At 33.5% G+C, this 72,089-nt stretch overlaps 5 protein-coding genes across 5 annotated transcripts in view; 1 reads left to right on the forward strand and 4 right to left on the reverse strand.

Moving 5' to 3' along the window:
* Positions 1-2,527, reverse strand: part of LOC112701649 (3-ketoacyl-CoA synthase 2-like) — a 3,001-nt gene extending 474 nt beyond the window's left edge. The window contains exons 1-2 of the mRNA XM_029288181.1: positions 1,949-2,527; positions 1-297 (exon numbers count right to left, since the gene is read on the reverse strand). The exon at positions 1-297 is cut by the window's left edge and continues 474 nt beyond it. Coding sequence (XP_029144014.1) covers positions 1-297; positions 1,949-2,527 — 876 coding nt within the window. The remainder of the gene's footprint in view (positions 298-1,948) is intronic.
* An 8,700-nt stretch (positions 2,528-11,227) lies between these two features.
* On the forward strand, positions 11,228-28,363 carry LOC112704147 (alcohol-forming fatty acyl-CoA reductase). The gene is made up of 10 exons (XM_025755678.2): positions 11,228-11,306; positions 11,417-11,520; positions 23,075-23,277; positions 23,394-23,494; positions 24,271-24,484; positions 25,689-25,850; positions 25,994-26,075; positions 26,187-26,457; positions 27,120-27,243; positions 28,210-28,363. Exons 1-10 carry the CDS (start codon positions 11,228-11,230, stop codon positions 28,361-28,363), a joined length of 1,494 nt encoding a protein of 497 aa, XP_025611463.1.
* A 6,051-nt stretch (positions 28,364-34,414) lies between these two features.
* Positions 34,415-39,323, reverse strand: LOC140174417 (large ribosomal subunit protein bL9c-like). The gene is made up of 4 exons (XM_072198870.1): positions 39,263-39,323; positions 34,881-34,973; positions 34,724-34,772; positions 34,415-34,535 (listed from the first exon to the last, which is right to left on the reverse strand). The coding sequence occupies exons 1-4, from the start codon at positions 39,321-39,323 to the stop codon at positions 34,415-34,417; spliced, it is 324 nt and encodes a 107-aa protein (XP_072054971.1).
* Positions 39,324-47,298: 7,975 nt separating this feature from the next.
* On the reverse strand, positions 47,299-47,736 carry LOC140174418 (uncharacterized). The gene has a single exon (XM_072198871.1). The coding sequence runs from the start codon at positions 47,734-47,736 to the stop codon at positions 47,299-47,301; it is 438 nt and encodes a 145-aa protein (XP_072054972.1).
* A 22,633-nt stretch (positions 47,737-70,369) lies between these two features.
* Positions 70,370-72,089, reverse strand: part of LOC112704148 (3-ketoacyl-CoA synthase 2-like) — a 2,904-nt gene continuing 1,184 nt past the window's right edge. The window contains exon 2 of the mRNA XM_025755679.2: positions 70,370-71,175. Within this exon, the coding sequence (XP_025611464.1) occupies positions 70,405-71,175 (771 nt within the window). The 3' untranslated portion in view covers positions 70,370-70,404. The remainder of the gene's footprint in view (positions 71,176-72,089) is intronic.

Here is a 72,089-nt window from a genome sequence, read left to right on the forward strand (position 1 = left end):
TTCTCCAGCAGAACTCATAATGTCCTTAGAAAGCGCGACACCAGTATCACCATTGTCGTCCTCTTTTTGAAGGATGCTGTTGTAGCAATTATCTTGAGAACCTTTGTGGGTGCGAACAATGTGTTTGAGATAATATTTGGAACGAAGAGAATCGGAAATGCGATTAGAGAGTAAAATTGCTGCACCTCCCACGCGAAAGAGGCAATTAGAAACAAGCATGGAACGGTTGTTTCCAAAGTACGAGCCACTGTTAATATTTTCCGTGCTGATCACTAAGGCATAAGAGTTAGGATGTACCTGCCATCTCAAAATCAAAATCAAGATCAATTAATTAACGACTCAAAAAGAATAAGAAGAGGGAGTGTTCATGTTCGCACCATTTCTATTTTCAATAATTCATGCTTCCTTTAGCATTGTCATTATGAGTAACAATTTTGGGAAGTTCTATATTTGAGGAGACTATGGAGCTACATGTGGTGTTCTAAATTTAGAACATTTATGTTTTGGAAAAGTATAGGTAGCCAATGAAAATACTAAACAATGTGAATAATAGATATATTGGATGTTCATTTTATTAAGTATACGAATAATTATTTTAATATTAAGATTTAGTGTGTAATTTAAAAGTGTAATATATTTTTATTTAATTGGTAGTTGTTTATGTTGTTCAAAATGATTATTATTTACCTAACACTCCCCGCATGCATTTATTAGTCAAAAGAAAAAGTTGATATTATGTGTATGTGTCTGAATATTTGTTGGTTGATTCAAGTCATAATAATAACACAAAATAAATATTTATTATCAATGTAATAAGTTTTATTACCTTCGATGTTTAAGTAAAATATTTTTTAATAAATTAAAATATTTTATGCCGAAAGATATTTTAATCAAATAAATTAAAGAATAATTTATTTTAATTTTGCAGGAAAATATATATTATAAATAGAAAAAAGAATATTGTCGTTTAAACATCTTACATGAAAGATCCGAATATTATTTTCTCTAGTTACAATGTATATATCTTAATATGAGCACTTATTAATGAGATATATAAAACTAAATATAAAGCATTCATATTTAATCGAAATTAATATAAATCTAGCTAGCCAAAGAGTCTAAATTAAATAAAATATTAAAATTTGACAAAGGAAATACAAAATTTATCAGTAAATTATTTATATATGGTAAGTTTGCTTTTGTTCTAAATGGTTATGTTTAATTTTAATTGTTCCTATTGTTTTAAATTTTTTTCATTTTGTTTTTGGAATTTGATGTTATTAACAAAGAAGCTAATGTGGCGAATGGCGATACACGTCAGATGATATAAATGTCTCGGGACTAAGAGAATTTTAAATATAAAAAATATAGATAGACAATAAATTAAAATACTAATAAATAATATAAATAATGAATATATTAGATGTTCAATTTACTAGGTATGCGGATAGTTATCCTAAATTCTTAATATTAAGATTTAGATGGGTAATTTAGGGTGTAGTGTGTTTTTATTTTATTGGTCCAATTTTAATACCTATTAATTATATTATTCACAAAAGTCATTGTTTACCTAACAAAGTCCTTTTAAATATCTTGCAAAATTAAATATGTCATATGATATGATGACATGTTAACCTATTATACATCACAAGTTAGAATTTTCATTAACAGAGTCAAAATTTAAAGACAAAACTGAAATATATTTAAAATGTAATGAACAATTAAAAAAAATAAATTTAAAATTGAACGTAAATATTTTTCACAAAAAATAATTGTTATCCTTAATTATTTTTATTTGTTTAATAAATCCGTTTGATGTTTGTGACTATATATATATATATATATATATATTCAAATTAGAATTAAGCAATATATATTATGCTATACTTTTAACTATATTATGTACTATTTAATTATCTTTAGTATTTAAATTTTTGGATTCAAATACCTGCAATAGTTGTCTGGCAAGATCAACGGAAATAAGTCCAGCACTGCAACCCATGCCACTAAGATTATAGGTCAAGACATTGTGGCTAAGCTTGTAATGGTTGACAATCATTGAACTGAGAGAGGGTATGCTATTGAACAAAGAACAATTCGTCACAATGATTCCAATTTCCTCTTTCTTCACTTTTGTTTTCAACAAAAGTTCATCAATGGCGCCAATCACCACGGATTCTGTCTCATTCCTTGCCTCAGCCAAGCATGTGTTTGATGGGGTTTTCATGATACATTCCGGCAGGTAGGTCTTTTCACCAATTCCAGATCTCTCTAGAATCTTCCGTGTGAAATCTAAGCTCTCATCTCGATATTTTCCTGTACTCTTCGTTAACTTCAAGAAACTCTCCTTAGTGCACATGCATGCAGGATTATGAGGTTTGTAGCATGCAAAATCCACAAGATAAACGTGTTTCTTTCTTGTGGGTTTCATTAGGTAACAATAAAGTGTGGCTAATATTGATGCTATCAAGCCACACCTTATTAAAACCATAATAATCTCATCATGAGCCAAGAAGTTTTGAATCATAATGACGAGGAAATTATTACAAAAATAAGACATAGTAGCGAGAGCTAATAATAATGTTAAAAGAGGCACAAGAAAGAAAATATGTATGTGGCAACACACATTATATCGCTATTTATACAGACAGACTTAAGACTTTAATTTCTACAGTTGATTAATTGGTGTATTTTATTAGCAAGAAGTCCAGTTGTTAAACGCATTACTTTTACATCTTCCCTTTCATAAACCCTAACCGTTATATTATTGCCTCCGCCTCTGTTACAAGTTTCACTTCTTTTAAAAATAAAGTCTCTAAAAAATTTATAAACGTAAAACACCTCTCACTCTATAAATTAGCTTTTAGGATTAAGTTAAACATAATCAATCTTAATTTTGACATGTATTAACATTTTTATGAATTAAAAGTTTAGAATTCGATTATTACTATCTCAATAATAATAATAATAATAATAATAATAATAATAATAATAATAATAATTAGCATAAGATAAATAGAAAAGAAAAAAAAAGGTCCAATATAAAATTCATATAAATTCAAAAATTTTTTTTGCATAAAGACCAAGAGTATATTAATGATTATTTAACCAGTCATATGTTTTTCCTATCAATTTAAACTTTAAAAAAATAAAATCTTTAAACCTTTTCAATCTAGGAGTGGCAATAGCACTACAAGGGACATGACTGAGCAGTGGCCGTTTTTTTGGAGAATTGTAGCGGTTTCTAACCGCCTCAAAATAGTATACCAACAATTTTATAAATGTTGCAGTTTAAGACGCAGGCATTTGATTTTGTGGAGGTTTCTAAGAACCGTGGTATAACTATCACTAATTAGAGTGGTTGATTTTGCAGAACAATTTATAACCGCTGTTATTTTAGTAAGTAAATTTAAAAAATAATTTACAATAGTTACACAACTGCTATGAATATCTTCATTTTTTTAAAAAATTATGATGGTTCAAAACATCGCAATTTCATACACGAACAAAAAAAAAGGCTAATTAATTATAATGGTTATGCCATTTTGTTATTATAATTTATTTTTTTTATATCATATTTATTAAATTTGAGATATTAATATAAAAAATACTAAATAAATTTTATTAAGCTCGTACATCATTCCAAAAAAATATTAAACTCGTCGATCATGATTATTATAACCACTCTGAATTCATTAAACAACAAAACAATGCTCGACTCCCTTCCTAAATAAAAATGAAAACCAATAATGCTTGCCAATTGATTGGTAATGACTACTAATGCCAATAATATCGCACATACTTTTCAATTCATTCTGGTAGGTCCTCATGCACCATTACTGCATTCATTGGATCTAGTATAAAGAAGATAAACATAATAATCAATAACTTAAAGTCTAATTACAATGGTTGAGTACAAAATGAACCCATTTGAGGTCATAGTAATATTAACGTATAAACTAACAATAAAATAATCTTGCAATTGAGGTATTAATCACTTGACAAATCAATAAATAAGCTCTTTCTTGATACACAAACATCATATCCATTAGCTCCAAACTAGCACACTGCATTGAAAAGTGCCTCATCTTATTCAATGAGAAGATACATCGCATAATACACAAAGAGAGCTTAACGCAAAGCACAAATTAATAACCACTACAACAATATAGACTATTTTTTAGGATTATTATGTGTCAAAAAAAATTAAAATTCGTCAAAAAAACAAATTTTGACACTATTTTAACTGTGAAAATATGTTAATAAAAGTTTTGTCAAAAATAGTATTTTTGACGTATAAGTAATTGTAAAAAAAGTTTAAATCTTATTTTGATAAATATTGACCGTCAAAAATAATTTGTTAGAAAAATTTGAGAATATATTTTTTGTGATACTTATTAATCGTCAAAAATACTATTTATTTTGACATTTATTGACCATAAAAAATTCTCAACAAAAATTTTTAACAAAGAATGAAATGAGATCTTGAAACTGAAGAATAAACTGAGATTTTGAAGATGAAGAATGAGTAATATGATCCTAAATTGAGAGTAGTGTGATGTCAAAATTGACAGAGCTCAATGAAGAAAAAGAATAATGGAGTAAGTTGAAAATAAATAAGTGTCAAAATTGAGGAGTAACTTTCTACAATCAAATTATTCATAAAAAAAAAACATAAAAAATTTGACATTTGTGATATTTATAAAAAATATATATTAATTTTTACACTTAACTATGGCCGTTAAAAAAATCATGTTAAAATAGCTCTCTTTTCTTGTAGTAAACACAAGAATAAGATCGCCATTACGACAGATCTTGATCTAACTCCTATCTTCTATTTTATGTTATCCTTTTTCTCATCTTAATGACTCTTCTTTATTAAATAATAATATTAACTCAAATTGTTATGAGAGCATAGGACTAATGCTAGAAGTTAAGCCATGTAAGAAGAGATGGACGCATGTCACCTTTAAAAGAAAAAAATAAACAAATAAATAATAATAGGATAAGAAGGATAAAGATAGAACAAAAAAATTATCTGATGATGTGTCTTAAGCAACATTTTGCAATTGGCATGAATTCTTGGACATGAAAAAAGGTCTCAAAAAAAGTTTTCATTTAGCTATTCAACTCTAATTGCATTTATCTGTAAATAATAATAAGTAGTATTGATAAGCAAGACCATTGTATAATTATCTTAAAATTCATTCACGAAGTCACAGTCCAACAATAGAAACGACATCATATCAAGTCAGTAACTTAAAACATATTCAGGGGAGAGCTAATAATAAAGAAAGGCGTTAGAGTTGAAAATGTGGAACTTATTGATATAATCAAATTTCAAATTTTTCATCTGAAACTCTTCAGGCAATGAAAGAGATGGAATTTAAAATTTTCAGAGGCTTGAACTCATAAACGAACCGTTTTTTATTACTTGAATATCCTAAGTCCAGTTAAAAATAAGCAGTGCCCTGAATATACTCATTGATTTAAGTCCAACTTTTGCTTTTCAATCTAGAACAAATCAAATAATATAATTGGTACTTAAACAAACTCCCAAAAAATTTAATAGAAGGAATCAACCAAAAGAGTACAAGAGAAATACATAAGATTATTCTACAACTAATCATAATTGCTAGTCCGAAATTTAGTACAGAAAATAGAAAATGCTCAAAAATTGACTCACATTCTAGCTTATTAATACATTTTCTGCAAGTTAAACTTACATAGCTATTTGAAGAAGCAAGATAAACAACTCTTTGTAAAGAAACACATGCTTAATGATTTCCTGCCATAAAGTATAGATATTTTTGAGAAAAATAAGAAGTATACAAAATAAAAATTCTAAAATAAAGTGAATTGATAATACTGGACATTGGACAACCATCATTGTAAAGATTAAAATGCAAATTAGAAGACATACCTTTACAGATTCATATATATCTTCAAACAACAAGCTAAGATCGCACTAATCCGGTTTTGATATCTTTCAATACAATATTTATTAGGTTTCGAGAACCTTAGCTAATCTGTTTATTTTTATTTTTTTTCTTATCTGTATATTTGTTATTTTTAATATATATTAATGTATATTTTTATTGTGGCTGAAATATGTATGCGTTTGGTTTTGTTGATTTAATTTTTGAATTGATTTTTATATTTGTTAGTTTTGAAATATTTATTGTTGCATATTTTTTTATGTTGTCTGTTTCTATTGATTTAATCTTTTATTGATCTGCTTATGTTGCATATTTTTTACTGATGATTTGCTTAACTTCATTTAAGTTTTTACTGATTTGCATATTTGTTGTTGTTTGGAATTGGTTTTTTAATATTGGTAACATTATTATCGGGTAGGGCGGGATGGGGTCAAGTAGAGCACCAAAACTTACCTCTATTCATTTCATTGTCATTTTCAATTCATCCAATATTGTTGGGTCATTCACCTATAAATGTTCATATTTTTTGACATAATGAAAGTGCATTAAGTTTTACATCTTTTAAAGATAAAATTTTTAAAAAAATTATAAACGTAAGACACACTCACTTTATCAACTAACTTTTGAAATTGAGTTATAGATCCATGTAATCTCAATTCTACTAACTTCCATCTTTTCCAAAATTATTATAAAAAAATGTTCACATTAAAAAATAATAAAGAAATCTTAGTAATGCTTATTAGTCAATTAACATGCTTTTCATTATTTTTTATATTAATTAACTATCTTTTTTAACGTTCAATAACTTATTAATTAATAAGTTATAAATATTCGACCATTAATCACTACAAGAAGAAAGGCATATGGTCACGTTTTTTTGTCACGCTTTAGTATCAATGGCCACGCTTTTAAAAATATCTCATACGGCCATGGTTTAAAAGCGTTGCCGTATCTCCCACATACGACCACATTTTTAAGCGTGGCAATTTATAAAAAGCGTAGCAAAAAAAGCATGGCGATAGGTCACCACAAGCGTGACGATAGAACAACCACCACGCTTACAGACGTGACCCTTTCAAAAGCGTGGTGGTAACTCAAAAAACTCTCGCCACGCTTTTTTCAGTTTTTTGCCACGCTTTAAAAGCGTGGCAATAGAACTGTTTTTTTGTAGTGTATTTATTAAAAAAATATTAATAGAAATCATAATCATAAAAAATGTTATTGCGATTAATAAAAGTTATTTGTTTTAATTTATAGATATTCAGTAAAATATTTAAATGATTGTTTTAAGAAAAAATATAGAGAAACAACTTTTTTACAAGCCAACTCTATTATAATTTAAATTTTATAAATAAATAAAAATTTAAAAATTAAAATTCAAAATTCGAAAAAGATTTTATCTACATTTATCTTAATCACTTGTATCGTACATTTATCTAATCCCTTTCCATTTACTTGAAAACAGTCAAATCTCTCCCTCCACAAACTTGCTATCTACAAGCAATTTTTGGTGACGTTGCCCACCGACCACTGCCACATCTTTTGTTGCACTGTGCGGCCTCCATCCGTGTGTCCCGCCACCGTCCTTCTTCGTTGGATGTAGCCACCTCCACCGCCGCCGTGAGATCATAATCCCAACGCATCTGCACTGCCAAACACCATCGCAACCTCCATCCGTCGTGCCAGATATTACAGAATCTGCACCCCACGAATCTCCATTCGTCGCGATGCAGCCACCGCCAGACCCTATTCACGACGTGCGATCAACTACTCCGATCCATGGCGACTCCTCCACTCGCGATGCGCGGTCTCCGTTGCTTCCTCCTCGCAACGCGCCACTGCGAGTCCCCTACCGTCCACGCAATACCATCCAAGACGTCATCGCCGGCCACCTTGCGACTCTTCTCCTCCTCCTATTTGGTTTTGAATGATTCTTTTTATTAGTTTTGGATGATTCTTTTTCCTATGTTTTGTATGTTTTTTTCTTAGGATTTGGATTATTCTTTATCTTATGTTTTGGTAATTTTTTTTGGAGTTTCAATTTTTTTTAGAAAGAGGAATTAGGGTTTGCGTAATAAATGGTAAAAGGTGAATTAGAGTAAGAAGAGGTATTTTTAAAAATAAAATTTAAACTAATTAATGACAATTAATTAATATAGAGTGTAGTTAAAAAATGCTTGTTGGCTTGTTGTTGGCTAGACTCTTGTTGGTTAGGGATGGCAACGAGGCGGGTAGGAATGAATTTTTGCTCTACCCGACCCTGCCCTATAATAACTCGCATAGAATCCGCTCCACTCCTACCTACGGGTAGTAAAAAGTTGAACCTTAATCCATCTCCGCGGGTACTCTACCGCCCTTATAATTATTAAAATCTAATAAATAAAACTAAATTTCAAAATTTATATAACCATCATCACATAGATAACATAAATTAAAATAAAATTTTAAATATAATACAATATTATTAATCAGTTTACTAATTATTTTACATCTATTACACATATTATATATTAAAATTATATATATTTTATATATATTGGGATAGATAAAAACGGATATTATCTAAACCCGCCCTCACCCCGTCCAAGTACCCGCTCCGATGCGGCGGAATAATTATCCGTCCCGAATGGATATGGCCAGAGTGGATACCTTTAATAGGAAAGAGGATGCACCCGACAAGAAGAAGAATGGCAAAATCAATGGACGTTTTACTTTATTGTCTTATTTAATGCAGCAATAAGTGTAGATCTATATGATGTTCATATATATATATGTTACAGTAGCACCATAACTATCTATAAATACCTGCTATAAAGTATGAAGACGAAGATAAGAATACACATCATAAAGAAAACAAGGGAAGTAGTCGGCAAGAGAAAGTGAAGTGCTATTCTGAAAGATAGCGGTGACAGTTCGCTATTTGTTAAGGAAAAAAGAGAAGTTAATTAAAGACGAACTCAGGTTATATACTCTATTTATTACTGTTATGTTATATTCTTATTATTATTCAACAACATGAAGCTACTTCATAATATTTATTTATTATTGAGTTTTTATTGTTTCTTTCTGCTTCTCCATTTTGTATAGTTTTTTATTGGATATTATTATTATTATTATTATTATTATTATTATTATTATTATATAGTAATTTCCTATGAATTTTATAGTTGCCAATGCTTGTGATAATTTCTAAAGGGACCAATTTTGAGAATAATAAATAAACTATATATAGCACTTAAAAAATAAATGAAATAATGTACATTAATGACTGAAAATCTTATACTCTGAAGTATGATTCATGGATATTATATAAGTCAAACAAGACCGCTGCAATGATTGAACTCATGGACAAACTATACATGACATTACAATTACCATTGCAAGGATGAAGCCCTTATGTTGCGTTCTGTGCGCCATGATGACAAAAACAAACGGACTTAACCTTGATTAATTAAAAAAGATAAAGTTAAAAAGAAACAGTATTAATTGGCTTGAATTTGGTCCTTTAGAAATTGGCATCTATTGCAATACTTACTGAGCCTTCATATAATTTTTCATTGCAACTATTGCAGTTTGTTTATTGTACACTCTACTACTTTTTTTTCTATGCTCTAGTATTTTAATAGTTATATTTCAACTATGGTTAATTGAAATTGCTTATTTTAATACTTACTCTAAATATATATTTTTCTTTTTAGGTATATTAAAAGATTGATTTATCATGACTTTGGTTATTATGGCATTGTTTTTCTTTAAGAATTATTTAAATTGCTTATTTTCCGCTCAACATTTAAATTCTCATGATTCATGTGTGTTTTTGTATATTTCAGATTAAGTGAAGTAATACTTCGACAATTGTGACTAGTCTCACTCTCATAATTATGTTATGTGCAAGCGATTTGTGATAACATTCATATATTGTGCGCTATTATTGGGTGTACTTGTATGGACCAATATTAATTATTAAGTGTAGTTGTACCTTCATGAGTAAATACCATGAGCCTTATTTTCATTAGGTGTTACGTTATTAAATATCAGGAATGTTTGGTAACAAAAATATTTTAATCAAAATTAACTAAAATTTATTTTATTTATTATTTATTAATTATTATAATAATTAATAAATATTAAATAAGATAAATTTTTATATTTTTAGCATTACCGATTAAATATATTAAAAAGTGACGTTAGAAAGTTTTCTAAATATTTTATTGATAAAATAAAAAAGTGTTAGTATATATTTTATAATTATTCATATATTTTTTATTTATTATGTTAAATTTTGGGGGTAAATAGTTTTATATGGTATTAGAATTTCTGGTTAAAAAAAAGTTTAGAATTTGATTTTTATTATAAAAATTTACAACATAAAAAAATAAAAAAAATTATATGCAAAATTGTGCAAAAAGACTTGTTAAGTATATGACAATTCTAGAACAAAACTCAAGAATAATGCACCAAACACCATATTATTTCTATTAAGGAAGGTGTATTTATCTTAGAGAAATGAGACTTGTATAAACTCCTCAGCACGGGGAAAAGTTTTCTTAAAACACCTTTTAATTATTGAAAACATAGCTAGATATATATCAGATTTTACTTTAAACAAATTTTTTATTGAAATCAATTCTAACCGATATAAGTTTCGCTGCATTAAATTTTTTGTTTTCTACATTACTGTAAGAAACTAAAAGTTAATTTTGATGATGAGATATTATTTTTAACTTTTTTCAAAATAAAACCAAAGTTTTTTTTAAATTTATTTAGAAAATTTAGAAAGAATAAATATAAAGTGCAAACAAAATTTTTCACTCAAAAAACAAAAAAAGAAAATTAAGCAAACAAGAGAAACCACACGTACCTACCTTTTGTTCGGAATCAATTTTATAAAATTAAAAAGAGTAATATATATATATATATATATATATATATATATATCCCTTGAAATTATTAAAAAGTAAAAATATTTTTAAAACATTTTGAAGATTTTAAGAAAAAAAAATCTAACATATTTTATCCTATTAAAAACGAATTTGAATCTTTTAAATTTTGAATTTTCATTTTAGAGGATAAAGTGCGATCTTTTATTTTTGAATGATTTTTCTCTTATATTTTCTTTTGATCCTACCTATGAAATAAATGGTGAGAAATTATATTTTATCTTCTCAAATGAAATTCAAAATTTAGAGGATCTAAATCCATTAAAAACTATCAAATGGACCAAAAAAACAGCAAATACACAGTTCGATAATTTGAAACATAATCTTTATATTTGTTTTGTATAGCAGATGGAGTTGGGAAGCATAATCGAGTTCCTTGAGGGCAAAACCATCTTTGTCACCGGCGCCACTGGCTTCCTTGCAAAAAGTGTTTTCTATCTCTTAAAACCCTTCTTAATTATTTTTGGCATCATTATATGAAGTTGAAAGTATATAGTACTTACGATGATGGTATTTGCTTCTATGGTTAATTTTCAGTTTTCGTAGAGAAGATATTGAGGGTTCAACCAAATGTAAAGAAACTTTATCTTCTTGTGAGAGCTGAGGATATAGAATCTGCCACTCAGCGCATGCACGACGAGGTATATATATATATATATATATATATATATATATATATATATATATATATATATATATCCCTTTCTCCATATCTATTATATTTATTCCAGTTGTTTATACAAGAAAAAAATTGCTGAATTTTTACCTTGATTCCTGTTAATTATTTATAAGATATATTACTATATTGTTAGAATAATAGGACAAGTAGATCTTATGCAAAAAAGTTATAGTTCTCTAAAAAAATAATTAAATAAAATTTTGAGAAAATTTTATTACGTCGTTAAAAGTCTCTAATTAATAACAAAAATATTTAGAAAATTACAATGCTGAATTTATAAGCTTTCAAGTGAATGGGAAGAAAATCTAAAGGAGTTAATTGTAAATTAATAAAGAAAATAAAATAAGTTTATATTATATATGAAATAAATTTCAACTTTCAAAACTTAAATTTAAGAAAAAAAATTAAATTAAAATAACCCCAATGACTTCATCAATTTCTGCTCTATTTCAAATACTAATAATGAGTAAAAAATGATAAAATTTAATTTTATTGTACTATTTTTAAAAATATATTTGCCATATAAAGAGTTGTTGTTATGTTAATGATAATTATTCTTCCAAAATGAAATAAATTTTCTGTAGTTTTTTTACTTATTAATAAAAAAATTATATATTCTCCTTAACAAATAAATTTCAGATTTCTTCAATAATATGCGCACTTAGTTCCATTTTCAAGACATGTTAAGGAGATTAATAGTTAAATTAGTTCTTGAAAGATGAGATATTTTTTACATTTATTTATAAAAGATTTTATCAATTAAATTGGTCCTTTAAAAATTACTAATTAATCATATATATTCTTTAATTACTTGATTAATAATTTTTGTCAACAATTGATGATGTGAAATGTTAATTGATATCATATATGACACATAATATATCCAATTTGACGCTAACCAAATATATTTTGAAAATCTATCAATTTAGTTACTAGATCATATTGGAAATGAGGTTATGTAATTAAGAAAAAATTTAAATTAATAGATTTTCATAAACATATTTGGTCAATATTCAATTAGATATATCAAGTATCGTGTATGTTATTAATTAACGTTTCACAATATCATTCATTGACGGAAATTATTAATGAAGTGACTAAAAAGACAAATATGATTAATTTTTAATCTTTGATGGACCACTACAAGAAAAGAGCTAAGTACCATCGGAATTTCCGTCACAAAAACGAATAAATTCCGACAGTAATTTGCATTGGTATTTATCCGATGGAATAAACCTCGTTGGTAACATTTACCGGCAAAAATTTTCTGACGATAACATTGGGGATTTATCCGATGGAATAAACCTCGTTAGTAAGAAAACAGAATCTGTTGAACATTACCGTAAAAAATTTTCTGACGATAACATTGGGGATATATCATACGTCTATGTGCCATCTTATCGTCGGATTAATCTGATAGTAATGCCAACGAAAATTTTTTAACTTTTTTTAAAAATTAACCGTCGGAATATTCTAACAGTAGTCTTTTTTATTTTTTTATTAATCTTTTTTCGTCCATCTATAATGTACCCTACTAATTAATAATTGAAACAGTTCTTTAAACCTGATGTGAAATATCAAACATATAAATTAAAAATACAGAATGATGGTAATTAAAATATCTAAAATAATGCTAATTATATTATATTATATTTTTATCAAACATCATCTTCTTCCTCTGGTTTACCATCCTTCTCTTTCGAGGTAGTTTCCTAATCATCGAACTCGTCTTCCCCTTCTTCGTCGCCATTGATCCCGTCTTCAAGTGGTAGTACATCGTCATCTATTCTAACGTTAATGATGTTATCATCCATAACATCCAACCTAAGGGTGATCAGCTCACTGGTATCAACCACCATTTTTGAAAGAGTTAGGTCATCAATCTGGTAAGGTTCCTGACCCTCTGTCCTATCATCAGACTTGAAACAGTCTCTTGGTTTAGTTTTAACCACAACCACCCAACTAGACTTGCATGAACCCGGATAAGACAAATAGTATAATTATGGTGTATTTTGAAGTAGAATAAAAAGATCATAGTGCGTAAACTTTCTGGTTACATTAACTTTAGCGATATCATAGTCCTTGTCATTTTGTGTTCCTTATTGTGAACTTGGATCATACCATTCACATTTAAACACACACACCTTATACGTAGTGCGACAGAAATACTCTAATTCAATTATGTTGTGCAACATACCAAACCAATTAGAATGCCCACTGCCTGAATCCCCACGAATCCAAACTCCAATGTTATCTTTTTTCTTTACAATTGACCACTGTAAAGAATGGAATTGATACCCATTTACCTTGTATATCGGGTAGCTAGTTTTTTTTTATTCATTAGGTCCCAACTAATTGCAACTAATTTCGAATCTGTTGTGTTAGTTAGATGTATGCTAACATATTCCCTGAACTAACGTGAAAAGTTGTTCAATGAGGTATCAGGATTTACCTCTTGGAATAACTTATATGATAGAATAGGATAAAAAAGTTTTGATTAGTTTAAGAAGTTAGTATCGTACTGATTGCAATATTTACGAAGACTTAAAAAACTCACATGATATAAGGTGAAAAGGTCACAATTAAGCAACACGTGAAAATGTGCGGCATCAATTTTCTTTTGCTCTAACTAGTAGTCACTGCCCACAATTATTGCAGCTCCTTTCGAAGAAAAAATTGGGTATGTTGTTCCATTTGACAAAAATTCTTCCCTCTCATCATTCTTTGCAATCCTTGTTCTACATGACTCAACATGAGACTTGATGGTAATCAGTGGCTAAGATAAGGGAGGGTTGAATCTTAGCCCCTTTTCGCTGAATATTAATTTCTGACTTTTAAAGGAACTTTAGGAGATATTTCTGCTTTTTGTCTCGTGTTGAGTTGAGAGGCACTTTTGTTTTGTCTCGTGCCGAGTTGAGAGATATTTTTGTTTTTGTCTCCTGATAAACAGAAATAGAGAAAGGAGTATGGAAGAAGAATTAACACCAGATATATCCTGGTTCAGCCACAACAATGATGGAATTTTACTATGTTGTCACAACATTACAAACACCAATTTCTCCCTAGAAACTATCCATTCCTATCTGGGACAAATCCAGATTCTACACCCAATCTGAATTTGACTAGGACTCAAAACCTAGCTTTCAACCACAAAATGCTAACCCAACTTGTAAGGGAATCTCCACAGGATCATGAAACACAACATACAGATATACAAAGAAAACTCTAAGACATTTATGGCTTTTTCTCTAATATTGATCACTACCTTTTTTCTCTCACTAGTTTTTTCTTACAAACTTCACTATGTTTGCCTTTTACTATGAGACCTAGACGAACAATACTAAGAAAAAAAAAACAAAATGAACATCTTTGAAGGAGAAGAACTCAAGAAGCTCGGGTAGCTATGAGAACTCTGTGCTTTACACTTTCTCTCATTGATCTCAACCTTTGGCCGTTCACCCTTAATATAGAAGGGGAAGCTTCCAAGGTTGAAACCGGTTCAACCAAGCAACTTCTTCTTCAACCAAAAACAGCTTCGCTTCGGACAAAGAGAAGAGAGAGGAAAAACCAAAAACCAATACGCATGTACCTCTCTCAACCATTTTCATCAAGCTCCTTCAATCTGAACTCTTGATCTTGTCTTTGGCTCCATGAAAGGATTCGGACCTTTGATGATATTCTGACCCAAGACAGCTCCTTGCTTTCCATTTTTGCTTCTTCCTACGTGTAACTCGGCGGCTACGTTCTTTCTTTGATGAACAAAAATGGAAGTGAACTTTTGCAACTGAGATCTTCCTCTCTGACAGAGGCGGATCCTTTCTTTTCTTAGTATGGAAGATCTTAAAGCTCTTCTTCAAATCTTGACTTCAATGGCAAAAATCTTGCCATGCCTTATTTCAGATCTGTCTTATGAGATGAACTTCACTATCCTTTCTTCATCCTAGCCTTTTCTTTCATTAGGCTTCTGATGACTTCCTCTGGTAACTTCTATCTTCTTCTTCCTCTGATGGATGTGACCGAAAGACAAGAGAGAGGAGAGAGAAGATACAAAGCTTTCAATGCCAAATTAAACTCAATTTAATTTTGAGTTTCAGTTACCTATGCATGCAATTAACCAAATTGGATTTTGAATTCCAATCACAAATGTAGTAGGTAATCGAACCAACCCTTGATCCATTCCTTTCTTCTAATTCGGATATAGGCTTTGTTGGATCAAGAGGAGAATAGTCTTGGACTGTGCACATGTTTCTTAGCCCAACATGTTCACTATCCCTTTAAAAATTCAGCCACTTAAAATGAAATAATTTTGCATAAAGGCTGAATACATTTTAACCACAGTGGGCTTGATTCAATTTGGCCCAACAAGGAATCTGCACACTAACAAACTTATTAAACAAACAATTGAAAATAATTTAAACACTTAATAATTTCCTAATTAATATTTTAATAATGTTTAATCATCATTTTAATTAGATATAAGTTTTTCAAACTCAACAAGGCTGAAAATAGAATAAGCAAAATACATATGTTTCCTTAGCTAGGAATGCTTCACAGATGCTGCTCTCAATCCGAACTTTGTTCTTCACGGTGCACTTGAGTGAACCAATTAACCTCTCAAATGGGCACATCTAACAAAATTAGACTGGTCCACATAGTATTGATTTATATGGTAGGTAGATTGCTAAGTGTTCCATAATGTCAAAAAAGAATAGAGGAAAAATCCTCTCTAGCTTATAAAGTATGATGGAAATATTCTTGTCCTTGACTGTGAGATCATTAATGCTAAATTTCATAGTACATAACTCCCTAAAGAATTCACTTATTTCTGTGACGGATTTCCAGATGTTGGTTGGAAGTTATCTAAACACGACAGGAAGCAAAGACTCTATGAAGATGTGACAATCATGATTCTTCAACCCAACAAACCTACCTTGTGACATGTTTCCGCATTTGCTTAAATTAGAGGCGTAACCATCAGGAAATCACAGTTCTCTAATCCACTTACAAATATTTTGTCTCTGGTCTTTCGATAGAGCGAACATCACCTTTGGTTTAGTCCACCGCCCGTTCTCAAGTCTCTTTAAGTTCAGATCTGGCCACCTACAAATGTCCACTAAGTCTAACCTAGCATTATCATTATCCTTTGTTTGCTGATCGTCTATTACTATATGCATGATATTATCAAACACGTTTTTTCAATGTGCATCACATCAAGACAATGTCAAACTAAGTTATTTTTCTAATAAGGCAACTCCCAAAATATACTCTGTATAGTCAAATTATGCTCCCTACCGTATCTCAAATGTCTCAAACCTGTCACGTTATCGACGATCTTGGGATTCTATTAACACGATGCCAAACTTGTCTACCACCCAATCTCACGGGTGCCTCTTCTTGTTCAGTTTTATTCTTTTTGAATGAGTCCTTGTTGCACCGAAAAGAATGATCCATGCCAAGGAATCTTTGAGGGCAATCAAACTACGAATTTTTACCTTCATTCGGCAACCAAAATGCCTTTGTATCCTCCATACAAATGGGACATGTCATTCTGCTCTGAGTGGACCAACCTGACAACATCCCTTATGCATACAATCATTTCAATCTAGGGAATAAAGGCAAGTACATCCGTTTCATTGGAATTCTCCTTAATCGGAGTTTACCAATTTGTTATCTCTCAACTTAGAACCTCGGTGATCATCAAAATTTGCATTCAGTTAGATCTGCATCCCTCTTGTAATACAGCATACAACCATTCAAACCACAATCAATTTTTAATTGAATTTAGACCAATTTTAAAATTAGCTTCTTTACTTCGTAGTGGTTTTGGAGGATGCCAGTGGACCCGACAGGTACCAGTTCATTACAAAGGGTGGCCCACTTATCAAAAGACTCTTGGGTATGATTTGACTCCAACTTAATACTCATCATTCTAACACATGCAGGCAACTCCGATCCGAATGAATGCACCCCTCGGACAAAGGTTTCGCAACAGATTCTAACAGATGATAAAATCTCTTTGTCTCTGGGTTAGGCTCTTGTTCAGTCTCTTCCAATTCCATAACACCTGTTCCATCAAACACCATATCGTTGTATCTCTCTTAGTTACCCTCCAAATTCATTTCTTTCATGTTTAGTTTTCTCACTACCCAAATCCTCGTTGATTGACAATCGAACCTATTCAAATTAGAGGCAGACCGATTAATTTCCTGCTCGTCCACTTCTCTGTGTTCTCTCCATATCCAATACCCATTCTTAAACCTGTTACGATAGAGGTGAAGTGTTATATCTACAAGTCCTAACTACTTAGTTAGTTGACACTTTTGATACAGACGCCTAGATACCCCTTCAGACCTAAACGATTCAATGCTAAAGACATGTGCAACAAACACGTCAACCACTCAAAGAATTTAGGTTTTAAACCCCCCATCCACAGTTATTCCTATCATACATTTATAGATGATGACTTGGAATCATATTAAAATACACACCCTAGAATTCAACGAACAACACAAATTATTAATTTTTTTAGAAAATTTGGCAGAGTATACTCTATAATTAGAATCTCCCGCCAAATACAATTATTATTTTTTGACAAACATTACATGTTTTAAAGAATTTAAATGATAATTTGGCAGAATGTTTCCTTAATTTAGAGACATTCGTCAAATAAATATAATAGTTTCATAGAGAAAATAGCTGCAGACATAAATTATAACATACACGCATTCAATAAAATATCAAATCCTAAATGTTCTAGTGTGCAACCCCTTATAACTCCACAATTTTCAAGCAAACAAAGGTTTCGAGAAGGCACCACTACGAGACTTTCTTCCAATTCTGTCCTTAAACTCTATCCTAAGAAAAGTAAGTCCAACATAAAATTTAAATAATTCATTATATTCAGAGATAGAAAACTAACCTGAAATATTACTACACAAATAACAAAAGAAGCAAACTCCAATTTATTTAAGAGAAAATAGCACCGTCCTAATAAAAAGGACAACATGTTAAATTCACAAGTTGAAACTAATTCAAAATCAATTTGAAATAATAAGTATAGCTCATTATTCTAATTAATTAAAACCTAGTTCTAATTTCACCAAACTAACAACAAGCATCACAAAAATAAGCGACATAAATTTAATGCAATTGAAAGAAAGTCATTCACTAAACTCAACTAAAATCTTCCAACAACTCAAGCACTCTTAATCTCACCTTACTTAACCTACTCTAACATTATTTAATTTTTACATCTATTAAATTAACACAACAAATCCTAATTACACACTTCATTAAACAAATTTAACCACTGATTTAACCTAAACTCTAACAAAATGCTAAAGTCACAAATTAATAAACCTTACCAATAATAAATCTAATGATAATGGCTGTAGGGTCTTTTTAACATGGTAGTGACAGAGGGGTAGTGACGGCAACGAGAATAGCAAGGCAGAGGATGCGCGGGATAGCAAGAGCAGCAGAATCAATGATGATGTGCAGCAACAGCTACAGTGGGCACTCTAGGCAGCAGAGGTGACGATGACGAGCTCTCGGTGGTGGCGACAGTGACGATCTGACGACAAGGGAGAGATAACACAAGGAGAGAGAGAGAGAGATAGAGAGAGAGAGAGAGAGTTCAGACAAGTAAGGAGAATGGGTTCCGCATGTGAATTTTAAAGCAATTTTACTGTTAGATACTGTAAATCACCAAAACGACGCGTTTCATTAAATCGTTATACCGGCAGAATATACCGATGAAAAATCCAACGATAATATAGGCTCCGTTGAGTTATATTCTCGTACCAATAATTACCGTCGACTTTAGTGACAAAAAATCTCTTCCGATGGTAATCTTTTATGGCAACGAATTTATCCTCCTTTTCGTCAGAAAATTTGACGGTAAATTCGCCGGTATAGGTTGATGCTAAATCCGACGGTACTCAACCTTTTTTTTTATTATGGAATAATTTAATTGAAAAAATCTTTCAAAAACAAATTTAAAAAATATCTTATCTTTCAGGAAATAATTTGAATATCAAACTCATATTGTGAAAATATTTATAATAAGAAACATTAAATTACACATTTGTAGAGACGTTTATTGGCACAAAGTTATTATTGACTTTTCAAGTTTATTAGTTACAAAAGTTAGAGAGCCATCAAGAACCATTCATTGTCAATGACCATTTGCTTATGAGTTCTAACAATGATATAAACCATTTGATCTAAACTATTTTAAATGTGCTACTCTATTATGCCATGAATCCAAATAATGAACATATAAAAAAAATTCAAATCGTTACTAATACTAAGTTTGAGCATACTTTTAGTATAATATTATTTTTCTATGAATACGTCATTTTTAAGTAAAATTATTTTATTATATTCTTTTATAATTTTAAATCATTTTTACGTAAGAGATTTGAAGGTATCAGTACTTAGGTGTCAATACTTAGATGTATATTGAGAAGAGAGTCAAGAGTTGTTCAGTTTAAAAAGTGTATAAGAGAAAGAAAAAAGTTGAGAAAAACTGCATTGAGAATAATAGAATGGTGTGAAGTGAAAAACATAATTACAATACAATGATAAGAGTCCGCTACTTATAGATAAACCCTAATTACCATATAGAACTATAAGAAGCTCTAATTGACTCGTAACTAACTGAATAGAACAGAGAAGTTTCTAGTTAATTAAACAGATTAGAGAAACTTCTAGAGTAACTCCTAGCGCCTGAACTCACGAAACCGGAGCCTAGCGCTGCCCGACCCACCAAAATTGGCATATATATATATATATATATATATATATATATATATATATATATATATTATCATCTCTAGTTTTCTTTGCTTTTATTTTCTTTGAAACTTGTTACTTCCCCTGGTGATTCTGATGTTGCTGCTACTGCTTCTTTAATACTCAATTTGCTTTTAAAATTTCGAAATGACTCAAATAGAATAGCTTTTGTGAGAATGTCTACTAGCTGAATTGCACTTGAGATGTGACTCACTTTCACTTCCTGCTGTTTACATAATCTTTTACGAAATGAAGGTCAAATTCAAAGTATTTAGATTTCGAGTGTAAACTCGGATTGGCTGCAAGCTAAGCAATACTGTGCTATGATTATCACAATACATCAAGGGAGTCTTCTTTGGAGGAAATTTAACTTCACATAGTAGGTTTTTTACCCAAGTCAGCTTTGCAACTATATCTGCTATACTTTTTATACTCGACTTCTTTGCTAGACCTTGCTACTGTCATTTGCTTTTTGGGTGCCTAGGAGATCAAATTTGACCCTAGGAATACACAATAGCTGCTAGTTAACTTCTTATCATTTAGATAATCAACCTAGTCAGAATTTTTAGGAATATCATGGGTGCCCCACTTGGCACCCTACTTGGATTATGGGCACCCCACTTCAAGAATCATGGGCGCCAGGCACCCTTTGAAACAAATACTCGAAGGAGCTGGGCACCAAAAAGGGCGTTAGGTACCAACGACGCGTTAAACAATTTTCATGCCCTGAAAGTGTTAGACGCGAATTGTGGGTACTAAGCACCATACTCTGTGAATAATACAACATTTATTAGCATAAAATTCAAAGAACACTCTATTGTCATAGTAGAATTGATAAACACTCATCAAATTCTTAGTGATTTCAGGGGCATGAAGCAACTTTTTTCAAAATAAGCAATCTAGAGCTCAAATCATATTCAAAATACATTTTTCCAACATAGTTAATTTGCAAACCTAAGCCATCTCCTGTCACCACTTGCTCATCTCCAGTGTATTCTTCTTTCTAAGCCAGATTTTGTGCATCATGAGTCATGTGATGTATAACTCGTGAATCAGGATACCGATTTTGATCCTAAATAGTTGAGGGAGTTGCCAAGACATTGCTGTAGTTTGCCTTTGGTTGACTGATGATTTGATTGTAGTTGCGTAAACCATCACCAGATTGCTCTCTGTCATATCTATAACAACAGAACTTTGCTATGTGTCCCACTCTATCACAGACTTGGCATTGAGGCCTTGTATCTGAGTAACTTCTTCCATCACTTTGTAATATTCTTCCTCTGCCATATTGACTTCTATCATAAGGTCTATAGATGTTGTTTTCTTGCATTAATATTTCTTGATCCTAAGACATTCTACCTCCATTATACACACCTCTTCTACTTCCTTTAAACATTCTTCCTTTTTTTCCTCTAAAAATGTCTCTAAAATTTTCTCTTGTTGATGAATTATATAATTGATTGTACTAATTTTATGACTGATTCTACATTTGTGATGATGACTAACTTTGTGGGTGCTACAAGTTTTGAGCTACATTTTCTTGCACAAAGAACACATATCTTCAAAATTTTGACAATATACTTTCATGTGCTAACAACAATGCCTCTAATTCTTCTACTGTTATACTTTGTGATGTGGCTAATACTGAGGTCACCACTGAACCATACTCTTCAGTTAAACCATGTAGAATTATATTTACATATATAATCACTTTCTTTCATTAATTCACCTACTGAAGCCAACATATCTATTGTACTTTTTTATAAACAAAACATACTCAGTTATTAATCCACCAATTTAAATAGTACTTAATCTGTTTTTCAATTGCATCACTTTTGATTTTGTTTGTGAAGACAAATGATCTTCTAATCTTCTCTACATCTAATGTGTGAATATACATCCAACTATCCTTGTTATGAAAGGATTTAATATCAAAGTTAACATCCATGACTTGAGTAGTGTATCTTGCCTTTTTCATTTTTGAAAATCAGAATTGACTGTTCCATTGTCAAGAAAAATTTGTAGAATTTCTTGCGCTAACAAGTGATTCAATATATCATTCTCTTCGATTGTTGATTCTGCTTGATCTTTCCATGGTAAATAATTATTTTCATCTAGTTTTATGAATATTGGAGTTGCTACAAAATTCTATGCCATTACTCTCGATCTGACTTCAATTCTGGTTTGATTGAACTTGCTGCAGAAATTTATAGAAACTGTGACACTATAAGCTCTAATACTATCAAGGTATCAATACTTAAGTGTATATTAAAAAGAGAGTCAAAAACTATTAAACTCAAGAAGAGTAGAAAGAGAAAGAAAGTAGTTGAGAGAATCTATTTTGAGAATAACATAATGGTGTAAAGTGAAGAATACAATTATAATGTAATGATAAGAAGAATCTACTACTTATAGCTAAACCCTAACTATTTTCTAGAACTATAGAAAAGCTCTAACTGACCCGTAACTAACTGAATAGAATAGACAAGTTTCTAGTTAACTAAATAGACTGGAAAATTTTTTAGAGTAACTCCTAGTATCCGAACTAACTAAACCGACGCCTAGCGCTCAAACCGGTAGCTAGTGCCTAGATCCACCAAACTTGGCGCCTAACGGCCAGATATCTCTTGGCACCTAGTGCCCATGTATCTATCAAGATGAGCATAAATTAGATTCATTCTTAAATATGAAACATAAAGTAATGATATTTTGATATGCAGATCATAGGTAAGGACTTGTTCAGATTGCTCAAGAAAAATCTAGGACCAAAATTCAATTCCTTTCTCTCCGAAAAATTAGCTGCAATTCCTGGAGACATTTCACAAGAGAACCTGAATTTGAAGAACTTCATTTCCAAGGAAGAGATTTACAATCAACTTGATGTTATAATTAATGTAGCCGGAGCAACTAAATTTGATGAAAGGTAATATGTATGTGTATATATATCTTCGTTTGTGATGTGTGTTCTCATAGTTATTTAATCTTTTCTTCTTTTTTTTTTTTTACTTAATTTCTTCTGTTATCATATGACAAATGCAGATACGATGTCGCATTGGGCACAAATACATTAGGAGTTAAACATATCTTAGATTTCGCCAAAAGATGTATTAAATTGAAGGTGCTTGTCCATTTATCAACAGGTTAGCATTTAAATGTAAAAAAATACAACACTATTTTTTTTAGCCTGCAATTAAAAAACAAAAAAAATTAAAGAAATTGATATAGTTTGAATTGTTACGTAGATAAAATACAAAATTTTGAAAAAGGATATTATCTGATTATTGTTAAAAAAGAGTTGATATATGTGTGTGTGGTTACAACAACTATATAGTTTTAACAATATTTAAAAAATATTATTAAAATTAAAATAATATTTAAAATAAATTTAATTTAAAAAACTAAAAAAATATTATAAAAATATAAAAAAAATATGATTTAAACTTTAGCAAATACCTTTTAAGAATTACCAAAATTATATAATCAGTGTAACGAACCACTATAATAATAAGCATTTATCTTCTTTTGTGAGTAAATATGTGTGAGAAGAAGAGAGAGAGAAAAAGATTTAATACATATTATTTTAAAAAATATCTTTTATAGCATATAATTTAAATTATAATTTTTTTAAAAACTTTACTTTTTTAAAAAATATACATTATATATAATTATATTATTTTATTATATCTAGTTCAATTCCAATTAAATTTCGGTTGAGTTTTTAAGACTTTAAATCCCAAACTCTATCGGTTCATACCAGTTTGGTTTTCAGAACCCTGAAAAAATAGATAGTGGACGTATTAGTGTTTTGTCTGCAACTGCAGTTGTCATTGCTGCAATATTATAATTGCATAAAGATTGCAATGAGTTCCATTAGGATTGAAAGTAAGCACGATCTCATGAGCAATTTAAAATTAAGCAAGGCATATTATGAGTCAAATATATTTATGTGGGGAGAGAGGAGGACTCATAGTAGAGAATCCACACAACTTGGGTGTGTCACTGAATGGAGTACTGGGATTAGATATTGACATGGAAAGGAAAGTGATAGAAGACAGCTTGAATCAGCTTCAAGAAAAAGAAGCCACAAAAGAAGAAATTAAAGTTGCCATGAAAGATCTAGGCATTAAGCGGTTTGTATTCTGAGTACACCCTAGCTACTTATATTATTCCTTATATCTATTCATTGATGAGTATATAATCAAGGCCTTAATTATTTATGATATGTATTGTCAAAATAAAATATATTGTATTGCAATTTTGGAGGAATTCTTAAATATTCCATGGTGTAAATGTTTTTTTATATTGATATTAACCATATAAAATTTATAAAAAAAAAGAAGTATCGTAAACTATAGGATAAAATATTATTTTGACCTCTAACATTTGTAACGAATTATACTTTGGTCTTTAATATTTAAATCGTCCTATTTTTTTCTAAAATGTTTAAAATGACATTAATGTTATTCTATTGTCAAATCACTCATTAATATTTAATAAAATTAATGTACTATTAATAATATTTTTGTTAAGGTTACGTTTGTTCAACCATCTTCTCTCATTTTTATCTTTTCAACAAGTCCAAACTCTTTCTCTATTCTCTTTTACATTATTAATTTTTTAACAGAGGTTTGAAAAGAAGGAAAAAGAGAGTGAAAGAATGTGATTTGGACTTATTGAAAGGGTAAAGGTGGGAGGGGGAGTTAAGCAAACATAGCTTTAACATTAACATTATTAATAGTACATCAATTTCGTTAAGTGTTAATGAGAGATTTGATGATGACATAATATTAATGTCATTCTAAATGTTTTAGAATAAAAATAAGATGATTAAATCGTTAAAGACAATACTATATTCTAAAATATAATATAATATTATTAATTTTGCGATTGAAAATGAATGCGGTACATAAATGTTTTTTTTTCCATAGAAGATGAGAGAAACTTTATTTTTCAATTCATTTACCTGAATATTTAAATGATATAGTGTTTAAATCTATAATGTTATCATAAAATTATTTAAATAAAGTATATAAATAATTATATATTTAATTTTTTTCACGGATTTTTTTTAGATTTAAAGCATCAATTGTATATAAAAATACAAATAACATGTATCAAAATCTAAACTTTTGATCATACAAATATTGATATTTTATTATAAAATTATTTATTTCAAAATTTAAATTGTTAAATAAAAATATATGCATTGTCATGTTTCTACGAAAAATAGTAGTTGATATTAAAAAAATGTTATTTCCCCTATCTCCGCTTTGTGGCAGATTATGCTTTAAGAATTATGAAATTGCAGTTAAGTATAATTATTTGTATTAGCAGAGCAAATAAATATGGATGGCCAAACACATATGTGTTTACAAAAGCAATGGGAGAAATGCTCTTATGGCATATGAAAGGAGACATGCCTCTTTCCATTATACGTCCTACAATGATTACAAGTACTTATAAAGAACCCTTCCCTGGCTGGATTGAAGGTGCAAGGTAAAATCATCGTCTATCAATGAATTCTATTATGCACTATCTTTTACATGTTTTTTAACTCCGGTCCCAAAAAATGTCGTATTTATAAGCAACTATATAGAAATATATTAACCTTAATTTAATTTTTCTCAACTTGAGAACAGAACTATAGACGGAATAACCGTTGCTTATGGTAAAGGAAAATTGAGGTTCTTCCTTGCAAGCCCTGAGGGAGTTATAGACATGGTGAGTCCCTAAAAGATACATTCTTAATAATTATTTATCAAGAATTTAGAATAGTATTATTTGAATATTTTTAAATGAAAAAAGAAAGTTAATGTTATGTTTGAATTTCAGATACCAGCCGATTTGGTGGTTAATGCAATGATAGTGGTGTTGGTAGCTCATGCAAACCAACCAAAGCATATCATATATCATGTGGGTTCCTCTATTAGCAATCCAATCAAATACCGTAGTCTCCCAGACTATGGTTACAGATATTTTAAGGCAAAACCATGGATAGACTTGCATGGAAAGCCCGTCAAGGTTTGCAAAGGAATCATGTTGGATAGCATGGTTAGCTTCCGTAGATTTATGTTTCTTCGCTACCAGCTTCCCTTAAAGGTTAGTTACTCCGATCCTGCTATTCAATTCCTACCAATTTTTATTGAGAAAATATTATCTTCGAAATTACACTCGAATTTTAGTTTAGTCCTTAAATTTTTAATTGCCTCAATTTATTTCTTAAACTTTTTAATTGATTCTGGAATAGAAACTACCGTAGAGACTAACGTAATTAAAATTTGAAATGTTTAAAGATTAAATTAAGATAATTAAAATTTTAAATACTAAATTAAGGCTCAAATGTAACTTTAGGGATCAAATCGAGTATTTTCTCAATTTCTATTTTACATTCCTACTATGTTCTAGTATATATTTTTTGATAGAAAATTTTAGTACGTAGTGGGACAAATATATATTAGGATAAAGATTGATATATTTATAATTTTAAATTAGAAACTATATGTACTTGAAAAAATAGACCTATAGATATAAAAGTTATATTAGTCTAAAATAATAAAAGGTTAGTTTATCTCCTTTTATTATTTTTAACATAATTAAATATTATTTTTTTTATTATTTTTCACGATCTAATTTCAAATATCAGAAATAAAGTAAACACTATTTTTTTTAATTTCTAAACAATAATCACGTTCATTTTGCTCATTAATTAAGCAAAAAATTTTTAGGGAAACAAAACTGCTTACACATTTAACAATAAGCAGGTAGTAGAACTAGTGAATGCAGTGTTATGCCAGTATTTTCGAGGACTATGTGATGACCTAAACAAGAAGATTCATCTTGTCATGAGATTGGCTGAACTTTACAAGCCTTATGTGTTTCTGGATGCAGTGTAAGCCACTTATAATGAGTATTTCTTTTATGTTTAATTACTCTGTTAGTCCCTATAGTTTCGTAAAATTTTTAATTAGATTTGTATATATATATTTTTTTAATTGGATTACTATACTAATTTTTTTTTTCAATTAACTCCCTCTTAGTAGTAATTTACTTAATTTTATAGGGACCTGAGTAAAAAAAAAATTGGTATAGAGACCTAAATAAAAAGAAAAAAAATATAGAGACCCAATTAAAAAAAAAATTAGTGCAAGGACTCAATTAAAAAGAAAAAAAAGTATAGGAGCCTAATTAAAAATTTTGCGAAATTATAGGAACTAACAGAGTAAAAAAGATATTCTTAAATGTTAGTAATTGTGAAGAAAAGTATTTCAAATTATTTTAAATAATTCTAAAAAATTATTAATAGTCCTTTTATTGACGTTTGTTTATCTTTTATTGTTAGTAATTTCTATATATCAGTGGAAATAACTTTAAATTTTTTTTGTCAACTAGTGATGGACAATACAAAATATTTTTAAATACATTTTTATATAATTTATAACCTTTATATATTCACTAAAATAGTTATTTTTAATGATAATATAAAATATTTTTTTTAGTGAATAATTATTGTTTTTAATAATTATCTCAGATTGACTGGTTTAATTAAATTAACAGGAAATTGACATCAAATTAGTCTAGTTTAAAATAATATCTGATTGCCAATAAACGGGTAAAAAATTTAAAATTCGGTCAAAAACTAATAAACTGGTAGAATTGATATGATTTTTTAGTAGTTAACTGATTTAAAATAATAAAATAATTTTGTTTTAAAAATAATATATATTATGTTCTTATACCTGGTTCAGCTTCAATCTGTTGAATCTTCAATTTCATTGATTGGATGACTTTGTGTAATAATTTATTGACTAATACTAACTCAGGCTTTATTTAATTTTTTTTAATACTTATCATACAGATTTGATAACATGAATACAATGAAGTTGCTATCAGCGGCAAGAGAGGGTGATGTGGAGATGGACTTGTTCAACTTTGACCCAAAAATTATTGATTGGGAAGACTACTTCTTAAATGTTCATCTTCCTGGCATTGCCAAGTATGTCATGAAGTGATATGATATATGGAATGTACTATTTGCAGTGTTTGGAGTTATGAAATTTCTATTATGTGAAACCTAATAATAATTATGGTCAAGTAACTCAAATATTTATATGCTCGTACTTGAAACCTCCTTATTTAGCCGATCAATAAATAAAAAAGCTCAAGACTCTTGATATTTCTAATTAGTCTTGAGAAATATGGGTTGAATCAAGGTCAGAAAATTTACTTTCTACACACATAAGCAATTTATTATTAGAAGATATATAGGCAATTCCAAATAGCTTCTATGAAATAATTTTAATTTGTATGAATGCTGGTTGAGAGTTAAACAAGAAGACATCAGTACATATCATGGTTTAATCCTTAAATGCAACATACAGAATCTACATTTGTTCTTTACCACAATCAATGGTGAACTTCTTTTCACTATTTTCATGAACTTAAAACACCAATAATGGCAAAAGCTAAAAGAACAAAATGCTTAGAACAAATGAGTAACAATTTTTCAAGTATTTTTTCAAACTCATAAATGAAATAATTTTTTAAAAGTTTCTCCAAACTCACTAAAAATTAAATTGTCAAGAGCAAATTCAAACTAATCGCTGAACCCACAATAATGTCTCAAACGACTTTTTTTTTTTAACAGTGTTTTCCTTGGTCTTTTTCTATTACAAAAACATTCCTCACCAACTAAAAAAAATCTCACATGTAAATAGTAGGTTTTCACAATTTGAATTCACTCATTCTTTCAGACCTTTTACAAACCCAAACTTCACACTTGTAGAGTTGTCAGATAGATAAATTCTCAAGAGCAAACATTACATTTGAATAAAGTTTCGCTATAAAAAAATTGAATTTTACAGATAATTCTACCGATAATTACACCAGTAAAAACTGAATTCACTCACTCTTTCAAACCTTTATTTTATAAACATAAATTTCACGCTCGTATATATGGTTATCAAATTCGAATAAATTCTCAAAAAACAAACAATACCCTCAAATAAATCTTTCACTACAAGAAAGTTAAATTTTACCGATGATCAAAGCATAAATAATGAGTTTTATCGGCGACCTCATTGTCGGAAAAAGTGCATGAGTAAAAACTTTGTTGATAATTTTCGATAAATATTACAATGGCTTCATGCAGTCAGTAAAAATAAAACACTACAAGAAAACAACATTTTTACGACATTTTTTTAATGTTTGGTGATGGTTTTAACTGTTACTAAATATTTTTGTGACGGTTAAAAAAAGCATCATGGATTTGAATGTCTCAGTTGATATAGTGACAATTTTGGACCACCGGTGATAAGCAATGTTGTTAAATTATTTGTGACGATTTTTGAAGTATAAAACCATCACTCTTTTGTAACACTTGTCAAGCACTACAAGAGATATGCTGAATAGCGGCGGTTTTTTTTGAAAAATTGCAACGGTCAAAAACCACCGCGAAACAAAATTTCAGCAGTTTCACAAGCGTTGTCTATTTAGAGGATGGAGATTTGATTTTGCGGTGCTTCTGGGAAATCGCTAGCACAACAACAGCAAATCAGATAATTAATTTTGCGGCGGTTGCAGAACTACCACTATCACTACAAGAAATTGTCTAATTATCGACACAAAAAATCGACGGCTAGATTTTTCGTCGATAATTTTCGACGGCTTGCCGTCGATAAAATGAAAAAGAAATTATTAAAAATAAAATATTAAAATCGACGACCATGTCGTCTATTATTTTAGTAACCTTTTAACACTTTAATTTTATCGTCACATTATCAACGAAACGGTGGGTGAAAATTTTTTTCTTTAAAATCGACAGATTCGCTGTCTATTTTAATAATTATAATATCGACAACTTTTACTGTCGATAAATTTAGACGATTGAGATTTCTTTCTGAAACTGAATGAACGGTATAAATTTATTATATAAAATAGACGGTTGGTATGTTAATTTTTATTTTAATTAAAATCGACAAAACCACTGTCGATTTTTATTCAACAAAAAATCACACCCGCGTTTACTTCCCGAGTCCACAGTTTCAATCAATTTCTCCAAAATTAATCCCAAACCTTCATAGATTCAGAACTTACGCTACTTAAGTACTTAACCCTAAAAATTAACCTCAAAATCTCAGTGAGGCTGCTTCTTCTTCTCCAACACCCGAGAATAGAGGCCAGAGATGGAGTCACCGTCACGGAGAGAGGCAGAGAGCCGCCAGAGAGCAAAGCTTCTCCTCTTCTTCTTCTTCTTCTTCTCCCCCGCCAGCCTGCTGCCGCGCCATCCTCTTCATGTAAGTTCCTCTCTCTCGCGCTTTCTCTCTCTCTCTCTCTCTCTATCACTCTATCACATTGTGATTTGTAAATCTGCATGTAAGTTCTTCTTCCACAGATTCATTGTTACAACATCTTTGCCGGTCGCCATCGCTATGAGCCTGTTGCCGTCGCCGTCGCAACTCCTTGTAAGTTCCTCTCTGTCTCTCTCTGATTATTATATTTATTTTTTTCAGTTTTTGTATCTACTATTTTCATCATGAAATTCTGAATTTGCTTTTGTGAATAACAATCGCATCAATATTACTGAAACCTAGTTAGCATAATCAATTCTTCTTGATTTGGAGATTTGATTTACCTATTGAATTTTTATTTTTTTTGCTGGTCACTGTGGTTTCGTAGGATTCCTATTTGATTTGACATTTGTTTTGGTGAATTTATGCTCTGGATTTACCAGCTTTGATTATATAGACAATGTTTTTTCCTTTTTTATTTTATCAGAATTAATGTTTGTGTTTTCGGTATTCTTCTCTTCTTTTGATTGAGTCGGTGCATTGGCAGTTCCTTTGTTAGGGATGTGAAATCATGTGTTAGCATATGGATTGAGTTGGTGGCTTGATGGTTTCTTCTTTTTTTTCTCAGTGGTTAACATATGGATTGTTATGTTTCTTGAGAAAAATGTAAATTTATATTATTTTTCTGTGCAGCTCAGACCACTTTCTAAAGTTACTCTAAAAACATTCTAAAGTCCCACCACTTTTGTGTCTGGTAGAAATTCATACTATAGTTGCTTACTTTTTTGGATATTGGTTATTCTTGTCATTTTGCGGAGTTGTGGTGTTTATGTAACATCTATTTCCTCAGTGATTCTGAATGAACCATATATTTATGTTCATATACACATTGCAGCTAAAGAATTACAGGCCAATGGGATTAAGCAAAATTTCAGCATTTGATCCTCATTTCATGTTTTGCCATCCTACTCAACCTCCACATTTACATGAATTCTGTACAATGTGGTATGCATGACACTATTTTTTTTGTACTCTTTAAAATTAATACACCATTTTTGTTTTGAGAGACATTTACTTTATCCAAGTCTCTACTTTTTTATATACACATATACAATGTTAGTTGCTTGCTAATAATCAAAAGTTTGTGAAAATATCTAACCAAATATTAATAATAAAAGAAAAAAAATAGTAGAGGCTATAATCCTATTTTTTATATTATTTGCAGCAAAGATTATGCCAATTATTAAGAATGAGCATTTACTTTTAAGCACCCTCCTCATAGCTAAATCATTGGCATTGGAGGTATGTTCACATAGATCATTTCTAATCTTTTCAGCTACTTTATACAACATTTGATTTTATCATTTATGTGAACAAGGCATCTTCCTCCATGTCAATTTTGGTATGATTAATCTAAACAAAATTTGTATTATACAAGTAGGTATCTCTTTTTATGGAGAAATTTGTACTTTGTTAATTTCTCATGTTACAAATTTGATCTTAGATTATCCCTCAAGTATTGTGCTCTAAATATGGTTTGAGTGTTGCGGCAACCATGACTCCCTTTGTGAAAGTACTTCTGTTGATTTTCTTCCTCATTGCATATCCAATTAGTAAGGTATAGTCCTTTTATTGCTTAAATATTAAGTTACCATAGTTGACTCAATAAATCATTGTATATCATTTTTCTTCTATTAGTAAATAATACTAAATTACATGGCATTAAAATTAGTATATAAAAAAAATTAGAATTTCATTAGCAACCGATATTAGCAACATTTCGAAGATAATGTGTCACTTAATATATGACACTTGATTCGATACTCCTATATTTTGAAAACATGACATTTTAGATAAATTTAGCCCTGTTCTTTAGGTGTTGGATTGGCTTTTTGGCAAGGGACATAGTGCACTTCTAGAAAGAGAAGAGCTCAAGGCTTTGGTTCAATTACATTCCAATGAGGTTAGCTTTTTTTTTTATTGAGAAACTTTATCATACTTTTACAGTCACATGCTAAGGTTTATTTTCATTCATTATTAGGCAGGTAAAGGGGAAGAGTTGTCACTTCATGAAGCTACAATAATTGCTGGAGCATTAGACTTAACATTGAAGACTGCTAAAGATGCCATGACACCAATAAGTGAAACATTTTCTCATCAAGGGTGAAGTGAAGTGAACATCAAAGATGCTGCAACTTATTCACATGGTATGATTTGAATTAATTCACATTCAGAAAATCATTAGGAGGTTAGTGTTTTCATGACATGTTAGGCCATTTAACTATGGACTTTGCAGGACTTCGCGCCTTTGAAATGGTAGATTATACTAGTATCTCAACTGATGCATCAAATTTGACCTCACAAGAAACAGAATATTATAGTGCAACACTAAAGAATGCCATGAAGCTAGAGGGTGACTCGGATGCATTGCGCGCAAGATCACAACAAGAAAGCAAAGCAAATGTATCATTTGAGAAAGCAACAGATGATAGTGAAGCAAGTTCTAAATGGTTATCTAAGGATGATGACGATCAAGGTGACAAGGTTGCTGCCTTCCCTATTTTGAATGAATTCATGTCTGACTCTGACAAATCCTTGTTTATTTTGCTTTGAATATTTTGTATTATTAATGGATTGTAATTTAAACGAATATTAGTCCGAGTTTAGTTATTTATCTTGTCTTGAGTCTTTATATTATAGGATTATTTATTATTTTGATAAATTTGTAAACTCATTATCTAATATTTAGTATAAATTATATTTAAAAGTTTATTTGTCTTGTTATATTTTGTATAAATTTTATTTTGATATTTAAAATTTTATTTGCATTAATTGTTTACTATTTTTCAAATAGAAAAAATAATTAAAAAATGTGGCTATTAAAATCAACGGTAAAGTTGTCGCTTTTTAAATTTAAAATAGACAAAACAAAACAAAAAATAGACAACGAATTTGTCGGTATTTTAATAATTAAATCGACGGCTCTTTTGTCGATTTTATTGAATCAAATATCGACGGAAATGGTGTCGATTTTGTATAATAATATCGACGGCTCTTTTGTCGATTTTATTCAATCAGATATCGACGAAAACGATGTCGATTTTGTATAATAATATCGACGGCAAAACTGTCGATTTTATTAAACAAGTAAAATTCTCAAACTCATATTATAGACGAAAAGATTGTCGATTTTAATGTATTATTATCGACGGCCTGGTAAGCCGTCGATTTTATTAAAATTTTAAAAAATCGACAAGCTTAATAGCGACCACATCCACCGTTGATTTTGCCGTCGATTTTTAATATTATCGACGGCCCAACCGTCGATTTGGCCGTCGATTTTAACGGTGTTTCTTGTAGTATATTTTGGTCAGTAGATTTGGGTGGCTTTTTTTAAAAAAATGCAACGGTTTTGAATCGCGCAATTTCATACATGAGCTTAAAAAAATTGACAATTTTAAACTAAAATATAATTTTTACAAATTCTAGATTTCATAACCTTAAAAGAGACTACTCTATAATAATTACATAAATTTCATCAAAATAGTACATTCCAAACAAAGGTCCTAAAACTTGAATACACATTCAAAGAGGAAATATGAACGTAAACCATTGAACTGGTACATTAAGAATCCTTCCTCTATTAGAATTTTGGGACAAAATCACATAAAGCTTGATGTTTGAAGATTCATACAATAGTTATTCACCTTGAACCAATGCAAGCCGGTAGCTCCAAATGTGCATTATTAGCATATAGAACTTCATACTCGTTCTTTAGTTAGCAAAGACATTCAACCTTATTCTCGTTGTAACTTTCGAATGCAGCTTTAACTCTGCGATATATTCTCTGGTTTCATGTATCTCTGGAAGTTCGACAATTCTCTTGTCCACCTCCCTATGAAAATCACAAAAGATTACATGACAATTATTCATAAACACACTTGTTCCTTAATATTTTAGTGCTTCAACGGAAGAAGAAAAGAATAGTCATTCACATTTAAAGTAGAATAATATATTACCTAAGACTAGTTAGTACTCCCAATTCTCAAAGAGAAAGACTTGTGTACATCAGACAAATAGTACCTTTGAAGATGTGCCCTTGATAATGTCAACAAGATCTCGAGTTGTAACACTGAATAACAAGAAAATTTAGAAGCATAATCCATATAGAGCATAAATCAATAGCTCAAAATTGCACAGAACAAGCCTCACCTTATAAAAATTAGTTTTCCTTTACCACCTTTTTGCTTCACCTTGAAAGCCTCAACTATTTCAAAAATTCGAGCAAGTTGTTGTGCCTCTTCTTTTACTTGCAGAACTAGAAACTCAGATACTGAAGAATGCATACAATAATCATATAGGAGGGGAAAAACTATACTAATAATGAAGAAGTATCAAAGTGGTTGTAAATTTTCCTGCATTGAAGACAATAAGATATGAAAATGAAATGGATTTTCGGAGTAAAACTAATATGGAGTTAGAAGTTAAAAAGACAGTAGGATTTTTGTAACTCCAGGTTTATATGTAAAGCTTACTAGCAGAAGTTTGTTACCACCTACTCCTACTCACAAATGGAAACCTTCATTTCACATTAACAGAGACACGTTCAATCCAAGTATGGATTGGAGGGAGAAAAAGATTGCCAGATTTTTCTAGGCCTGAATTCTTTCTTTCTCTAACTTTATTTCCCTAGACGATGCAAGGAAAATTCAGTTTAAATTGTGCAAAAAACACATACATTATTGTTAACATTTTATATGGCAATGCATATTTTTGCATAGAGAAGTAGCTAAGCTAAGCTAACCCTGCACCATAAGAAAATAATTCAGACAAGATGGCCTACTGGTGCGGGATTTATAACCCACAAACTAATCGGCAAGTGCACCGGGTCGTACCAAGTAATACCTCAGGTGAGTGAGGGTCGATCCCACGAGAATTGATGGACTAACCAACAATGGTTAAATGAATTACTTAGTTAGGCAAGCAGAAAATGGTATTTTGATATTCAAAGTGCATTGAATAGTAATTAAGAATTTCAGAAAGCAAACAGTAATTAAGTTGTGAAATACGTATGGGGAAAAAGCTAAGGGTTCAGAGATATCTATTTTCTGGATTGACTTTTCTTATTAATTTATTTTAATCATGCAAGATTTAATTCATAGCAAACTATATATGACTAGACCCTAATTCTTTAGACCTTCTTAGTCTCCTCTAAAATTCATCAACTGCCAATTCCTTGGTCAATTAATTCCAATTCGAGGGTGAAAATCAAATTCCAGTTTATATGCTACAAAAATTCTTATTACCCAAAAATAAGATGATTATATGTCACGTATCCCGTTAAGTCTAGATAATTAAAATTTAGGAGAAATTGTTTTCAAGCTATTATTCAAGTAAAGAGCTTTTCCAAGTTATACAAGAACACAATTAGAACATGGGTCATACTTCCATTCCACCCAAATTCATAAAATAAAGAGCAAAAACAATTCTTGAATTATAAATCAAAACATGAATTAAAAGACAAAATCAATAGGATTAATCCATACAAATAGACAGAGCTCCTAACCTTAACAATGGAGGGTTAGTTGCTCATGACTCAAAGAAGAAAAATAAGGATTCAGGTAAATTGTCTGAGATGGAATGAATAGTTAACTAATTAATGTTGTCTTTTATATCTAATCCTAATAAATTTAAATCCTAATTTTTAAAACTAAAAAATATCTTTTCCTATCTTAAAAAATAATATTTAAATTTAAATCAGAATAAATTATGGCAATCAACAAGTCTTCAATTGATGAATGAGGACCACTTGATTCCTTCACTTTGCAGCCTCTGATCTGTGCTTTCTGGGCTGAAAACTGGGTCAAAAGTAGCCAGAAATCGCTGGGGGCAAATTTTGAGTTTGCAGTATGTTGCGCATGTCACGCATACGCGCCAGGTGCGCGCCGATAGACTTTTTGCCAATGTGCGTGTGCGCGTGCGCGCCCTTTAACGCCAGGTCAACTATGGAAAATTGTATATTGTTGTGAAGCACCAGATGTTAGCTTTCCAACGCAACTGAAACCCTCTCATTTGGACTTCTGTAGCTCAAGTTATGATTGATTGAATGCGAAGAGGTCAGGCTGGACAACTTTGCAATTCCTTCCATTTTTGCATGCTTCCTTTCCATCAAATCCAACCAAATGCTACCTAAAATAAACAGAATTACACACGACTCAAAGTAGCATCCATAGTGGCTAAAATATAATTAATTCTTACTTAAACTTATCAAGTTAAATGCAAATTCACTAGGAAAAGATAGGAAAAATGCTCACGCATCACAACACCAAACTTGAATTGTTGCTTGTCCTCAAGCAACCAAACTAATATAGGCTTAGGATGTGAATTTGTATGAGAATGAGAGTTCGATTAAGCTCAAGTCTATTCTTAAAATGGGGTTTATCATTGTAATTTTGAACAGCTTTGGCATCTCACTCTCCTTTGAATCAGAGGAACGTCAGTGTCATTCAGAATTAGAATCTGGATCATATTATGAATTATCTGATCTTTATACTCCATTTTAATCCTTGAACACAGCATAATTTTCTTTAATTTATTTTTCTTTGGTGCTTTGCACCTTGAGCCTAGCCGTGACTTTAAATGTTTTGTCTCAAGGTTACTTGACACAAAAACACCACAAGCACTTAACTGGGGAACTCTCTTGAAGTTCTGATTTTTCTTCAGTTACTCCCAGACAGTGGTGCTCAGAGCCTTTGGCATACACTATTGAATGCACTTGGTCTCGACTCTAAGTGTTCTGTCTCAAGGATTACTTGACACAATCACGCCACAAGCATATGACTAGGGAAATAACTCTTTGAGCTTTTAATCATGTCTAACCTCCTTAGTCATTGATGCTCAGAGCCTTGGACCTTGCTTTTATAGTTTCTTTTTCTTTTGCTGTTTCTTTTGCTTCAAGGATTAAATTTTTGTTTATTTCAGAAAAGTCATAATAATTCTCTAAATTCCTGTTCCTTATACATTAACATCCTTTGATTCAAATTCAAATACGCACTGTTCATGTCATGCATTCAAAATCACAAATAATACCACCACATTTAAGTAAATAAGACTACTCTAAAAATTAAACTCAATCTCTCATGCAATGCATCACTTCTTTTTCTTTTGAATTCAAGCTTAGTGAGCAACACATGAGACAATATATTTTTTTATATATATAGTACTAAAGATCATGCAGGAAATCAAAGCAACAGAGAATAGAAGACAACACAATAAGAACAGAAGAGAAATAGAATGAAAGAAACTCAACCACCTCAGTTATGCTGGTGGCCATCTCATTCTTCCATGAAGAACATTCATCTTCCTTTGGTGTTAAACAGAAAAGCCATAAGCGAAGCGTCAACCCCAAACTTAAAGGTTTGCTTGTCCTCAAGCAAAGAAGAATAGTGAAGGTGTGCGGTAGAGGCGACGCGAACACACACTACCTGCGTGCGCGCCGATTTGCGAAAAAGGAAAGGGACGTAGATGCATCCAGTGCGCCTGCGCGTGGATTGCCAACTGAGGAAAAGGATGCATACGCGTCAGGGACGCGTACGCGTGGGTCAATCTGTGCTTCTAGCACGAATCTAGCGTGAGGCCAGCACAACTTTTGGCCATGCACCCATTTACGTCGATTTTTCAAGGCGCGCTCCCGCGTGGATTGCCGAGAACCAGTGGGACACGTACGCGTCTGGTGCGCGTACGTGTGGGTGAGCTGGTGCGCGAGGCATAGTTCTTACACAACTCCAGCGTAACTTTCTGTTCAATCTCCTCAATTCGCATTCACTATGGACGCGAACGCGCATTAGGCGCGCGCGGGGAAAATTTTTTTCTGAAATGTTCAGTTCTTGTTCTAAAATAGCTGCATGATCAGATAAAACTCAATAAAAATCAAATAACTAAGAAAACTACTACTACAAAAATAAATAAGGATATGAAATCATCGGGTTGCCTTTCAACAAGCGCTTCTTTACCGTCACTAGCTTGACGGTTAGCTGCTCTAAGGAGGAGGATCATAGGGGCTTAGCTCTTCACCCCTTACTTTGAACTTCTTTCCTGTGTATCCATAAAGTAGCTCAATATGCTCCACAGAGAGGATTCTGTTTACTGTATAAATCCATGCTGGATTGCTGGTAAACACCACCTTCATTCTTGGGGAGAAACCTTCAGTGAGGATCTTTTTGTTTCTCCATCCTCTGGGTACTTTCTTCTTTTTGGGAACCTCCTCCTTGGTAGATGATGCTTTCCCAACACCAAACTTAGGTTTGATGTCAGGAAGAATTTTATTGATTGTTACCAAGAGAGGTTTGAGCTGCAGATTCTGCTGTGTATCATTAGGGGGTTTTTGAAGGGTTGGATCAATAAGCTCAGTCTGCATGCACCTCTCTTCTTCACCTACTGAATGTACATCCTTGAAAACATGGAAGACTAGTTGCTCATCATGCACTCTAAGCACTAATTCGCCCACTTCTACATCAATCAAAGCTCTTCCAGTGGCTAGGAATGGTCTTCCTAAAATTATTAAGGCATTCTCATCCTCCCCTGTGTCAAGAATCACAAAATCTACTAAGAGGAAAAACTTACCCACTTTGACCAAGATATTCTCCGCTAATCTGTAGGCAGGCTTCATAGATTTGTCTGCCATCTGTAATGTTATCTTTGTGGGTTCTGCCTCTTAGATTTGTAGCTTCTTCATCACAGATAAGGGCATTAGATTTATGTTTGCCCCAGATCACATAGGGCTTTCTCAAAGGTTGAGCTCCCAATGGTGCATGGAATTTGAAAGCTCCCTGAATCTGGCATCTTCCTTGGTAAGTTATTCTGAATTACGACACTACATTCCTTAGTTAGGACTACTATCTCATCTCCCTTTAAATGCTTCTTCTTTGACAACAGCTCCTTCATGAACTTGACATAGATAGGCATTTGCTCCAAAACCTCAGCAAAAGGAATATTGATTTGCAACTTTCTGAAGACTTCCAAAAACTTTGAAAACTACTTGTCCTTGGTCTCCTTTTGAAGTCTTTGAGGATATGGCATCTTAGGCTTGTACTCAGGAGCCTTTGGCAATGTAGGATGAGTGTCAAGAGAGTCTGGGAATGGGTTGTCCGCACGCTTTGGAGGGGCGTGCTCTTCTTCTCCCTTCTTCTCCTCTGGAGCTTGTTTTTCAACTAACTCTTCATTGACCTTGGTCTCAGAGCCAGCTACTTTACCACTTCTCAGTTGGATAATCTTGCGATCTTTTTCAACTAGCTCCTCATCAACTTGTGCTTCCATACTTGCCACTTGTCCATTTATCAAGGTGATAGCCTTGCATTCCTCTCTTGGATTTGGAATTGAGTTACCAGAAAGGCTATTAGTGGTCCTTTGATCAATTTCTTTAACTCTCGTGGCTATTTGACCCATCTGAATCTCCAAATTCTTGATTGATGCTCTGGTTTCCTGCACAAAACTCTTCATTATTTCCCAATTAGAATCTTCTTAGGATTTAGAATTTGCCTGTGGAGGTGGTTGTTGTTGATGAGATTGAAATTGGCGGTTATTGTAATTGTTCTGTTGGAAGTTGCCCTGTGAATTATTGTTGATATTTTGAGGTCTCTGAGGTTGGTCTCTCCACCCAAAATTTGGGTGATTTCTCCACCCTTGATTGTAGGTCTGAGAATAGGGATCATTATTGGAATTTCTAGGAGCACTCCCCATGTAATTGACCTGTTCAGCAGAGAATTGAGCATGATCATAATTATCATTCTGCACAAAATTACCTGTCATGTCATAAGAGATCTCTTGGGGTAGATTTTGGGTGTTGATAGCTGAGACTTACATGCCACTCATCTGCTGAGTAAGTAGATTTATTTGCTAAGACATAAGCTTGTTCTGAGCAAGAAGAGTATTAACAGCTTCCACTTCCAATATGCCTTTCTTCTGAAAGGTCTCAGAGTTCACAGGATTCCTATTAGATGAGTATAAGTATTGGTTGCTAGCAACCAATTCAATAAGCTCAATAGTCTCCTCCGGTGTATTCTTGTGCAATGAGCCTCCTGCAGAATTATCTAAGCACATCTTGGACATTTCACCCAAACCTTCATAGAAGATATCTAGTTGTGTCCATTTGGAGAACATGTCCGGAGGGCATTGCCTAGTCAGTAGCTTGTATCTCTCCCAAGCTTCATAAAGAGTTTCACCATCCTTCTGCCTGAAGGTCTGAACTTCCACCCTAAGCTTAGTCAGCTTCTTTGGTGGGAAAAATTTAGTGAGAAACTCAATAACAACCTTGTTCCAAGTATCCAGGCTCTCCTTTGGTTGGGAATCTAGCAATAGCTTTGCTCCATCCCTCAGAGCAAACGGGAAGAGCATGAGTTTTTATACCTCTGGGTTCACTCCATTTGTCTTCACAGTATCACAAATCTGCAGAAAACTAGAAATAAACTGATTTGGGTCTTCGTGGGGAAGACTATGATACTGGCAGTTTTGTTGCACCAGAGTGACCAGTTGTGGCTTCAACTCAAAGTTGTTCGCAGCTATAGGAGGCACCACAATGCTTTTTCCATAAAGATCTGCAATAGGAGCAGAATAAGAGCCAAGTACTCTTATTTGTTGCTCATTCCCATTCGGATTTGCCACATTGGCATTATCAGCATTGTTAGGATCCATAGTGGATTCTGCAGCCTTGCAAAGTCTAGCTTGTTGTAAACGTCACCTGAAAGTTCTTTCAGGTTCAGGATTAAAGTCTAAGAGATGTTCTTTGTCTCTGTTCCTGCGCATAAACAAACAGAAGACAAGAAAATCTTGGAACTCTCTACGTCAGAGTGTAGAGAATTCCCAATGAGGTAACTTGAACTAGGAAACAACAAAGTTAATTTCAAAAATTACTAAAAATATTAGTGCTATTAAAATATTTTTTCTTTTTTTTTTCGAAAATATTAAAAATAGATTTTAATAAAATTAAAAATAAAATGCCTAATCTAAGCAATCAAACAACTAATAGTTGTTAATCACTATCAATCCCCGGCAACGGCGCCAAAAACTTGGTGCGGGATTTATAACCTACAAACTAGATGGCAAGTGCACCGGGTCGTATCAAGTAATACCTCAGGTGAGTAAGGGTCAATCCCACGAGAATTGATGGACTAAGCAACAATGGTTAAATGAATTACTTAGTTAGGCAAGCAGAAAAGGGTGTTTTGATATTCAAAGAGCATTAAATAGTAATTAAGAATTTCAGAAAGCAAGCAGTAATTAAGTTGTGAAATATGTATGGGGAAAAAGCTAAGGGTTCAGAGATATCTATTTTCTGGATTGACTTTTCTTATTAATTTATTTTAATCATGCAAGATTTAACAATGGAGGGTTAGTTGCTCATGACTCAGAGAAGAAAAATAAGAATTCAGGTAAATTGTCTGAGATAGAATGAATAGTTAACTAATTAATGTTGTCTTTTATATCTAATCCTAATAAATTTAAATCCTAATTTTTAAAACTAAAAAAATATCTTTTCCTATCTTAAAAAATAATATTTAAATTTAAATCAGAAGTAATTATGGCAATCAACAAGTCTTCAATTGATGGATGGGGACCACATGATTCTTTCACTTTGTAGCCTCTGATCTGTGCTTTCTGGACTGAAAACTGGGTCAAAAGTAGCTCAGAAATCGCTGGGGGCAAATTTTGAGTTTGCAGTACGTCGCGCATGTCTCGCGTACGCGCCAGATGCGTGTGCGGGCCGATAGACTTTTCGCCAATGTGCGCATGCACGTGATGTACGCGTGCGCACCCTTTAACACCAAGTCAACTATGGAAAATTATATATCGTTGCAAAGCCCCGAATGTTAGCTTTCTAACGCAACTAGAATCGCCTCATTTGGATCTCTGTAGCTCAAGTTATGATCGATTGAATGCAAAGAGGTCAGGAAGGACAACTTTGCGATTCCTTCCATTTTTGCATGCTTCCTTTCCATCAAATCCAACCAAATGCTACCTAAAATAAACAAAATTGCACACAACTCAAAGTAGCATCCATAGTGACTACAAGATAATTAATTCTTGCTTTAATTTATCAAGTTAAATACAAATTCATTAGGAAAAGATAGGAAAGATGCTCATGCATCACCTACCAGAAAAATTGAGTAGAAAATATGAAATTAAATATTTGTACAAGAAAATTTGATTATTTTGTCATTGAAAAAGTGCAAAAGAGATTTTAAGCTGAGAATGAAAATTCGAGAAAGGACTACAAAATTTCATTTTGTATTCATAAAGGGCAGTTAAGAGCCTGAGTTTTATGGAAAAAACACAAACATGACCAACCTAAAATATCAAAGCCCCATGGACAAAGTAAATAAATTCTAGCAGCATGCATTATCATTCAAGTTATGATCTCTAAAGACATCTAAATGCTTTCTCTCAATCAAGGCCACAAACTTTTTATGCCATAATCCAATGATTGCGCGACTTCCTCTCCTCTTCAAGTTCCATTTCAAGCTTCCCACACTCCATCTCATACTAAATGGGAGAACATGAATAGATAATTAATATAAAAAGAAAGTTCATTTAATATTTCGGCATCAGTCTAATACGAGTTAACACTACAAACAAGGAAGATCTTAAAGATTTAATAATGTTGCTATTTCCTGACCAAGTAATCTAGATAGATTAACAGGCCCGAGTAAACATTATAAAATATTATCCTATTTCAAAGTCCACTATCCTCTAATATCTAGTAACACATTAATTTAAGCAATCATGGTGGCAGAACAGGGCATCTCTTACTAATATGTACTAGCGGCATAATGATGTTCTGTTGTTTTATTGTTCTATGTCTCACCTTTTCTTTATTAGTGATAAATGTAGAAGTTTTTAAGATGGTATTTATTTTAGGAAGAAAATTGGGCATCATTCTCTTGTACATCAATATGAATCTATACAGAATGGAAAAGATATTGCAATTAACACAATATACTAATAACTGAAATTCAAAAGGAGTATAATGAAATCCAAAACCATTCTAATGTAAGATCAACATATAGATTTAAGGTATACCATTCCAAATATTGTATGCGATCTGTTACTCCTAGCATTCATGTTTGTTCATATATTAGAAACATGCCATTGAAGCCATCGAGCACAACATGAATTATATCCTTGGTGAGCAGCTCGTAGAAGCCATTGGTGCTAGTTTCATCGAACACGTGATATGCAAGTAGCGTAGAAACATGAAAAAAAGGTAACAAAAATCAAATGGAAATTGCAAAAACCTCGAAGTAACGTGAATAAGTAGAGGAAGAAGAAGAAGAAATAGAATATACCGAAAGCATAAAAAGAGTTAGAGACCGGTGTGTCATGAATCCTTTGAAGCGAAGCATGATTCTCTTCGACCTTATAGAAGCTCCATTAGAGGAGTCTTCGAAAACTGGAGTGCGAAGTGTAACACTCTATCACTCTGAGCTTTACACTTAAGTCGTAAAATAGAAGTGGTGTGGTATTACAACCTCTAAAGTAAAATGTGTACATATAATAGTAGAAGAATTATAATATGCTAGGAGTCTTGAAGAATAGAGGAAATAAAAATTGCGGAATAGAAGCGCAAAGCTCGAGAAACGAGTTAACTTGCGTGCTAAGAAAGCTGTATCCATCAAACATAAGATTGTAAAAATATGAATAGAGTGCCAAAGATACAAAATAGCAAGCTCCTAACTCAGCCCACGAAGTCAAGGCTGGCCGGAGAATATTTACACACATATATACATATCCAAAACCCAAATATACATAAACAAAATTCTGCCTCTCCATAAACCTCTAAGAGGATCAAAGAACAAGTTATGCGAAGAGAAAGCTAAGTATATATATATATATATATATATATATATATATATATATATATATATATATATATATATATATATATATATATATATATATATATATATATATATATATATCATTGTGCAACAACATAACCCAGTAACCAATTCGCTTTAGGAGCCCAGATGCCTAATGAGACGCCTCTCGACCTGCATCTGAAAAGCAACAACATAGTATGGAATGGAACTGGAGGTTCTCAGTATGGTAAATGTGTCACACACATAAGATATAAGATCCTGTGAATGCCAGAGGCAATCCTAGAACGCCGACACTCAGATTATAGAGCTTAAAGTATTAAACTGAAGTCATAAAAGGTAGTTTTCTAAGACTATTTAAACATAACTTAACTTAATCTTAAATCTAAGTCCCATACTGTCATTCCTCTATACCTTCAACTTCATCATGCATTTTACAAACAAATAAACAGATAAAGGTAAGCACTAGAAGGTTATAAGTACTGCAGGTAAGAAATATACATTTAACACGGTAAGTACATTTAGGCACACCCAGCTAGAGCATAAGCAAGTAATTCAAGTAATATGCATATGATGCATGCCTATCCAATGGCTGATGAGGCTCATCTGTCGGTTATCCAGCCAACCCGACAAGTCCGAAAACCTTAGACTGTCCCCCGACATGCATCCCCAAGAGTCTATGCATAGCTTTTTCTCAAATAATCAATATTGCTCAATGGGGGTTACATTCCCGGGAATTTATAGTGTTCGGTCACACTTACGTCGTAGGGTCAACAGAGTATCGAGCTTTCAACCTGGTACACATGGTGGCAAGTCACGACACTTTATCTAGGGAATCTCGTATCTCAGATCATTAAATTATTCAAGCCAAATTTCATACATAATCTTTCATCAAAATACCCAGTCAAGTATCATATATGACTTATCCGTAACATCTCATAATCAATTCATCACTTTTCAACTTTACTTCACTTTCAAGTTATCCCCATTTCCTAACTTCATCTAATGATCAGGTTTAACATTATTATTTATGACCAATGGAATGAAAACGGAAGTTTAGAGGTTTAAAATACAGTTTAAAACGTTAAAAGTCACGTTTTGCTGAAATAGGTCCACGCGTGCGCGTGGCTTACGCGTACGCATGGAAATGCACAAGTGTAGCTCGCGTAGATGGATACCTCATGTCACGCGTACGCATAGAGATACTCGCGTCACGCAACCAAAATTTTACATTCCACGCGTACATGTGGACATACATCTTTTTAAAAACAGCATCAAGTCACCAGAGAGCTGCAAACCTTTCAAATTTTTAGCAGCATAACGACATATTTGTCATCCAAACTTCAGACGGACATAACTCAATCGTTTTAAATCGTTTTCCTTCCGTTCTTCGAATGACATAAACATCATGAACCCTATTTTCATTTTAAAATAAGTTGGGAACAAATTGAAGGTCCAAAAGCTAAGTTATGCCTCGCCGAAAGTCGGCCAAAACCAACCTTTGCAAAAATATTCAAACCTCAATTTTCAATTAAAACTCCATTCCATTCCTTGTTAAAATATGCCAAATCTAACACCATATACCAATAACAAAACTCAACACAACTTTGCACCATTTATCAACCACCAACCATCAATATATATATATATATATATATATATATATATATATATATATATATATATATATTCTCATTGGAATGTCCACATAATAATAATCTCTACTATACAATCAAACCACATCATAGACATCAAGTATGCTAAGTATTGTACCATTCCGTGCAATTCAGCTTATCCTATGGTCATCTAGCCTAAGTTTTCACAGAACATTATATATTAAATGCAAGAAACCTAAACCATACTTTGGCCGATTTCCACGTAATGACCAAAGCAATTTATTCAAAATCAAGGCAGCCTCTCAAAACTCAACAAACTCTAAGCTCAGCTTTCTCCAAGTTTCAATATTCACAATTTCAAGCTCCAATTATTTATTTTCAACCTAACACACATTTATAACACATATATATCCAATTTAATACTCAAAGCTCAAATTCAATGAAATCAAAATAGAATTATCATATCCTCACCTTACTCAAGCTTCACATAAGCAAGAGTGAACGTTTTCCTCAAGCTAATTGGATCCTAAGACATCAAAAATCAAAGAAATTCAATATTCCTACTCAAAATTCAAAAATTGGAGGAAAGAAGAGGCTGAGATAAAATAGCAACTTACCTATGAAATTGTTCTAGTAGAAACGTAGAGCTCAACGTGATAAACGCGTGGCCGTAAACAGTGCGGCGATCGGAGCTCGGACGGAGAAGTTACAGGAATTGGAAACCATCGTAAGGGTTTCGGTAAAGTTTCGTTTCTCTTCTCCCCTAAGTGTGCTTCAGTTTCGTTTCTGTTGGAATGAAAGGGATGAAAGGCTTGGGTTCATTTAAAAGGGCTGGTCCGGTTGGATCGACGGCCCGATTTGGGCCCGGTTCGGCCTGTTCGGTCCAATCTTGGACCGATTTCTTCGAAATTAGTGTCAAAATTCTCGTTTTGATGAGCTCTATCCTAATTTGATATAATATTCGCCTTTCTAATCTTCCTTATTAAAAATTAAATTATTGACTAATTATCTACTAATTTATCGGGTTTTACATCATACCCACCTAACAAAGAATTTTGCCCTCAAAATTCAAATTCAGTTGCCTGAAAAGAGATGTGGGTAGTCCTTTCGCATATCTAATTCGAGTTCCAAGTATGTTCCTCGATACCAGCTCGACTCCAAGCTACTTTTACTAATGATACTTCTTTTCCGCGTAACCTTTAACACTGGTGTCATCAATTCTCACCAGAATTACTAGGAGTGTTAGATCTTCTCTTACCTGAATCGGTTCTGGTTCCAGAATATGATTTATGTCAGGAGTATACTTCCGAAGCTGTGATACATGAAACATGTTGTGCAAGTTCGAAAGATACGGCGGTAAGGCAATTCTATAAGCCACTAGCCCAATTCTTTTCAGAATCTCAAACGGCCCAATATAACGGGAATTCAGTTCCTCAGTATTAATAGCTCTTCCTACTCCAGTGGTTGGTGTAACTTTCAGAAAGACATGCTCCCCTTCTTCAAATTCCAAAGGCTTTCGCATTTGATCGGCATAGCTCTTCTGACGGCTCTGGGCTATAAGCATTCGACTATGAATTTTCTTTATCTGTTCAGTAGTTTCAGCTATCATCTCAGACCCTAACAAACTTCTTTCTCTAGTTTCATACCGACTAGCGAAGATTAAGATTTTTTGCCGTACAGAGCCTCATATGGAGCCATTCCGATGCTTGCATGGTAGCTATTATTATAAGCAAACTCCACTAATGGCATATACCAATCCCAGCTTGCCGGTTGGTCCAAAACACAAGCCCTTGACTGACCATCTGTCTGAGGGTGATATGCAGTACTCAGACTTAATTGAGTTCCAAATGCACGCTGAAAAGCTCCCCAGAATCTTGATGTGAAATGAGGATCTCTGTTAGATATAATGGTAGGAGGCACGCCATGCAACCTGACAATCTCTTTAATATACATTCGAGCTCATTCTTCCATTGTGCAACTTATGTGAATGGGGAGAAAGTGAGCTGATTTTATTAGTCAATGCACAACCACCCAAATAGCGTCACAACCAGACCGGGTTCTAGGCAAACCTGTCACAAAATCCATTGCGATACTCTCCCATTTCCATTGTGGAATCTCTAAAGGCTGAAGGGTTCCTGATGGTCTCTTCTGCTCAATCTTAACCTTTTGACACGTTAAACATTTAGATACATGCAATGCAACATCATTCTTTATCCCTGGCCACCAGAACATCGCTTTCCGATCCTGATACATTTTGGTGCTTCTTGGATGAATTGAGACCCTGCTCTTATGAGCTTCCTTCATGATACTTTGTCGCAGGTCTCCGACATTTAGCACAACGATTCGGTTCTTGAACCTCCACAAACCATTCTGACCTTCTGACACTCTCCAATATTTTCTCTGTTCAACTGTCGGTAATACCTTACGTAATGCTTCACTATCTTGATGAGCCTTCAGAAGTTTTAATTTAAAATCACTTGAAATCTGTAATTGACTCAAACACAGAATTCCAGATTCTTTTCTAACTCCCAAATTCAAACCCTGAAATGCCTTCAGTAACTCTTCTTCTCGTAGCATCGTCCAAGCTGCATATAAAGACTTTCGACTCAAGGCGTCCGCCACAACGTTCGCTTTTCCAGGATGGTAATTCAATTCAAAATCATAATTCTTTAGAAGCTCCATCCATCTCCTTTGACGCATATTCAACTCTTTCTACTCAAAAAGATACTTCAAACTCTTATGGTCTGAGAAGACATGAAACTTAACGCCATAGAGATAATACCTCCAGACTTTCAGAGCAAACACAACAGTAGCAAGTTCTAAGTCGTGATTCGGATAGTTCATCTCATGGGGTCTTAATTGCCGTGAGGCATATGCTACAACATTCTGGTGCTGCATTAGAACGCACCCCAAACCCTTCAGTGATGCATCACGGTACACTTCAAATGGTTCACTTGGTTCAGGCAATACCAACATGGGTGCAGTAGTCAACCTGTGTTTCAATGCTTGAAAACTCTCCTCACTCTCCAGAGTCCAGACAAAAGGCGTATCCTTTTTAGTCAACTTAGTTAAAGGTAAAGCGAGCTGTGAAAATCCCTTAATGAATCTCTGATAATACCCCGCCAAACCTAGGAAATTCTTGATCTTTGGAACTGACATTGGTCACTCCTAATTCATTACTGCTTCCACCTTAGTAGGATCCACAGCTATTCCCTGCTTACTCACCACATGACCAGTTCGCAAGTGATCAGCATGCTCCTCTTCAGTCTTAGAATAAACAAGAATTTCATCAATGAAGATAATAACAAACTTGTCCAGATATGGATGGAGCACTAGTTGACCCAAAAGACATCACCATATACTCACAATGACCATAACACATCCTGAAAGCAGTTTTCGAAATATCTTCATCTCTCACCCTTATCTGATGATACTGGTGTGGTATTTTACAACCCACACTACTAACCGGCAAGTGCACCGGGTCGTACCAAGTAATACCTTACGTGAGTAAGGGTCGATCCCACGAGGATTGATGGATCAAGCAACAATAGTGTTTGATAGGATTAACTTAGTTAGGCAAGCAGAAAATGGTTTTGAGATATTCAAAGAGCATTAAACAGCAAATTTGGAATATTAAAGACAGGCAAATAAATAAGTTGAGAATAAAGTATTGAGAAAGCAGTTAAAGTTTCAGAGTTAGCTATTTTCTGGATTAACTTTTATTACTAATTAATTTAATCATGCAAAATTTAATTTCATGGCAAACTATATGTGACTAGACCCTAATTCCTTAGACCTTCCTAGTCTCCTCTAAAATTCATTAATTGCCAATTCCTTGGTCAATTAATTCCAATTAGAGGGTGATGATCAATTTCTAGTTTATATACCAAAATAATCCTAATTATCCACAAATAAGGGGATTATATGTCACGTATCCCTTTAAATACAAACAATTAAAAATTCAGTATAATATGTTTTCAAGCTGTTGTTCAAGTAAAGAGCTTTTCCAAGTTTTACGAGAACTCAATTAGAACATGGGTCATACTTCTGTTCAACCCATATTCATAAAATAAAGAACGAAAATAATTATTGAAATATAAATCAAGACATGAATTAAATTAAAAAGATCAAACGAATCAATCCATGAAAGTAGACAGAGCTCCTCACCTTAACAATGGAGGATTAGTTGCTCATGGTTCAGAGAAGAAAAATAAGGGTTCTGGTAACAATCTCTGTCCCTGTCTAAATGTACAGAGTTCCTATTTATATCACTACTCCTAATCAATTTTAAAATCTAATTATCTAAAACTAAAAATAATATCTTTTCCTAAAAGATAAGATTTGAATTTAAATTCGAATTAATTAATAAGTCTTTAGCTGATGGGTGGAGACCACTTGCTTTGTCCATTCTGCAACTTCTAATCTGTGTTTTCTGGACTGGAAACTGGGTCAAAAACAGCCCAGAAACCGTAACCAGCATTTTTTGTATTATTGCAGATCGCACATGTGACGCGTCCGTGTTGTCCACGCGCTCGTGTCATTTGTGCAGATTCCAGTTCACGCGTTCGCATCAGGCACGCGATCGCATCATTGCGATTTCTCCATTCCGTGCGGTCGCGTGAGCCATGCGTCCGCGTCGGTCTTCGCTGGTCATCTCTTTGGTTTCTTCTTTTTCTCTGCAGAAACTTTATCAAATCCCTCCAAATGCTACCTAAAATAAATAAAATTGCTCAAAACTCAAAATAGCATCCATAGTGGCTAAAATATAATTAATTCTTAATTAAATTCAACAAATTAGATGCATATTCACTAGGAAAAGATAGATAAGATGCTCACGCATCACAACACCAAACTTAAACTGTTGTTTGTCCTGAAGCAACCAAAACTAATATAAGCTTATGATGTGAATTTGCACGAGAATGAGAGTTCGATTAAGCTCGTGTCTTTTCTTATAGTGGGGTTTACAACTGCAATCCTGAATAGGTTTAGCATCTCACTCTCCTTTGAATCAGAAGAATGTTAATGTCATTCGGAATTAGAATCCAGATAATATTATGAATTCTCTGATCTTTTATATTTCAGTTTAATCCTTGAACATAGTAAAATTCACTTTAATTTATTTTTCTTTGGTGCTTTGCACCTTGAGTCTAGCCGTGACTTTAAATATTTTGTCTCAAGAGTTACTTGACATAGAAACACCACAAGCACTTAACTGGGGGACTCTCTTTGAGTCCTGATTTTTCTTTCAGTTACTCCCAGACAGTGGTGCTCAAAGCCTTTGGCATACTCTGTTAAACGCACTTGGTCTCGACTCTAAGTGTTCTATTTCAAGGATTACTTGACACAATCACACCACAAGCATATGACTAGGAAAACAACTCTTTGAGCTTTTAATCATGTCTGACCTCCCTAGTCATTGATGCTCAGAGCCTTGGACCTTGCTTTTATTATTTATTTATTTATTTATTAATATTAAAAAAAATTTTTGTTTCTTTTGCTTCAAGGATTAATTTTTTTGTTTATTTCAGAGAAGTCATAATAATTCTCTAAATTTTTGTTCCTTATACATCAACATCCCTTGATTCAAATTCAAATATGCACTGTTCATATCATGCATTTAGAATTATCATTAATACCACCACATTTAAGTAAATAAGACTATTATTAAAATTAACTCAATTTCTCATGCAATACATCACTTCTTTTTCTTTTCTTTTTAGATTCAAGTTCACTGAGTGGTACATGAAACATCTTTTTAGCATTAAAGTAATTAAGAGAAAACTAAACTAGTTCTAAGATTCTAACTAATAAAGGATCATGCAACAATCAAAGCAAAATAGCAGAAAGCCGAAACATAACATAGAAAAAGAGGGGAGGAATAAAAATGAAAGGAAATCAACCACCTTAGTTATCCTAGCGATCGCTCTATTCTTCAGGTTGTGCTCCTCAATGAAGATGATTCGCCTCCCTTTTGTGCTAGAAAACCAGTAAGCGCAGCGTCCAACAACACCAAATTTAAAGGTTTTCTTGTCATCAAGCAAAGAAGAACTGAAAATAGAAGAGACAAATATTATGAGGAGAGAAAAATAAAAGGATAAAAGAATAAGAGAGAATTAGGATTGGGAGAGAGAGAAAGAAAACTGGGCGGCGCAAGCAACGCGTACGCGTGGGTCGCGCATTCTTCATAATGACACGTAAGTGTCAGGCACGCGTCCGCGTGCCTTTGATTTTGTGCGATTTGCGCGAAGCCAGCCGCGCGCCCGCGGGACTCTCTGTTTACATGGCTTGGGAGCCAATTATTCATACAACGCGTTTGCGTCATGCACGCGCTAGCGTGGATGGCCATATGTGCGACTGACGCGAACACGTCAGTCACGCATCCGTGTGCTCTAACTTGTGCTTTTAGCACACTTCCTGCCCCAAGCCAGCACAACTCTTTGTCCGAACACTCTTTTACGTCGAAGTTGCTGGTCACGTGTTCGCATCGGGGACGCGCCCACGTGAATGGCAAAAATCACAAACGACGTGCACGCGTGGAGTACGCGTACACGTGGGTTGTTTGTGCTAAAGGCTTGGTTCCGGTGCCATTCCCGCTCAACTCTCTGTCAAATTTTATTTTTCACTCACACATGATCGACGCTTTCACGTCAGTGTTGCTTGCGCGTCGTATGCATTTTTTTAAATATATATAGAGCTTGAGGTGTTCGGTTCCTGTGATAAAATAGCTGCATGATCAGAAAATTAGTAAGAACTCAGTAAAAATCAAACAAGTAAGAAAACTACTACTACGAAAAATAACTAAGGATACAAAATTATCGGGTTGCCTCCCGACAAGCGATTCTTTATCGTCACTAGCTTGACGGTCAGCTCCTCTAAGGAGGAGGGTCATAGGGGCTCAGCTCTTCACCCCTTACTTTGAAATTCTTTCCTGTGTCTCCATAACGTAGCTCAATATGCTCCAGAGAGAGGATTCTGATTACTGTATAAACCCATGCTGGATTGCTGGTCAACACCACCTTCATTCCTGGGGAGAAACCTTCAGTGGGGATCTTTTTGTTTCTCCATCCTCTGGGTGCTTTCTTCTGTTTGGGAACCTCCTCCTTGGTATATGATGCATTCCCAATACCAAACTTAGGTTTGATGTAAGGAGGAATTTTATTGATTGTTTCCAAGGGAGGTTTGAGCTGCAGATTCTGCTGTGTATCATCAGGGGATTTTTGAAGGTTTGGATCAATAAACTCAGCCTGCATGCACCTCTCTTCTTCACCTGTTGGATGTATATCTTTGAAGACATGAAAGACCAGTTGCTCATTATGCACTCTAAGCACTAATTCACCTACTTCTACATCAATCAGAGCTCTTCCAGTGGCTAGGAATGGTCTTCCCAGAATTATAGAGGCATTCTCATCCTCCCCCGTGTCAAGAATCACCAAGTCTGCTGGGAGGAAGAATTTACCCACTTTAACCAAGATATTTTCCACTAATCCGTATGCAGGCTTCATAGATTTGTCTGCCATTTGTAATGCTATCTTTGTGGGTTGTGCCTCTTGGATTTGCAGCTTCTTCATCACAGATAAGGGCATTAGATTTATGCTTGCCCCCAGATCACATAGGGCTTTATCAAAGGTTGTGCTCCCAATAGTGCATGGAATTTGAAAGCTCCCTGGATCTGGCATCTTCCTTGATAAGTTATTCTGAATTACAGCACTACATTCCTTAGTCAGAACTGCTGTCTCATCTCCCTTTAAACGATTTTTCTTTGACAATAGCTCCTTCATGAATTTGGCATAGATAGGCATTTGCTCCAAAGCCTCAGCAAAAGGAATATTGATTTGTAACTTTTTGAAGATTTCCAAGAACTTTGAGAACCGCTTGTCCTTGGTCTCCTTTTGAAGTCTCTGAGGGTATGACATCTTAGACTTGTACTCAGGAGCCTTTGGCAATGTAGGATAAGTGTCAAGAGAGTCTGGGAATGGATTGTCCGCATGCTTTGGAGGGGCGTGCTCCAATTCTCCCTTCTTTTCCTCTGGAGCTTCCTTTTCAACTAGCTCTTCATTGACCTTGGTCTCAGAGCCAGCTACTTTACCACTTTTCAATTGAATAACCTTGCAATCTTCTCCTGGGTTCACCACTGTATCACCTTGAAATGTACTTGCAGACTTCTCAAGTATTTGCTTGCTCAGTTGGTCCACTAGCACCTCTAAATTTCTAATGGAGGCTCTGGTTTCCTGCATAACTTGTGCTTCCATACTTGCCACTTATCCACTTATCACGGAGATAGCCTTGCATTCCTTTCTTGGATTTGGAATTGTGTTACTAGGAAGGCTATTAGTGGTCCTCTGATCAATTTTATTAACTCTGGTGGCTATTTGACCCATTTGAATCTCTAGGTTCTTGATGGATGCTCTGGTTTCCTATCTAAAACCTGTCAATATTGCTTTCAGATCATTGTTCTTTTGGAAATCGCCCAGAGAATTATTGTTGAAGTTCTGAGGTCTCTGAGGTTGATCCCTCCATCCAAAAGAAGGTTGAGCATAATTATAATTATCATTTTGCATAGAGTTACCTGCCATGTCATATGAGACTTCCTGTGGTGGATTTTGTGTGTTGATAGCTAATATTTGCATGCCACCCATCTAGTGAGTAAGTAGATTTATTTGCTGAGACATCAGCTTGTTCTGAGCGAGAAGAGCATTAATAGCTTCTACTTCCAACACGCCTCTCTTCTGAGGGGTTTCAGAATTCACAGGATTCCTGTTAGAGGAGTATAAATATTGGTTGCTAGCAACCAATTCAATAAGCTCAATAGTCTCCTCCGGTGTCTTCTTCTTGTGCAATGAACCTCCTCCTGATTTGTCTAAGTACATCTTGGACATTTCACCCAAGCCTTCATAAAAGATATCCAGTTGGTCCATTTGGAGAACATGTCTGGAGGGCATTGCCTAATTAGTAGCTTGTATCTCTCCAAGCTTCATACAGAGTCTCACCATCCTTCTGTCTGAAGATTTGAACCTCCATCCTAAGCTTAGTCAGCTTTTTTGGTGGGAAAAATTTAGTGAGAAACTCAGTAACTACCTTGTACCAAGTGTCCAAACCCTCCTTGGGTTGGGAATCTAGCCATAGCTTTGCTCCATCCCTCAGAGCAAACAGGAAGAGTATGAGTTTGTACACATCAGGGTTTACTCCATTTGTCTTCACAATATCACAAATTTGTAGAAAACTAGAGATAAATTGATTTGGGTCTTCGTGGGGAAGACCATGATACTGATAGTTTTGTTGCACTAGAGTGACCAGTTGAGGCTTCAACTCAAAGTTGTTTGCAGTAATAGGAGGCACCACAATGCTCTTTCCATACAGATCTGCAGTAGGAGCAGAGAAAGAGCCAAGTACTCTCCTTTGTTCCTTCCCATTCGGGTTTGCTACATTGGTATTCTCAGTATTAGTCAGATCCATAGTGGATTCTGCAGCCTTATAAAGTCTTGCTTGTTGTAAACGCCGCCTAAAAAGTCCTTTCAGGTTCAGGATCAAAGCCTAAGAGATGTTCTTTGTCTCTGTTCCTGCGCATAAACAACAATAAAACAAGAGAGAATGGGAATCTCTACGTCAGAGTTCAGAGAATTCCCAGTGAGGTAATCTGTGAAAAGAAATAAAAATAATACTAAATAAAATAAAGAAATAAATAGAACAAATAGCCAGGTAACACCAAACTTAATTTCTGAAATTAAGAAAGATATTAGTGCTATTTATTTATTTAAAAATTTATTTTTCTTTCGAAATATTTTTTAAAAAAAATAGATTTTAATAAAATAAAAAATAAAACGCCTAATCTAAGCAAACAAACAACTAATAGTTGTTAATCACAGTCAATCCCCGGCAACGGTGCCAAAAACTTGGTGTGGTATTTTACAACCCACACTACTAACCGGCAAGTGCATCGGGTCGTACCAAGTAATACCTTACGTGAGTAAGGGTCAATCCCACGAGGATTGATGGATCAAGCAACAATAGTGTTTGATAGGATTAACTTAGTTAGGCAAGCAGAAAATAGTTTTGAGATATTCAAAGAGCATTAAACAGCAAATTTAGAATATTAAAGACAGGCAAATAAATAAGTTGAGAATAAAGTATTGAGAAAGCAGTTAAGGTTTCAAAGTTATCTATTTTCCGGATTAACTTTTATTACTAATTAATTTAATAATGCAAAATTTAATTTCATGGCAAACTATATGTGACTAGACCCTAATTTCTTAGACCTTCCTAGTATCCTCTAAAATTCATTAATTGCCAATTCCTTGGTCAATTAATTCCAATTAGAGGGTGATGATCAATTTCTAGTTTATATGCCAAAAGAATCCTAATTATCCACAAATAAGGGGATTATATGTCACGTATCCCTTTAAATACAAACAATTAAAAATTCAGTATAATATGTTTTCAAGCTGTTGTTCAAGTAAAGAGCTTTTCCAAGTTTTACGAGAACTCAATTAGAACATGGGTCATACTTCCGTTCCACCCATATTCATAAAATAAAGAACGAAAACAATTATTGAAATATAAATCAAGACATGGATTAAATTAAAAAGATCAAATGAATCAATCCATGAAAGTAGACAGAGCTCCTCACCTTAACAATGGAGGATTAGTTGCTCATGATTCAGAGAAGAAAAATAAGGGTTCTAGTAATAATCTATGTCCCTGTCTAAATGTACAGAACTCCTATTTATATCACTACTCCTAATCAATTTTAAAATCTAATTATCTAAAACTAAAAATAATATCTTTTCCTAAAAGATAAGATTTGAATTTAAATTCGAATTAATTAACAAGTCTTCAGCTGATGGGTGGGGACCACTTGCTTTGTCCATTCTGCAACTTATAATCTGTGTTTTCTGGGCTGGAAACTAGGTCAAAAACAGCTCAGAAATCGTAACCAGCATTTTCTGTATTATTACAGATCGCGCATGTGACGCGTCTGCGTCATCCACGCGCTCGCATCATTTGTGCAGATTCCAGTCCACGCGTTCGCGTTAGGCACGCGATTGCGATTTCTCCATTCCACATGGTCGCGTGAGCCATGCATCTGTGTCGGTCTTCGCTGGTCATCTCTTTGGTTTCTTCTTTTTCTCTGTAGAAACTTCATCAAATCCCTCCAAATGCTACTTAAAATAAATAAAATTGCACAAAACTCAAAATAGCATCCATAGTGGCTAAAATATAATTAATTCTTAATTAAATTCAACAAATTAGATGCAAATTCACTAGGAAAATATAGATAAGATGCTCACGCATCAGATACCCGGATCGGAAATCAATATTAGAAAACACACCTGCACCCTGTAACTGATCCATTAGGTCGTCGATTCTAGGTAGCGGATATTTATTCTTCATAGTGATCTTATTCAATTTCCGATAATCGACACAGAAGCGCATACTTCCGTCCTTCTTCTTTACCAGTAACACTGGTACTCCCCACGGAGAAACACTTGGTCGAATAAAATGCTTACCTAACAGATCTACCAGCTGAGCTTTCAGTTCAGCTATTTCTAAAGATGACATCCTATAAGGAGTAATCGAAATTGGACCAGCTCCAGGTTTGATAAAGTTATCGCCTAAGCCGACCACACCGTGTTGGTGGGTCCTCAGGTCGGTGTCTTAGAGGCCCAGAGCATAAAACACGCTTCGGAACACGATGTTCGAATCGGCTCTGGTGTCCACGAGGATTCGCTTGACTAAACCAATTCCTACTCTTGCTGTGATCACCATTGGAGAGTTCTCCGGCAAGTCGTCAAACCACTGGTCCTCTGGTCCAAATGATGTTGACGGAACTCTTCTAGAGGAAGGCGTAGGGCTAGATGATGACACGGCCAAGATTTTGGCATCTTTCCTGCATGCCGACTTTGACCTCGGGACAATGTCTCTCCTGACTACAACGTTTACAATGGTGAGGCTGCGTTTATTGTCCTCCTTGGGCTCTTGCCGTGGTCTCACGGCGCGGCTCCTGTCACCGCCAGATCGGTCACGATCTCGCCTTCTGGGTTCTCTTATGAGATGAGAGAACTCTGCCAGCTTTTCTTCCCAGATCGCTTGCTCCAGGGCATCCTTCAGGTCGAAACAATCTTGGGTTTTATGGCTGAAGCCTTTGTAGTGGTCGCAGTAGAGGTCTTTGTTCCTTCTAGTTCTGTCATTGAGTTGGCAGGGTTTCGACAAGATGCCTTTATCGGCTATCTGCTGGCACACCTCGACGATCGGGGTAGTCAGGGGAGTGTAGTTAGTGAATTTTTCTACTCGGGGAAACGACTTAAAGACTTTAGCTGGCCCTCCATCCTTGGAGTGCTCCTTAGGCCTTTCCCCGCTACCGGGCTGACGAGTAGGGTGATAGGCGGGTTGCCGCTTGTTGGTTGCCATAACTTGGCTAACCTCCTCGTTGTTGATGTACTCCTTAGCCACATTCTAGATTTCTTGCATCGTCCACATGGGCTTGGTGGTAAGGTGTTTCCTGAAATCTTCGTTCAACAACCTGTTTGTCAAGCACAAGCTAGCCACCGAGTCGGTTAGGCCGTCGATCTCTAGGCATTCATCATTGAACCTGTCAAGGTACTTCCTGGTCAGTTCCCCGTTCCTCTACATCACGCTTAGAAAGTTGATTGGGTGCTTCGCTTTAGCAATACGCGTGGTGAACTGAGCCAGAAATGTGTGGTTTATGTCCATAAAGGCTCTCACGGATCCCTGTGGGAGAGCATTGAACCAGCGAATTGCCGGTCCTGCTAACGTCATGGGGAAGGCACGATACCTCACTTCATCACCCACCCTTTCCAGATTCATCCTGGCCTTAAAAGCCATTAGATGTTCTTGGAGATCCTGGGTCCCGTCGTATCTCATGTCCGTTGGCTTATCGAAGTGCTTCGGTAGTCGAACCTTGAGAATTGAATGGTGAATATGTCTCGCTGGAGGTTGAGTGTAGATTATAAGGATCTTGCCATCTTCTCGACACCTCTCTACTTTCCCCTTGGCTTTCTGGCTCTGACCGGGGGGTCAGTGTGCGTTTGGAGTAGTCTCCTTGGGGATTTCTCCCTCTGGTTTCCCCTCTCATTTGAGGAGACCGGGAATGATACTTGGTCGGGGCGGGCCGGTAGCGCTCTCTGCTTGTTAGCTCCCACTCCAGGTTCTGCACCCTATGGCACAACTCCCGAATTATTCGAGCGTTGTCGCTCCCCGTACCTCCGAAGGGGGCGCCTTTCGTGAGAGCGGAAGGGAGGCTCACGTCGTCGAAGGGGGGATCTCGTGCGCTCACGAGAGGAAGGTAAGGAGGTTGCCCTACCGGTTCGGTGAACTACTTCTTCCCCACATGGCTCGCCTCCATCATCTCCTTCCACAAGACCCATCAGAAAATCCATTCAGGCCAGTCTCCACAAAGGGTGCCAATGTTCGGTTTGTCGGGTACCAAACGAGTTGAATGGACAAAATGGGTGAGATGAGGGGAGTCTGGACCGGGTTATTGATAAATGGATGGATCTTCCGGGCTCGGGTGAGAGAGCGAAAAGCTGGGATCTTGTGACCTCATGATCTGTGGTGTTGGAAAAAGGGGAGCTACCTGCAAAAAAGATTCTAACGCCTAAGTCAAAATTGCGTACAGATGACAGTAAAAGTGAGATAGTGATGTACCTCGGGGAGGGGTAGGGCCCTCCCCCTATATACCCTGTATCTAGGGTGGGTCCCACAAGGACAGACCCACGTTCCAGGAAGCTTCCCTTTCCCCCCAGCTGTCAGATGCTGTGTTGGAGGGGTGGGAGTGCCAGGTCGGTTTCCCGGTTCGGGTTCGACAACCTTGTTAGGTCGGCCACCCGGATCGGGGCATTATGCTAACTAGGCTGGGCCGAAACACATTCTTTCATATCCAATAATAAAGCACTTCATTGTAATTCCTAGGGAGAACAACCCGGGATTAGTACTCTCAGTTATTTTATTGGGGTTGAACTAGTGACAACCATATTAAACTTTGATGTGAGGATTCATTGTTGGTTTAGAACTATACTTGCAACGAGATTTCATTGAGAAATTCTTTACTGACAAAAATCTTCTATCAACGGGCCTTGACTTTGCAGGTCAAGCCTGGAGCTTGATATCCTATTATTTTGGTACTCTATCCTTTATATACTTCATGTCTTATCCTTATCTGTTTTGCCAGTTTATGTTTTCAAGTGTGATGCATTTTTTTCTTTTGCGGTTTTTGTTTAACCTTTTTCTTTAAGGTTCCTAGATACTACTTTCTTCAACTATATCTATACACATATATTTTATTTTAAGAGGTCGTTATATGTCACCACCTCTATTTTACGAACTTAAGTGTAAAGCTCTGTGTGGTAGAGTGTTACATATGCTCAATTGATTATTTTTCAGTATAGCTAGCTAAAAAACCGCTCGTTGAATTGGGCAATGTTCCCTCTTTCTCATTTTTTATTTTATTTTGGATGTTAATTATTGTTCTCACTATTCTTCCACTTGAAGAGAAATAAAAGTGAATTCTTGACCTAATTCAAAGCAAACTAAGCGTCAATGGATGCCGCACGAAGATGCAAAACTAATTGAGTGTTTGATAGAGCTTGAAACTATTTCTTGGAGGTATGACAATGGCACGTTCAAATCCGGTTATAGAAAATATTTAATAAAATGCTTCTTGAAAATATCTCTAGATGTGATCTTAAGGTACAATTATTTTACCTAATATTTATTTTTTTGTTTATCCTTTACATAGATTAAGTTCATTTTAAATGGTCACATAATTATACCCTATTACTGTAGAGATAAATTGTCCAATTCAATCCTCTCTGACAGTAGCTAAAAATTTTAATTTTGATAGTTTGAATGTACAAAAGTTATGGTAAGATCTATGGCATTATTATAAGCAAACCAGGGAAATGAGGTTTAATTGTTATTATGTATGTTTTGTTTCAATTTTATATCCCATTTATGTGGAAAGACAATATTATTGGAGAAAGGTTATGTCATATGTTGCTTGCTATATGTTTATTGAATTGTGGTTACTTCAAATTGTTATCCTATGTTTAGGTTAATCCACACATTAAATCAAGGATGAAATTGTTAAAGAGACAATATTTTGCAGTAGTTGAGATAGTGGACACGGCTAGAAGTGGATTTAGTTGGAATGACAAAGATAAAATGGTTGTAGTAGAGCGAAACATTTTCAATGAATAGAAGAGTGTAAATTCTAAACAACTTTCTTAATATAAGTTTATTTATCTTAAGTTTTTAATATTTATTGTTTACTTATTCTTCTTTTAATTTCAGTATCATCCTAATGCTAATGGTCTCTACAATAAACTATTTTCACATTTTGAAGAGTTAGGAATAGCATTTGGTAGAGAGATAGGACTTATGAGGCAATGCAGAAAATATAACTCAAGTAGTTGCTATTATGGAAGCTGATTACAAAGCAACTTGAGTGATCCGCAAGTGAATGAAAACGCCTAAATAAATTTAGAAGAGACTAAAATGAAATATGAAGCTAATTCTGAAGTATGTAAGCAATTGACTCTAATTCATGTACATAAATTCACTTATCATTGACCCTGCTGTTGTGTACTTTCTTGAATTTTGGAGTGATTCTCTCTCTATGTTATTACTGTTGCTTTGTTTGCTTGCTTGATATATATATATATATATATATATATATATATATATATATATATATATATATATTCGATATTTTTAGATGTAGCATCATCAAGATTCACATGCAAATGTAGAAGCTTGTGTATGTGGGACTTTCTGTTTTGAAGTGAGAATCTTAATGCTGCATAGACAATAAACGACTTCAATGCTTCATTCAAAATGTTATTCCTATTAATTCTGTGTTAATTCAATAGTTACTGTTTTTTTGATTCTTCATTTAATTAATTTAACTTATATTATATATGTTGGTTCTTTTACAAAAGCTATTAAATAGATTCTCATATTATTAAATAGGTAGTCTTTTATTGAATTTTTTAATATATTTTAGGAACCTCCAACTCCTGGTGTTTCTGCTGCTCCTGGTATTTCTACTGCTTTTGGTTCTTCTGCTACGCCTAGTTTTTCATTTACCAGAGAAAGGAATAAAATAAAAGAGGGAGTAAAAGCGAGGAAGTATTTGACATAGTAGTAGAATCAATTAGAGATATAAAAGGTGCTTATCAAGAACGCACAGTAATTCAAGTTGATATGGTTTCTTGTTTTAAGCATAAGAAAAAGGGAGTTGAGCGTAATGGCATTGTTGAGGGATGTTCCTGATAAAGATAGAATGAAGGCTGCCCTTAGCATTGTAAGGGATAATAGTCTGATCGACATGGTGTTCCAACTTCAACCAAAAAAACTTTTGTCATTTCTGAAGAAATTGATTTAAATCTTGCTATTTTTCAACTTTTATGGATTATATTAGATTATCGGTTTTTAAATTTCTAATACATATGTGTTTAGAAATGTTGAGATTTATTTTGTAAAATTTCAATTACAAATTATGAGACAAATGATGGATTACGGGATTTCTTGAAATTTAGATAATTATTTGTGCTAATTTTAATTGTGATATTTGTTATTAAGAATATTTTAGTAAATTTTACTGTGATCATGTTAATTTTAATTAAAGATATTTGTTATTAGGGATATTTTAGTAAACTAAAAAAAATTAAAATCGATAATAATTTTAATTAAACATATTTGTTATTAGGAGTATTTTAATAAATTTAATTGTGGTAATCATAATTTTAATTAAAAAGATTTGTTATTATTATGGATATTTTAATTGTGATAATATTCTAATAAATTTATTATTAGAGGTATTTTTTGTAAATTAAAAAAAATAAATAAAAAAATAATAATATTGGATTAGTTTTATATTTAAATTTTTAAAAAAATAAAAAATTGATATTAGGGAATTTTTGAAAATAAAAATGAACATTTTTATCTAAAAATGATATTATTAAATTTATCTTGAAATATATTTATATGTAAATTCTTTTATGTATTTATTAATTTTAGTCATTAATATTTTAATTTGAATGAGCAACAATAATTTTAACATATTACATGATATTATCAAGAAATATAAATCCAACTAAACAAAAATTTATTTATCTTTAGGATTATTAAATAATATTTTAAAACATTAAATTTTATAACCAAACATAAAAATTTTATGTATCAAGTAATCTCATTCCTAGACATTATATTCTTAGGTAATATTCTTGATAATAAAAATTAATCTTTGAATCACACACACCTATAAAATAATATTATATAGATAACTCTGTCTAAAAAATTGGATATTAAATAAGATGTGTCTTTGATCCCTCCAATCTTTTTTAAAAATTTTATTAGAATAATAAAAAAATTCTGTGTAAGAAATTGGATATTAAGTGAGACGTGATTGTGACTCCTCTATTTTTTTAATTATTAAAATAATTTAATTCATAGGATTTATTTGCATTGGAATTATCTACCCTTTCCAATAGGATTTATTTGCATTGGAATTATCTACCCTTTCCAATAGGATTTATATGCAGACCTGTTTTATCATCTAAATGGTTAATGATGATAGATAGGAGTTAGCTAGTTTTACTTGGGAAACATATTAGGTTTCTTTAAGTCAAATGAATTAAAGGACAATGGTTAGAGTGGTTGAAAATAAATTTCATCTTACATAAAGGGGGCTAGTACAAAGACAATTAAATAGAAGTATGCTGACATAGATGCCACATGATCGACATGATTTGTCATAAAATTGGAGAAGTGAAAATAGTAAAATACATTAGGCCTAACATGATAGATAGGGGATAGCTAGTTTTAGTTAGGCAACATATATTAGTGTTCTTGAAATTAAATGGCAACGGTTAGGGGTTGTTGATAATATGTATCATCCTACGTAATATTTTGGCAAAGATAATTAAATCAAAATACGTAACTATATGTCACATGCTCAACGTTTTTATTGAATTCAAGTTGTGTTTGCATTCAAATGGTCCACACTACACTATAAATAAATGGCAACGCATGCATGTCATGTATTTATGGCGGCAGACTTCAATTAATTTGCTTTGCCAAAAAGTCTCAAACCATCCCCCTTCACTTGCCACGTGTATTGTTAATTAACTCGCTGATTGTAAACAAGAACCTTAATTAATATAGAATAATGTTTGCAAGTCATAGAGAGTTATATGTTATAACATGGTTTTTATTTTTATTTTTTAATGCATTATTTTGTTTTGTATTTTTTAATTATAGTTAAAATAAATAAATAATTTTAAATATAATAAAATTCTAATTATAAATATTATGTATATGAATTATGAATATTAAATTAAATAAAATAATTTTGTGTGAGTGTTTCTCTAATATTACTCTTAATATAAAGCCAAACTAAAACTAATTATCCCCAACCAATAATCGATAACAAAATAACATAAATAAACTGCATTGGAAATACATCCTAATTTTTTACAGAACAACATAGTCACTAATCTAGTTTGCTTTTTGAAAAATTTTTATTTACTTTATAATAAAGAGATTGAAAAAGAAACTAAAAAACTGAGCTATTTATCTAATTATTATATAATATGCTTCCTTAATTATTATATGTTATATTTTATATTTTATATTCGGAGACTGAAGTGGCTATTGACGGCTTGACGCGCTTTGCATTGTCATCTACTATCACCTCTTATAAAATATGCTTCTTTGATCACGAATTCACGATTGAACTATACATTCTATTTTATCATTTCAAGTTTTATTTATATTTGATATTATTAATATTTAATTTCCGAATTGTTAATTAGCTAGAGAACCATGTTGCTTGAAAATCTTTACAAAATTTTTTGAGATAGATGTACAAATTTAATTTGAGCAAAGATAATTTTGAGAAACAAGTGTTATATGAATTTTAAAAAGGTTTAATAATTATTCTATTAGTCTCTATAGTTTCGCAAAATTTTTAGTTAGATTCCTATACTTTTTTTTTTTAATTGAGCCCCTGCACCAAAATTTTTTTTAATTAGGTTTCTCTTAATAGTAATTGATTTAATTATATAAGGATCCAATTAAAAAAAATTGATGCAGAAACTCAAATAAAAGAAAAAAAAAGTATAGAGACCCAATTAAAAATAAAATTTGGTGCAAGGACCCAATTAAAAGAAGAAAAAGTATAGGGATCTAAATATCTAATTGAAAATTTTGTGAAATTATAGGGACCAATAGAATAATTAAACCTTCTAAAAATCAATCACCATTTTTTTTAAATGTAAGGAACTCAACACCGCAAGGTGGAGCATTGGAAAGCAATTAAACCAGGTACAACAAACATGACAGAGACCTTAAAGAACCTAGTAATCCCGAGTCATCTTCGCCATTGCCATCAACAACCACAGGATGCATCCCAAGCCATTCATCAGAAAAGCTAAAAGACCTGCTTATGATATCCACCACACCTGAGGCTTGATCTTTGAAGATTCTGGCATTCCTCTCTTGCTAAATCGCCCAAATAACTGCAAAGAAACCAATGAACCACCGCTTTCGCTCAACCTTTCTCCCTGAGGCGTTTGTCCAACTTTCAATCAAGTGTTGCTTTAGTGAACCTGGTATTGCCAAATCCTCCCAAGAGCAAAAATCCAAGCACACCACACCTGCCAAGTGATCTCACAACCAATAAATAAAGGAAAGGCAGACTCTACAGACTTGTAACATAAAACACACATAGCATTATTCCGGTCAAGGACCCCTATTCTACACAGGCGGTCCTTAGTCGTCGCCCTGCCAACCAACACAAACCACGCAAATAACTCAATCCTTGGTGGGACTAACCATCTCTAGATAGTGCTAGTGAAGCTATAGCTAAGAATGTCCTCCAGGAGAGTTTCTGCTTGCAGTACCTGCACAAAGGAGTTAGTAAAAAAATACCTGACCTATCAAACTTTCATACCATGCTATCCTCTCTCTCATTTGTTGGCCTCACTGAACGTAACCTCTCATGAAGTTGGTGTACAAGCTCCAACTCCCATTGGAATAACTCTCTTCTCCATTGAAAAGTCCAGACCCACTCTATCCCATCCCAAAACCCACAATCCCCTATAACAGATCCATTAAGGTTTGAGACCGAGAAAAGTCTTGGGAACTCATCCTTCAACGCTCCACTAGGTAACCATCTATCCTCCCAGAACCGGATTGTGCTGCCATTCTCCAGATTCATACACAAGCCGCTTATAATCTTCCCCCTCACCCGTGGCTCCGTGATTTGTAACAGGCAGATATCTTTCAATGGACCCCCTCTCATAAGCACAGGCTAGGCACTCAGCATCTCAGACGGATTCATGTGATTACATGAGTAGACCACTTTCTTCCATAAAGGACAATCCTCTTTCGAAAACCTCCACCACCACTTGAACAATAAAGCTGCATTCTGAGCCACCACATCCCCAACCTCCAAACCACATGCTTTTTTTGGAGCCATCACTAGATCCCATTTCACAAGCGGTATCCCATACTCCCCATCATCTTTACTCCATAAGAACCGTCTTTGTAGTGAAATCATCTTCTCCGCGACTTCTTTAGGCATCTTGTATAAACTGAGGTAGTAGAAAGGTAGGCTATTGAGAACAGATTTAATGAGAACCATCTTACCCACTTTATTGAGCGTATTTGCTTTCTACAAACTAAGTTTTTCTTCCACATTGTCAATTACCAATTTCCATGTCTTCACAAGCCTCGGGTTTGCTCCCAGTGAGATGCCCAAATAACTGACTGGCAGCGACGCCTCCTTACAGTCCAGCAAAGTACACATCTTTCTTGTCCATCTTTGCTCACAGTTGACTGGAATAAAGCTCGATTTCTCAAAGTTAATACTCAACCCAGACATCATCTCGAAACATCATAATAACCATTTGTAGTTCCTAATAGTGGCCTCCTCAGTCGGACAGAACAGGATCGTATCATCTGCAAACTGCAAGTGGGAAAGCTCAATATCATCCCGCCCAACCAAAAGAGGAGAGATACATCCGTTCCTCATTGCCTCATCGATCATTCTATGAAGGACATCAACAACTAGTACAAACAGGAAGGGAGACAAAGGATCACCTTGTCGAAGACCTCTTTCCATATTGAACGGCTTAGAGGGGGATCCGTTGATAAGAACCGACATTGATGCAGTGCATACACACTCTTTGATCCATGCTCTCCACTTGAGACCAAATCCCATTTTGTGCAACACAATATCCACAAAACTCCACTTAACTCTATCATATGCCTTTTGGAAATCCAGCTTAATAATTGCTGAGCTCTTTCTCCTTGACTTCAGTCAATGCACAGTTTCATAAGCAATCAGGGTCCCATCATGTATTTTCCTGCTCTTCACAAAGGCACTCTGAGTCTCCCCTACTAAACCTGGCATAACCTTCCGCATTCTTCGAACCAACACCTTAGAGATGACCTTGTACACACTACCGACCATACTAATCGGTCGGAAATCTTTTATTTCTTTCGCGCCAACAAACTTCGGTGCCAACGCCACCCAAGTGACATTAGAATGTTGAGGTAGAGTAGCTGACTGAAAAAATCCATCACAGCTTCCGTGAACTCCCTTCCTACTTCTCCCCAGCACTTCTTGATGAAATTCATATTGTACCCATCGCTGCCTGGTGCCTTCGTTGATCCACAGTCCCAGACCGCATCCTTTATTTCTTCAACAGAGGGCATCAATTCTAACTCAGTTGCCTCTACCTCACTTAACTGCTTTACTAGCCCATCACAGAAACCTATAATAGGCGATGTATCCTGCTGGTACAAGCTCTTATAGAAATTATGGATAGCAACTTTGATCCTGGCTTGATTCCTCACTAACCTTCCATTAATCCTTAAGGCATCTATCTGATTGTTCCTCCTTTGTGCTGAAGTTAGATTATGGAAGTACCAAGTGTTTCTATCCATCTCCCTGGCATGCTTGGACCGTGACAACTGCTTCCAATGTAATTCCTTTCGCATATACCATATCTTACAAGAGCTTACAAGCGCCTTACGCCTTGCTTCCATGGTCCCGTCATACACTCCGTTGCTCACCAAGTCGTCCACCTTCTTGATCTCATCCTCAAACTGTTTAATCCTTCCGTCCATATTTCCAAAATTTTCTCTATGCCATCTGCCAAGCGGAACCGTCAAAGCCTTCAACTTGTCTATGAACTGTACATCACCGATTCTCCTCCATTCCTCCCGTACCGTCCGCAGGAACCCCTCATGAGTAAACCAGGAGTCCAGGCTCCGAAAAGGTCTCGGTCCCACCCTCACCCGCATGACATCCACAATCAGCGGGCAACGACAACCCTCTAGGCCCTCCTCTAAGCCTAATATCAGGAAACTCTTCTACCCACTCTAGGCTAACTAGCACCCTACCAATGCGGCTGCACGACTGGCCTCTGAACCATGTGAACATACGATCAGATAGTGCAAGGTCCACTAGCTCCATCTCCTGCCTCCATAATTTAAACTCTGTTGCAGACACTGATAAAGTAGTAGCTCCTTTCCGTTCTTCCACTTTAGTTATCTCGTTGAAATTTCCCATATAACAAATAGGTACTTGAACTAGCCCATATACGAAGCTCAACTCTTCCCACACTGTAAGATTGTCTTCCTGTGTGTGCGCACCATACACTAGACAGAAAGTACAACAGAAGCCATTTTTTACCAGAACTCCATCCACACACAAACACGTGGCCTATCTCTTTTATAGAAATTATTCATCTTAAACACCAATTCATCCCACATCAACAGTAGACCACCTGACGCACCTACTGCACCAACAAACTCCCATTTAACCGCGTCATTTCTCCATAGTTGTACTACATCAAATTTAGTCATAGTTGTTTTCTTAGTCTCTATCAAGCCTAGCATGTGCAGATTAAATTTTCTCCTAAAGTTCTTCACCATACTCACCTTACCAACTCCTGGCACACCCCTAATATTCAAAGAGCTAAAAATCATCTTAACGCATTTATACACACCTTTTTCCCGTTTTTTGGACGACTCCTTCTAACTTTCTCCTTTTGTTTAGATTTTTTTTCTTCTGCGCTATCGCCTCATTCTGCACTTGAAGGATTGCCATAATGTCATCTTCCTCATTATATTGAACTGCCCCAAATTCCACTGCAAGCTCCCAAACTTCCTTATTTTCTTGCATTTCATTCGCCCATTTACTTTTTGAAACTTCAGACTCAACCACACTACCATCATCCCAGCCATTAGAACCGATGTCCTCTGTAGCCTTTCCAGTGTCATTGTTATCGGCCTTTTCAGAGTCTTTGTTACCATGCTCCAATGCTACCCCTGATGCTTGAACCATATCTGCTCCTATTTTTGGGACTCCATCTCTCACCATATATTTATGTATATTTATATATATTTTTATATATATTGTTTCAAATATTTTTTAAATAAAATAATTATTTTTTAGAATAATAAAATATTTTCTACTAGAATAATTAAACTTATTATGAAAAAATAATTATACTTTTTATAATATTATAATCAAATATTTTCATGAACACTAATATACGTACTCTTATATGGTATCTAAATTATGGATGATTTTTAAGTGCATATAATATAGTTGTTTTATAAATACTATTTTTGACTTATGTCATAAATCTAGCTACATCATCCCTTCACTAAATAGTAACTGGTACTAAGGATAACAAACCAGCTAATAACTCGCCTCACTACGCCTATTAAACGGTCTGAAAATACAAGATCTTTTTGTTTAGAATGTGGCTAGGGAGCGTATAATGTGTATAATATATTATTTATTTGGCTCAATATAAATTAAAAAATAAATATTCAGAGTAAAATACTACTAATTTCTCAAACACAATACATTCATACTATCCAGAAAAACCATTCGAATACCAGAAATAATAAACATTTGATATTCTATTGAATCGAACATCCCTAAACCTTCATTGTATACATTATACAGATATTTCATTGATTCCCTATATTTTCTCTTTTGCTTAATGGCGGGTTAACGGGTAGTAGGTTTTTTTTTTTTTACACAATTTACTTATCTAAATTAAAGTTAGTACCTGCAAATTAAAACTGAACATCAAAATCATAACTCTAATAACTTATATTTTATATAATACAAAATCGAAATTTTAATTTAGAATTTTGTGTATACTAATATATCAAGATTTAATTATTTCTAACACATAGCCTTAAAATATTTTAAATGAAAATAAGTACATTATTAGTTTGTAACACTAACAGGAAATTCATGAATCTCATCTGTCCAAGGGTTCTTCTCCTTTACTGGATCAATAGTTTGCAATGCACACCAGACAGCACTATTGCATTTGAATCCTGACCCAAATGCAATCTGCCATATCCGATGACCCTTCTTGACTCTTCCTTTGGCCTCACAATATGCCAATTCATACCACACTGAGCTGCTTGAAGTGTTACCATATCTATAGAGAGTCATTCTAGAAGGTTCCATATGCCAATCACTTAGTTTCAGCACTTTTTGCATTTCCTCTTGTACTGCTTTTCCTCCTGTATGAATGCAAAAGTGCTCAAAAGCAAGCATAAAATTTGGAGTATATGCCTTTATGCCCCTTATCTTCAAGAAATTTCTCGCAACTAAATTTGCGAGAAATTTAAGTTGTTCAATCAAGGGTAGCACATCTTTTCCAAGAGTTGAAATGTTTGCTTTAAGGGTTTTTCCCGCAGAATTCATAATGTTCTTCGAAAGCGCAATGCCAATAGAAACACCATCTTCATCTTCTTTTTCAAGGATGCTATTGTAGTATTGATCTTGAGAACCATTGTGGGTGCGAACAACGTGTTTAAGATAATATTTGGAACGATGAGAATCAGAAGAACGGTTGGAGAGTAAAATTGCTGCACCTCCCACTCGAAAGAGACAATTGGATACAAGCATGGAACGATTGTTTCCAAAGTACACTTTGCTACTCAGGTTTTCAGTGCTGAACACTAAGGCATAACAATTAGGACGTACCTTCCATCACATATATATGAAAATCAACAAATTAGTTATATAGTCAAAATAGTCAACTTTAAAATGGAACCATGCATGTGAATTATTACTTATTTTTTCATTATTTAATGGAAAATTTTATTTTTAATTTGTACATGGTGTATTAAATAATTTGTACTTAGACCAATGCAAGGGGTTTAACTTAGCTTAGTGCGAAAAGTGATTAAGGAAGCCATATATCAGAACTTCGCTCTTATACCATGTAATATATTAAAGATCAACGAGGTTTGAGGTAGCGAGCTGAGTGAAAGATTAAGATCTAAAGAATGGTAATTGATTACGACAGCTGGTTAATGATTCACAAGTGATATGCTATGTTTATATTGTATCTATCTATTAGAGTGTAGGAAAACATATATAACATAATAGCTAACTAAATTTGTTATGAATTTTATTTTTTTAAAGATTAAGTCATATTCTCTAATTTGTTGTTAATCCTATATCAATCGGTTTTCAAAAAATATGTCAAAGTCCTGAATTCAGGTATTAGTAATTTTACTTTATCATATTCAAACTCGTCCTAAAATATCATAATATATTAAATTAAATTAAATTTCTAATATTCTTATTAAATTCTAATTTTATCTCTAATATTTAAAACGTCATATTTTATCTAGAATATTTTATTGTGTTCTATTTTTATTCTCTAATCAAAATTAAATTTTTTTTTTCCAAAAATATCATTTTTTATTTATTATAATTTTTTTTTACATTTATTACTTTTACTCTCAAATCACTACAATTTTCTACTATAACTACTACAATTACGATTTTTATGATTAACTAAAAAAAATCGCAAGAAAAAAAAAAGAGTATTTTAAAAAAAAAATTAATTTTGACAAAAAAACTAAAATAAAATAAAACAAGATAAAAAT

The sequence above is a fragment of the Arachis hypogaea genome, chromosome 7 (assembly GCF_003086295.3).
Source record: "Arachis hypogaea cultivar Tifrunner chromosome 7, arahy.Tifrunner.gnm2.J5K5, whole genome shotgun sequence".
In the NCBI taxonomy this organism is placed as follows: domain Eukaryota; kingdom Viridiplantae; phylum Streptophyta; class Magnoliopsida; order Fabales; family Fabaceae; genus Arachis; species Arachis hypogaea.

Bases quoted from the DNA above. Each gene is read 5' to 3' on its own strand.
- LOC140174417 (XM_072198870.1), bottom strand. From the start codon at position 39,323: ATGGCAGACAAATCTATGAAGCCTGCCTACAGATTAGCGGAGAATATC. The intron at 34,974-39,262 runs GTAAGTTTTTCC...TGCATTCTTCAG, and splicing joins GAATATCTTGGTCAAAGTGG to TATCTGAGTTTCTAGTTCTG. The intron at 34,536-34,723 runs GTACTATTTGTC...TGATTTTCATAG, and splicing joins TCAAGGGCACATCTTCAAAG to GGAGGTGGACAAGAGAATTG.
- LOC112704147 (XM_025755678.2), top strand. From the start codon at position 11,228: ATGGAGTTGGGAAGCATAATCGAGTTCCTTGAGGGCAAAACCATCTTT. The intron at 11,307-11,416 runs GTGTTTTCTATC...GTTAATTTTCAG, and splicing joins CACTGGCTTCCTTGCAAAAA to TTTTCGTAGAGAAGATATTG. The intron at 27,244-28,209 runs GTAAGCCACTTA...CTTATCATACAG, and splicing joins TATGTGTTTCTGGATGCAGT to ATTTGATAACATGAATACAA.
- LOC140174418 (XM_072198871.1), bottom strand. From the start codon at position 47,736: ATGATAGCTGAAACTACTGAACAGATAAAGAAAATTCATAGTCGAATG.